Source organism: Chenopodium album, chromosome 16, assembly GCF_948465745.1.
Source record: "Chenopodium album chromosome 16, dcCheAlbu1.1, whole genome shotgun sequence".
NCBI classification, from domain to species: Eukaryota; Viridiplantae; Streptophyta; class Magnoliopsida; order Caryophyllales; family Amaranthaceae; genus Chenopodium; species Chenopodium album.
In genome coordinates this window covers 385,212-455,917 of record NC_137849.1, presented here as the reverse complement: position 1 = coordinate 455,917, position 70,706 = coordinate 385,212, and the positions used below count along the sequence as shown (strand labels likewise).

The following is a 70,706-nucleotide window of genomic DNA, read 5'->3' as shown; positions in this document are numbered from 1 at the left end:
GGTTTTACAGTCTTCAAGCGCTTATTATGCATGGGACAAAAGAATGAAGGCAGTGTGGTGTTTAGATGGTTTCCAACGGATTAAGCTATAAACTCCTTTTGAGCTTCATATTACCTGCATCCAGCCATTCAGGAGGAGCTGCATAAAAATACTTCACATGGGGAAAGAATTCGAGGGTCACAGCTGAGTGGAGCCTTAGGTTGTTGAGCAGGACATGTTTCTGTATCTTCTTCGCCACCTTAATTTGGTAAAAGCTTTAGACATCGAATTGTGCTTTTGAAAGGACAATATGGATGTCGATTGAGGGTAAAAGAAAAGGTTGCAGTTTTCTAGTACAATCAACTGTCAGTAGCTAAGTGGATGCTTTTCTCATGAGTGCTGAATAGAAGGTGCATTCCCAATTTTTATCATACTGGTAAGAGCTTTGATTTCCGTTGGTCCTAGGCTCCTAGCAGGGAAAACATGAATGAGGTGACTCTTCTCTATTTCACACCAGATAACTGTTAATGTTGCTAGATAATCTGCTTGATTTTCTACCGTACATAATCTTTCTTTGATAAAGTGGTCACCTGTAAGAAACTTGTGCTTTTCTTGTTGAATTATGTCTTAATATCAATATCTGTCATTTTGTTAGTTTTTGTCATAATAGTGGCCAAACCAATGCATGAATATCAATCCTTGTGTTCAAGATTTCAAATTTGAATGCAATCTCTAGTACAAACAGAGTAGGAGTGTACACTTTTGCAAAGACCTATCTAGTTAAGCTTACATACTTCAGTTTACTTTGTTTGACAGAGAACCATTAGTCTCCTAAAAGCATTATTCGTAGGTACTACCGCCCTTGCCTTATTCATTTTTCCTAATATCGCAGTTCTTTGATCTTCCAGACCAGTGATTCTCTGAGAATTAATGTACATCAATGTTGACTCCGGAGGCTGGAGCCAGCAATATGGACCTAAACATTATTCTTCATGATTGTGCTATTATTCTGCTTCTGAATTCCTGCTCAAAAATCATCAATTGAATTACTTTATATAATGTAATTGCATATTCAATTTTCTGCATTTGTCACCCTTTATAATCAAGCACTAGTTCTCAATCATTTGGGTGGTAAACAAAAGGATTGAATTTCCTTATGTTTATCTCCATATTATGAGTTATTTACTTTGAATGCATGCCAGCTAGTTTAATTGTCAAATTCTGATGGTGGTTCCCAGGATCAAATAAGATGTTGAATTCAAACTTGAGCTGATCATCCTATGATTTTATTCCAATAAAATACATAGCTTCTGGTACTCAAGTCTTAGTTCTTTCATGCTTATAAGAAGTACGAAATGATTAAGATGTATTAGCAGATGTTTCAAGGGGAAGACGAAGATCACTTACCATAGCATTTCAAGATAGGCCTTTTCCCAATTTTAAGGAGCTGAAAGCTAAGTATATCTCCAGGATTAAGATTGTTTGCAGCCTGAAAATAACTCCATCCTCTTCTAATGTAGCATTGACGTCTATTTCTATTGAAACTCAGCCTCACTTTCCAAGACATACCATCTACATCTACCAGTGTCATGTTATAATTTCTGTTTTCAAAACCATTTGTTCTTGAAAAGCGCATTGGAAGATACTGCATAAGAATTCATCACAAAATTGTCAGGTAATAAAACAGTTTCTGATATAATTTTTGTAATGCTTTCTTCATTACAAGTATCCGTGAATTTAATTGAGAACAGAGCCTAGGAATTTAAAATACGAGGTTCACTTACAATAAATCTCATTTTAAAGCAGTAGGAAGTGAGAGTCACATGACAACGTGAAGTTTCTCCAGCAGCAGCAAGGCCAACAACAAAATCTAATGGTTTTCCTTTTGAAGTAGACTTGTTCTTCAATACCTTCCTCTTTTCCAAACCTAAATACATTAATAATAAAAAAAAAATAAAAAAATAAAATAAAAAACAATTTAAAGTAACAACGACACTAAAGCCTTGGTCCCAAAATATTTTGAGGTCGGCTAATAAACTTTAGTAACCCTATGTTTTATAATTGGTAAAAACTACTCCTTTGTCCCACAATCCGGTTACGGATATCATCAATGTATTCATCACATCAAACTCTTTTTTTTTTTTTTTTTAAGTCAAACAAGAAAATATATATGAGACGGAAGAAGTAGTAACCTTTGCAATTACGGTGGCGGTGGAAGGTAGGGGAGTATAGGCGCTGACAAGCAGTAGTGGGATCAAAGACCTCGACTTGGAAGAGGAGTTGGCTTTGATGTATAAAAACCAAAAAATCACCCATTCCTAGTTGATTGTAGAGACAAAATTCTTGCCATCCATCTTTGAAATAGCGACCGCCTTCGATTTTAACATCCCAATGACGTTGTGAATCAGTCATTAGCACCACACTCTTGAGTGGCTCACCCTGCAATTCCTCCTGCAAGTGCCTCAGAAATGATACTGGAATTGACTGCTTGATAAACAAGTACAACTATCAGTGCTGGAAAATGGATATATCAAAAATTTTATCTACTTCTTTCATAATGTTTTTGTAAATATGGAATTTAATGGTCAAACATATGCATCGACAACACGTAATATTCAAATAGATCGAAGGGAGTATAAAATGTAGAGGAAGAAACACTGACAAAGGAATTAAGGAAACCAGCAGTGAGGGGCTGCATGAATCGAGCATGTGTTGAATTTTCCATGTCTTGGAATTTCTTGAATCTAGAATTTTGGAAACAATAAGCTTTACTTCTTCATTACAGTTTTTAATATTTGGATTCCTTAAAAAATAAAAAAAAAAATAAAAAATAGAAATAAAAACAGTGTTTTTGAAAATGTAACTGTATGTCTGTATCTGACAACTGAAGTAACTATTCCTGTAGCAGTATTGATGCCGAAAACAAGGCTAGCCAAAAACACAACACATGGCTTACTCAACTGTTGATTGCCTCAAACTATGATGACAACAACACCTTCCAGTCTCCATGACTAGATCACATCCTGTAAGACTCAGACTTGGATTGATATGTCTAAAATCATCCATGAAAATTATCAGTTACACTTGGGTTGTAAGGTGCACTCAATTATAAATTTTTGCTCATTTGATGTATGATTGAGCAATAATTATCAAAATGAGCAAGAAATACCCTTGATTGCACCTTGCTGTTATAATTTTTTGCTCATTTGATGTATAAGAATTTCTGATCCATTCACAATTGAAACAACTTAAGAGGATAGACCTTTTGCATACAAGCATATTGAATAGGGAAATAAACTGTCTGGATTAAGTATCATAGGTATGTTAGGATGATCTTAATTACTAACATGATTTTAATTATTAAGTAACATATCCATTTTAATGAATAATGCCCTGGAATATTTTGAGTTAAACGAAGAAATATATTATATGCTATAATTCACGCTTTAGGATTATTTTCGTAAAATTTGTTTCAAACTAAAATGAGTGTGTGGTGCATCCCAGGGTCATAAAACTTGGGTTGAGACCATAATATGCCTTTTAGTTGGTCTATAAAGCTTAGAGTACGAGTTTGGTTCAATCTTGCAACTACAAGATTATATTGTCGCATTAGCAGTCGGGAGATGCAAATAAATGTTCTTGATAGCAGAATGTCCCCCCCCCCCCCCCCCCGACGTCTCATGGGGTTCATTGGAAGCTTCTCAACCTCTTTTCTTTCTATGCTTGGAAAAGTAAATAAAATGCCCACAACTAAAGATTATAATCCATGTCATAAAAATTGTGTTGGAACCATAATAGACCTTCCAATGGATTTATAAACCCCATGAACTAACCCTACGAGCTTGGTTAAGATTCGCAACTATGACATAATCTTATCGGGAGCTACAACATATTGTTCCAGACAATGCAATCCTGAGGTCTATCGGAGTCCATGGGAAGCTCCCCAACCTCTTTCCTTTCCATGCTTGAAAAAGCTGAAATTCGGTTAAAAAAAATATGATCCACACTTTCAGGTCAATTTCAAGAAATTTCTATGAAAAATGAACTAAATGGCTAAATGCTCTAGGCTCATTAAAGTAGGCTTGGGATCATAACGAAATTCCCAAAGAGGCCTTTTTGGATCCAAAACCATCTAATAATCCTTTTGATATGAATTTAAGATGTATAAAATGAGTCTTACCTTTCCCTCAAAATTGTGTTGTATATCATGTTCATGTATTATCTTACATATTTTTTGTGTACCCATCCCATTTACATTTGAAAGTAAAAGAAAGAGACTTTAAGTACCTGTCAAAATAAAACAGAAAGAGACATTAAGAGGACAATATATCTATAGGAATTTGCTGTAATTAAGCATATATATAGTTTGTTGAGCTCAAATATGATTATTAAATACTTAGTATTCTTACACTTGGTTTTGTTTTTGAAACAGAGTCAAAACTCATTACTTGTACTTTATAAACATCTTTATAGGTGTCTTATGGTTTCAAACCACTTTATATGACCCTAAGAGTCATCCCACGCATTCAATTCTTTTTTTTTTTTTTTTTTTTTTTTAATGTCAAAAATTGACCAAAATTCGTGTATAGCCTTCAATTTTGGACAATTTTTTGACTTTTTTTTTACCTGGAAACAAAAATTGCCGAGATGCTTACCATGGACCCTAATACACCCTGAGAATCTATTTGGATGGGTATCCCCATCCATTATGCTTTTGAACGGTCAATTTATCGGTTTACAACTTACACCGATTTCATTAACTAAACCCAACCATAGACATCTATGACATCATATAATGATCATATACGGTTCCAAACGACATTATATGACTTCGGGATATATCCATTAGTACTCGAGACTTTTCAACACCGGTTCCCAAAACCTCCAAAATTGCTCAAAAAGCGTGGATAATAGACATCAAATTTGAGATTTTTTGACTTTTTTTGGCCCGAAAATAAAAATTATCGAGACATTTACCATGGACCCAAATGCCCTCCGAGAGTCAAATTGAGTAGGTGAAACCATCCATTTTGCCTTTAAGCATCCAATTTACCAGTTTGTCTTAATTGATAATGGAATATGAGATGTGACACTTCGATTAAAAACATGTATAGTACTATGATGATTCCATAAAAGTATAAATACTATCCATAGTACGTCTATCAATCGACACATCAATCGACACACATGTTAATAATGGTTATCCATAGTTACATCATATAATACATGTGTTCTTTTCCAATTCCAAGCCATAGTGTGAAGCCACATCACACCAATATTATGGCTACATGACACCAATATTTTCCTTGTATGAGATTATTATACTCTTATGACATCACTATTGTCAAGTCCTATCCTATTATGACATCACATCATTATAAATATTATTAGATAATATGACATCATTATACTTATATGCATGCCATCATTAGATTCATATGACACCATTACTGTTAAGTCACATTACTTCAATATACTTTTATGACATCATTATTGTCAAGTAATAACACTTCCATCATTATATATTCATATGACATTATTATTGTCAAGTATTATCACTTCGATCATTAGATTCATATGACTTCATTATTGACAAGTCACATCACTTCAATATACTTTAATGACATCATTATATTAATGACATCATTATTATAAAGTAATATCACTTCAAAATACTTTTGTGACATCATTCTATTCCAAAATTTAAAAATAAAACATAACTCATCCTTGGTACTTTATAGACATCTTTATAGCTGTGTTATGGTTTCAAGCCACCTTATATGACCCCAGGAGTAACCCCACGTATTTAGTTCAGTTTTTGAAAAACTGTCAAAAATGACCCGAAATCGTGTATTATAGCCTTCAATTTTGGACAATTTTTTCACTTTTATTGACCCGAAAACAAAAATTGCCGAGATGCTTCCCATGGACCTTATTACATCCCGGGAGTCCATTTGGGTGGGTAAAACCATCATTTATACCTTCAAGCTGTCAATTTACCCGTTTACAATTTGCACCGATTTCATAAACTAGCGGCTATCACGGACATTTATGGAAACATATAATGATCGTATATGGTTCCAAACGACATTATATGATCTAGGGATGTATCCCCTTTTATCTCGAGACTTTTCGACACCAGGTCCTAAAACCTTCGAAATTGGCCAAAAAGCGTGTATTATAGCCTTCAGTTTTCCCAATTTTTGACTTTTTTTTGACCCGGAAACAAAAATTGCCGTGAAGCTTCCTATAAACCCTAATACCCTCCGAGAGTCCAATTAGGTGGGTGGTACCATCCAATTTGCCTTTAAGCATCCAATTTACTAGTTTGTGTTAATTGATAATGGAATATGAGATGTGATATGACACTTAGATTACAAACATGAATAATACTATGATGATTCCATAAAATTATAATTACTCTCCATATTACTGTTGTCACCAAAATTTTGTTAATTATTAGGTGTCAGATCTATGTTAATAAGGAGATAATATCAAAACATATAAGATATTTATCTTCAGAATCTCATAGATTATTATCTTTTACTCTACGAAACTCTATATAAAAAGAGTCGTTTATAGGGTTCAAGGGGGCTCAGATGGAACAAGTCGCAAATACCCTATCTCTTTCCGGTCGTCGTTTCTAGTTTTAAGGAGGCTCAGATGGAACAAGTCATAAAAGCCCCATCTCCTCCCTACTACCAAACATTGTAGGTACATAGCATGGATTAAGCCGACAAGACCCCGTACTACAAACAAATATCAAAATCTAACCCTTTGGAGAGAGGAATCAAGAGATCTACGAGAATTGTTTGAATTTTTATGGTTTACAAGTACGTCTATCAATTGATACAACAATCAACACACATGTGAATAGTAATATGGTTACTCACAGTTACATCTATATAACATGTGTCCATTTCCACTTCCAAGCCATAGTGTGAAGCCACATCACATCAATATTATGGCTACATGACACCAATATTTTCCTTGTATGAGATTATAATACTCTTATGACATTACTATATATTGTCGAGTCCTATCCTATTATGATATCGCATCCTTATAAATATAATTATATAATATGACATCATTATACTTATATGCATACCATCATTAGATTCATATGACACCATTACTGTTAAGTCACATTACTTTAATATACTTTTATAACATCATTATATTCATATGACATCAATATTGTCAAGTAATATCACTTCCATCATTATATATTCGTATGACATTATTATTGTCAAGTATTATCACTTCGATCATTAGATTCATATGACTTCATTATTGACAAGTCACATCACTTCAATATACTTTTATGAAATCATTATATTAAGGACATCATTATTGTCAAGTAATATCACTTCAATATACTTTTGTGACATCATTATATTCCAAAATTTCAAAATAAAACATAACTCATTCTTGGTAATTTCAAGACATCTTTATAGCTGTGTTATGGTTTCAAACCACCTTATATGACCCTGGGAGTAACCCCACGTATTCAGTTCAGTTTTTGAAAAAATGTCAAAAATGACCCGAAATTGTGTATTATAGCCTTCAATTTGGACAATTTTTCACTTTTATTGACCCGAAAACAAAAATTGTCGAGATGCTTCCCATGGACCCTAATACATCCCGAGAGTCCATTTGGGTGGGTAAAATCATCCAATATACCTTCAAACAATCAATTTACCCGTTTACAATTAGCACCGATTTCATAAACTAGAGGCTATCACGGACATTTATGGAAACATATAATGATCATATATGGTTCCAAACGACATTATATGACCTAGGGATGTATCCCCTTTTACCTCTAGACTTTTCGACACCGGATCCCAAAACCTCCGAAATTGGCCAAAAAGCGTGTATTATATAGCCTTTAGTTTTCCCAATTTTTGACTTTTTTTTTACCCAGAAAAAAAATTGCCGTGAAGCTTCCTATAAACCCTAATACCCTCCGGGAGTCCAATTGGGTGGGTGGTACCATCCAATTTGCCTTTAAGCATCCAATTTACCAGTTTGTGTTAATTGATAATGGAATATGAGATGTGATGTGACATTTAGATTGTAAACATGAATAGTACTATGATGATTCCATAAAAGTTTAATTAGGTGTCAGATATATGTAAATAATGAGATAATATAAAAATATATAAGATATTTATCTTCAGAATCTCATAGATTATTATCTTTTACACTACGACACTCTATATAATAAGAGTTGTTTATAGGGTTCAAGGGGGCTCAGATGGAACAAGTCGCAAATACCCTATCTCTTTCCGGTCGTCGTTTCTAGGTTTAAGGAGGCTCAGATGGAACAAGCCATAAAGACCCCATCTCCTCCCTATTACCAAACATTGTAGGTACATAGCATGGATTAAACCAACAAGACCCCGTACTATAAACAAATATCAAAACTCTAACCCTTTGGAGAGGGGAATCAAGAGATCTACGAGAATTGTTTAAATTTTTATGGTTTACAAGTACGTCTATCAATTGACACATCAATCAACACACATATGAATAGTAATATGGTTATTCATAGTTACATCATATATAACGTGTGTTCATTTTCAATTCCAAGCCATAGTGTGAAGCCACATCACACAAATATTATGGCTACATAACACCAATATTTTCCCTGAATGAGATTATTATACTCTTATGACATTAATATATATTGTCAAGTCCAATCCTATTATGACATCACATCATTATAAATATTATTATATAATATGACATCATTATACTTATATGCATTCCATCATTAGATTCATATGACACCATTACTGTTAAGTCACATTACTTCAATATACTTTTATGACATCATTATTGTCAAGTAATATCACTTCCATCATTATATATTCATATGACATTATTATTGTCAAGTATTATCACTTCGATCATTAGATTCATATGACTTCATTATTGACAAGTCACATCACTTCAATATACTTTTATGACATCATTATATTAATGACATCATTATTGTCAAGTAATATCACTTCAATATACTTTTATGACATCATTATATTAATGACATCATTATTGTCAAGTAATATCACTTCAATATGTTTTTGTGACATCATTATATTCCAAAATTTCAAAATAAAACTTAACTCATTCTTGGTACTTTTTAGACATCTTTATAGTTGTGTTATGGTTTCAAACCACCTTATATGACCCCAGGAGTAACCCCACGCATTCACTTCAGTTTTTGAAAAAATGTCAAAAATGACCCGAAATCGTGTATTATAGCCTTCAATTTTCGACAATTTTTCACTTTTATTGACCCGAAAACAAAATTTGCCGAGATGCTTCCAATGGACCCTAATACATCCCGAGAGTCCATTTGGGTGGGTAAAACCATCCAATATACCTTCAAACTGTCAATTTACCCGTTTACAATTTGCACCGATTTCATAAACTAGAGGCTATCACGGACATTTATGGGAACATATAATGATCATATATGGTTCTAAACGATATTATATGACCCAGAGATGTATCCCCTTTTATCTCGAGACTTTTCGACACCGGGTCCTGAAACCTCCGAAATTGGCCAAAAAAGTGTATTATAGCCTTCAATTTTCCCAATTTTTGACTTTTTTTTTGCCCAGATACAAAAATTGCCGAGAAGGTTCCTATAAACCTTAATACTCCCCGGGAGTCCAATTCGGTGGGTGGTACCATCCAATTTGTCTTTAAGCATCTAATTTACTAGTTTTCGTACACGCTTGTTGTATTTGCTATAGGCTTCCACAGGGACTTTATGTAGTCAACTTATGGTTGTGTATGGGTCCAAACAACATCATATGACCTCCGGATGCATTCTGTAAAATTTCGTGAATTTCTTACACCGGGTCCATATAGCTACTAAATTGCTCATTTTTCGTGTATTATAGCCTTCAAATTTGGCTTCCGTATATCATTTTTTCACTCGACAAAATTATGCATCCAAGTACTTCCATGGGTTCCTAAAGGGCGTTGGGATTCATATATAGTGTCCGGAACCATCTTATTCATCCTTAATCATCATGTTTTAGGCAAAGTCCACGTACCCTGGCCTCTAATGACAAAAATATTTGTTTGTATGCCTTGTCCTTAAAGTGCACATGTCTTGTGCACATGCCACACGCCCCCAGCACCATCTAACATCCCAACACTTAGGTTTTGTGACTTATCTTAATCTCGTACTTAGCAATTTTTAGCATAGAAGAAGCAATGTTAACCTCGTTTTTCAAAATATAAATGTGTTTAGGGAATAGGGTGGGGAGGGGGGGAATCGAAGCGACATAGGGATGAATCTTAATGGACCGTGGCAATAAGGCCACTATGCCACTTACAATACCCTGTCGCATATTTAAGTCATCTGCAAAGGATTCAACCCGCCGCTCGATAGGAATTGTACTTCTAGGCGGCTCTCACGACGCATCCGCCACTTAAGCTTTGCCTACGACACGTCGACACGTGCCCTTGGGGACCGAAGCCCCTATTATAGGATGACAATCAGTCGACAAGCGCATGCGTCGCTTCTTGTCCGAATTCGACTTAGAGGTGTTCGGTCATAATCCAGCACACGGAAGCTTCGCGCCACTAGCTTTTTAACCAAGCGCGATAACTTATTTTGTGAATCAACGGTTCCTCTCGTACTAGGTTTAATTACCATTGTGGGATTGTCATCAGTAGGGGTGAACATGGTTTGGTTTGGTGCGGTTTGAGTCCAAACCAAACCAAATCGCAAAATACGGTTTGGTAAATTTTTCAAACCAAACCAAACCATATTAGTATTGAAACCAAACCAAACCAAACCGTAATAATACGGTTTGGTGCAGTTTGGTTTGCGGTTTATGATGAGATGATATTTTTTTTTTCCAAAAATTGTCAAATAATACTTCACTAATTTATAATAATGTTTAAATAAGTAGCCCAAACGGATTAAATTGTACTACAAAGTTACAATAAAAGTATCAAGTGCTAACACATAATAAAAATAATACATAACAATAAAAGATATTCATATGAGTACTACATTATAGTCATTAATTATAGAGTATTGACGGTATAGTTTTTATCTATTTTTCATGGTTTTTTTATTTAATTTTTAATTTTTTTTTTATATAATATAAAATAAAAAATTTATTGAAAAATTATATAAATATTAAAATACGGTTTATTGGTTTACGGTTTGGTTTGGTTTATAATTTTTGCAAAACCAAACCAAACCATAAACCATATTTACAAAAAAATCGAGACCAAACCGTAATTTTATAAACCGTAAACCAAACCAAACCGCTAAAATACGGTTTGGTCTGGTTTGGTTACGGTCCAGACCAAACTGTGTACAGTCCTAGTCATCAGTAGGGTAAAACTAATCTGTCTCACGACAGTCTAAACCCAGCTCACGTCCCCTATTACTTTACCCAATATCTTTTAAAACTCCGCGCATGGAGAAATGGAGCATGTATTTAAAAACGAAGGAAGTATTTTTTTTATTTTTTTTTTTTTATTTTTTTTTTTTTTTTGTGACGGGTTAAGGTTCTTCACTAGAATATACCATGAAAATATTTCAGCACTAAAACTGAAATATATATTAAAAAATTAAAATTAAAAAAAAAAAAAAAAAAAAAAAAAAAAAAAAAAAAAAAAAAAAACTAGGTATTCTAAACCATGCTTTACGCTTCAAGTTTCCAACTACATAACCTTGTGTGTGGAGAATGTATTTCATTATGTCATCTTTCTAGCATTTCAAGATGTCACATCATCACTCAAACAATATTAGTCAATACGCCACATCACCCAAGAAATTAATATTACTCCATATGGTTAAGGAGAATTGAACCCTCAACCTCTTATAACTAAATTGGCTATTTAACTATCTAAGACAAATAGCAACTATGTTAGTAAAATGTAAAGAAAATTATATATGTGCAATTGTGCAAACCACAAGGTTCAAAAAAAAAAAAAAAAAAAAAAAAAAAAAAAAAAAACTCTTGAGAATAACTCAATTTTTGTGGTTTAATAATGACAATTTCAATTTTGAAAAACCTTTCTAAAAAATTACCTATTGCACGTCTACATTAGTAACAGCTATTCACTAGTATTTAGATAAATTAATGGTCAAATTAGTATTTCGTCATGCGTGTTTGGTCAAATTATAACACTTATTAAAACACAGAGGGGGAACTTAGTGCTAGATTACTTTTTCATGTTATTTGATTGTTTTTTTATATTCTTACACTTGGTTTTTTTTTTTTTTTTTTTTTTTTTTTTTTGGGCCTTTGGCTCTATGTAGGATGTAGGATGTAGTTTACATGTTATTAAAGGTGTTGCTATTAGTGCTAGCTACATAAAACTTAGGATATTAATCCAACCTTGGTAGTATTGTCAATTAAATTAGTATGGTCTTGTGCCAATTCAGATATTGAATGCTAAGCAGCAAGCACTGAACTGCTTCAAGCCTTCAATGTTGTAACTCACCAATTCAAGACTTGATGGCTGCTGAAAATAACAGAAAACACAGCCAAGTTCATGTAATTTTAGGATTTTAAAAATCCCAACTAAACCAACAGTGATGAAGACATGAAATACCACAATCTGAAATTCTGCTCTAGACCAACATGTTGGAAAGTGATGTACAGTGTTATACTGACTACTGAGCATATGCTTTAGTTGATGCCTACACCTTTGTCTGATGGCAAATTGCAGATATATTGTTAGCAATTTGATGCCTATGTTATACCAAGATGCAAACTTATACATTAGCTTAGATAGATAGATAGATAGATAGATAGATAGATGCACAACCATCGCGCACATTACACAGTCATACACAGTTCATTTGTATTTTACCCCTTAAACTTCCTAATTTTTTATATACCAAAGAACAAGTTGGATCGCTGGAAGCAAAAACAAGCAAGATCCATATTTACTGCCAAAATAAGTCATGTTGCCCAAGACATCATCCTTTGCGAAATCAGGATTTGCTTCCGCTGCTTAGCCCTGCTCAAAAATCCATTATTATTATACTTGTGTTTAACTCAAAGATATTTATGTAATCTAGAGTACAGTAGGAAGAACTAAAATAAGATCTGTTGAAGGGAAGATTACTACTTACTGTAGCATTTCATGATTGGCCACTTTCCACACTCAAGGAGCCGAAAACAGATGCTATCTTGAGGTCTGAAACAATTAGCAGCCTGGAATTGTTTCCAACCTCCCCTAATATAGGCCTGGCCATCATATTTTCTGTAATTCAGCTGTACTTTCCAAGCATTACCTTCTCTATTAATGAGCTTCATGTCACAGCATCTATATTCTAGACCACTCGATCTAACAAATTTTTTAGGAAGATACTGCATAAGTTACAATGCTTATCAGTAAACCAATAATTTAGCATACATCTTAATACTTGATCTTAGTTATTGATATCATCAGTAGTTGCTAATCAATGGATGAATGACACACTCTGCACGAGTCCAAACATAATTTTGCAGATACATAGGGTTGGGATTGGAGTGGACTCTTTATCCTACTTCGTGTGCATGGCTTATGCTTTTCCGTGGCTAATTTTAGGGCTTGTGGACGGAAGTGACAGGCCAGCAACCATGGGAGAGTGAATAAGCTCTAAATATATTGGGATGTCAAGTCTATAAGCTGTTACATATCGTATTGGTATCCTTACAAGAGTGACCTGCAGGCTATTTTCATACTATATTGGAACTGTCTTTTTACAATTAATTGCAGTTACGTATCTGTTCTACATAGTTCAACCGAGACACAACAGTACAACACTACAAGAATCTGATGGAGTAGGTAGTAGCCAAGGTTGAGTCCCTTAAGAGAGACATATGCAGGCAATACAGCTTACAAGTGGCTGTTCTATTCCAACCTTAACATTATGGCATCAGTCCAATTATGTCTAACCTCTGACAAAAATCCTATGCAGGAGTGCTGGACAGACTTGAGGAATCGAGGATGTTTTATTAGGTACACGTTACTTGTACAATTACAAAGACACTCATATAGACTAAATCGATTCAACATATATGCTGCAAGCTTGTCAGGAACTCCTAGCTGATCCTAATCTTTGATGTTTAATCTAATCTCAAACTACCCTCCTTATTGAACAAATTCATAGGAGTTCAAGATACTCACATCCTCATCGAGTAAACTTCTAAAAAGCCCTTTACTTCAACAAAATTCACTGCTGAAAAGAGGCTAAGTAGTACAAGTGTACAACTAGCACTATGTAAAAATACCTCCATTAAGTTGAGTCAAGGGAAGAGCCACAAGTTTTCTACCATTGAGGTTCAAAGTACACAATATAATCAACAATACCAACAGCAATTACTGACTAACAAATGGCTAAGAGCAATAGGAATTTTAAAAGAAAGACTTACAACAATGGTAGATTTAAAGGCAAATGATGTGAGAGTAATCCGGCAGCTCAATTGTCGTCCTTGGACAGACGAGTTGTCATGTACTCGAGCTTCTGATGATCTTTTGCCAGTCATTTCGTCATTATAGTTAAGTTTGGACACACAAGTACTCTTTGTCTTTAATCCTATTGAAATTGAATAAATAATCATGCAAACAAAGGTCAACTTTGAGTAGTCTTAGGATAGACTCGTACTTAGTTCACCTTACTTAAATTACTAGAACTAGATTTTAATACGAAAAATGATGACAGAAAAGAACAGACCGGTAAAATAGCGCTGACAGTAAGTGACAGGATCAAAGACAGAGACTTGGAAGATCAAGTTAAGTTGATGAGAAAACACCACAAAGTCACCCACTTTTAAACCATGGTGGTGGCAGAATTCCTTCCAACCATCCTTAAAAAGACGACCGCCTTTGAGTTTGACAAACCAATGACAGCCAGGCTCATCATCCGTCGTTAGCACCACACTTGGCATACTCTCCATTGATTTCACCTTCAACTCCTTCTCCAAGAGCTTCACAAATGCCATTGGAATTGACTGTGCATGAAAAATAAAAAATAACATGATTGACATTAATTATACTAAAACCAAAAGAAATTAGCAATGTTTTTTTTTTTAAGAAGAAGGGAAAAAAAAAAAGAAAGAGGGTTAAAAAGAGACTAACAAAAGAGGAGAGGAAACCAGACAGGAGAGGCTGCATAAAACGAGCATTGTGGATGAGTTTGGAAGAGCTTTCCATCATTACAATTTTAAGCTCAAACTAATTACTTACTTTTAGAGATGATGTAGTAACTAGTAAGTGGGTTTCAATTTTCTAGTTTCTAGTTTGTTCTTCTTGGGACTTTGGGAGTTGGGATGCGCGGGAAAAACCCTTTGTTATGACGTCATCATGTCTGATTTTACTTTTATTACTTGACTTCACTTGAATTACTTCCAGTTCCAGCTTCCTTTGTGTCCGATTTGTTTATATCTTTGGACACTTTGACATGGACCATATTCTATATGACACACCCCATTTTGCCTTTTCATATGCTCTCTCAGTTTTTTTTATACTGCAAGAGAGGGTGTGTCAGTGTTGACGGCCCTTTAATTTTTTACCAGACCCTTTTTGACCCAAAACCATTTTACCCTTGAATATGTGGGTCAAACCAGACCCGACCAGGTCTACCCGCGCTTGCGAGTTACAATAGGGAATGTAGTTCGTCAAGTTAACATTTGGCTTACGCTTACCCTATCGACTATACGCTAACCCTATCGACTAAAAAAAGAGGGGGGGGGGGGGGGGGGGTAAAACAAATGCATATCAAGTCTCATTGGGGCAGGCACCAGCAGAAGAAAAAAATAGTACAGAACCAAAAATCATATGCCAATAAGTAGCTGGCTGCAGCTCAATATACAAAACAAAAACCGCATTATGTAAGAAGAGCTACCTCATTACATTATTGATCTCATATCTAGAAAGCTACAAATTGAAATTACAAGTATACATCATTTGCTAACTAATAAACTACGCTGGCTTCGCACTATAAGCTCAAAAAAGGAATACTACATCCAATAGATACAACAGCTGAGAAAAAATTAACAAGAAATCAAAGAAACAATATCCTATGGGATTTATAAACTAAAGATTTCTGCCACAAGATGGGGAGAATGTGGAAGGAGGATAGGTTACCCAAAGATAAAAAAAAAAAAATGCCAAGGGAAAAATTTCACCAAGAGAAAGGGCTAGCACCCAGCAAGAAGATCTCATTCTCTACATCTTTTACCCACTGACAAACACGATTGCAGGTCTTGATTGCCAAAGCCTGCAGATTCACATCATAGTATTTATTATTTTATTTTTAAAAAGGCTTAATGAAATTAGCACCAAAAAGAATGAATATAATTCATTTTCCTCGAATATACATACATATATAAATATATATATATATATATATATATATATATATATATATATATATATATATATATATATATATATATATATATATATATATATATATATATATATATATATATATATATATATATATATAATTCATGAAATTTATCTATAAACAGCAAAGCTGCAAAGGTATGAAGAAATATTAATATAAGTAAGGCTCAAGTAATCAAATTTGGTTCATGTAGCCGACCCCACTTACGGGATTAGAAAAAGGCACAAGTAATGAATGAATGTGTGGACTGCTGGTTTGCAAGGCAGTGAAACAGGAGTTCATCATTGTGTAACCCTTACTGCCATCAACTAGAAACAATATATGGTGATGAAAATACAGATCTTTAGCTCCCGACATGATACTAAATGCAGAAATTGCAGTACATAATATGCAAACTTTGTGAAACATGTTGGCAGAACAAAAACTGTTTCTATTGCTGGTTACACCAATCACCAACAATATTAAATGATAGCTACTTGTTGAGTTGGTTGGCAGAAGAAGATTTTGGTCATTGCCAGCTAAATTAATAGCTAAATTACTCAACATATTTTACAACACAGTTATAGCCATAGAACATACCTTGTCAGCAAGGGGGTCAAATGCAGCATATAGCTCAAAATCTTGAGTCACCCAGCAAAGTAGGACTGCATTAAATTAACATTCGTAAATAAATTAATCAAAAAAGAAACACCGTTGAGTAATTCTTGACCTTCATGTATACTATGACAATACTGCAAAGAATGCAAACAATATTTACCATAATTTTCATCTCGCCGAAACTGGGTCTTGTGGGGACCAAATCCTTTATCATGCATGGAAGCATAGATCTTCTGGTAAGCTCTAAATAATCTGTCACAATATTAAATTGGAGTTAACAATTACTGCTTTTCAGGTTCAGTGGAGAAAACAACTCTGCATCTGGTTACAGTTTTTACCTTTTCTGCTGCTGTGGTGTATTGATTGGGGATGAGAACTCTGAAGATACATATTGATCCAAGTATATGCTGCGGTATATAAAATGCCAGAGTCCACAAGGACCACCAATACCAGTGTATGTATCCCTGAATCTCTCTGGAGAATGTTGGCCTAAATGGGAAGATGCAGAACCAGATCGAGAAGTTGGATCCACAGGTAAATCCTCAATATGCATCCCGCCATCTAGCATAGATCTTTGGACCTCACTTAGCACATTTGATTTCAGAAAAACAGCCTCTATACTTGCCCTGTAGTAATCAAATTCTCCCATGAAAAAAGGAAACAAAAATTACAAAGGAAAACAATGTGCATGCTTTTAGAAATACTGAAGGATGGTTTGGAACTAAACATAAAAGTACTTCAAAGTTCAAACAAAAATTTTACTTGAGCAGTAGTTCTTTTTCCTTGTCAAATTATTTACTAAAGTTAAATCAAAGTAAACAAAAGTAAAGAAAAGAAGTCAATTGAGCAGTAGTCCTTTTTCCATGTCAAATTATTTATCAAAGTGAAATCAAAGTAAAGAAAAGAAGTCAATTTAGCAAGACAGCAATCCAGAAGAAGAAAGCCATCTGTTCAAGCTGGTTTCCATAATTGTGAGTTCTTTATATACGCAGCTGGCTGAAACCCAAAGTGTATAGCTTTAATTCAAAGACAAGCATTAGTAGTACCTGCACTCCTTGAGATGGTAAAAAGCATCAGAGCGAGTAGTGAGCAACATCAAGTATGTATCAGCCTGCAACGACCCAATTCATCAGAATTGTCTAAACATAATGCACAATCAACATGTCATGATGCTAAAAGTTTTGATAAACTCATATTTGATAGCTGTAAGTTGTATTGCATCTATCAGAATTCATAAAATCAACAAAAAGGGAGTAAACAGTTTTTTATGTCATAGATAAAGTTATTCTAAAAGTAGAAACTAGACCTATACATAATAATCAAATGCATACAGAAAACAAAGCAGTGAAAATCTGGAATAATCAAAAGCACAAAGAAAACCAAACAGTGAATCTTGACTTTTAAAGCAGGAGCAATGTCACTTACATCCAAATATTGAACATATGCATATAAAAACGCCATGGAATTATATTTTGGCAAGCATATTGGTGAGAAAGACTCAGATGTCCTGCATGTAGACAACATGAAAATAACAAGTTATTTTAGTGCAGCGGAAGCAGCGTTATACGTAAGCAGAATAAAATCATGGAGACAATGTTACATATGCAATTCACTGACAAAAAAAAAAAAAAAAAAAAAAAAACCTAACGGAATAAAATGGAAGATAATAATAATATCAGGGGTGTGTGTGTGTGTGTGTGTTGGGGGGGGGGGGGGGGTGCTGCTATTGGCAAGGGAGAGCACACATAAGTCCTTGCAAATAATTGAGCAGAAAAAATCATAGTATATGTGTATATCTATGGCGGAATCCCTGCCGTCCAGGGTCATTTGTAGGCAGTTAATAACATTTAGATCAGATATGACTAAATAGAACGTTTTTTATACTGTGATTACTTCTAATTCACAAAATGTAGCCAATCAATGCCTATCCCCAAGGGGTTGTTTTGTGAAACACATATAGAGATATCTTAGCAAGACGCGGTGACGTAAAGTGCAATAGTAGGTTGACAAAGGATGCATACACAAAACAGATCATTATACTTCCTCTGTTTACCTAATATTGCTACAGGAGGGAAAACAAAGATGAGAGAAAAAGATGTGCAAATATGGTAATGTTGCAATATTTGTGAAGCTTCCTAAACAGTAATTGTTGCAATACTACGGGAGCTGAGGAATTACAGTTTACTAATCCAATCCGAATTTCACCGTTTGGTACCCTAGAATTTGAAAAAATTTCACCATTCAAGCGATTAGTTTGTTGGGCAGGGAGGAGAAGAAAGGCCATTGAAGGTGATGATATCAGTGTAACAAAAAAAATAGAGAATCATCTCATGGCCTGGACTGAAACTCTACACTATGGAAGCCATCCAGTCTGCCAGCACTGTAATACTATCAAGCCAGAATATCAGCAACATACTAACCATCGAATTTTATATCTCATCCTCCAACAAAAGGACCAAATTAGCTCTTTGACATCAGGAGAAAGCAGCGACTTTCAATCTAGCAAGTAGTGAATGCCAAAATATTTCCTAGACAAGAACATCTTCAATCAAGTATCCACTTTGGTGACTCCGATTTTTTCTACTGTGTAAACTTCCAATACACATTGGACCTATATACCAGACCAGATCACCTAATTAACTAGTCCCTGAGACTTGATCTCTAAATGAGTCATAACTCACAAGAGTTCCTCTTACACAATGTCAGTCTATGCTTCCCATATAACACGCAAGTAAAGATACAAATGTAAATGAGGTGAGATTAGTTAGTAAGAGCTGCCCACCCTCCCAAGTCCCATCCACAATTTTCAAATATTAGATGTCATCCTCATCACTGTGTGTTCGGTGAGAGAGCTCTGGCCAATCTCCCTCGTTTCCAGCTGGGACAAAATCTCAAGTTAAGACACAATATTGGGTAGACCATGGACTAACAGGGAAACCTTCATAACCAAAAGGCACAAAGGAATAACGGAAACGGATCAAAAGACAAGGATAGATCAGCCAAGACCAGTCATTTATAAAGTCAAGAGGAAGGTAGGAGCTTAACAAGGCAAATAGAGCTGGATCATGCTCAAATAAGTCGTATTAAAAATTTGTCTTTAAATCTCTATTTATCAAGTAGTGAATTTGTCAGTCCATGATTCAACAAAATAAAGAAGACATATAACTCTTGTCCTTCCAAAGCAGTGATGGTCTCAAATCTCAACTGCTTGGAAGTGAGATTGCATATATCCGACGCTACCTTCAACAAGATCAATACAGTGAAATGGGGGTTATTAATACTATTTTTCTGATGGGTTAAGATTCTTCACTAGAATATACCATGAAAATATTACAGCATTGAAACTGAAATATAAATATATAAAACCAAGTATCCTTAACCGTGATTTACGCTTAAAGTTTCCAACTACATGTGTCACAGCTTTAAAATGGATTGTGGGTGTGGGTGTGGGTGTGGGTGTGGGTGTGGGTGGGTGTGGGTGGGGTGGGGGGGAGGAATACTGACGAGCTACTTGGTACTATATTTTTTACAAACAAACATGGTTTCAAACTCCCTGGAAAACAATCTGCCAAACCTCAAGTAACATATATATACCCCTATTAGCCCTATACCACAGCATGACAAGGGAATTCAAACATGTTAAAGCCTCAGTCTAGCACTAACTGGTAAAAAAATCCACACTAATGTCAACAGATTACAAATGTGGAAAAATTCAAGCAAGCTTGCCTGAACGACTCCGATGACATAACAAAGTTTGACAACAGTAGCATATCATCTGGATGAAGAGAAGCTTTTTGCGCCCCTACAAGACTAACAACCTGCAGCTTCACAGAGTAAGATATATGGAGTAAATTCAATAACAAAAAGGGAAGTAATCAAAGATGTGACAAAACCTTGTGTTTACACATCAATATTGCAAATAAGACCCCTGAATCAGCAACATCTTGCAATATGGCACCTGCAGCTTGCCTCGTTGGATAAGCAAGAGGTAGACATGTATAGGCATGTAGAAAAGTAGCTGGGTTCCTGATAATAGTAAAGAAAGGTTTATATATTTATTCCAAGCCACAATGAAGATCATACTATCCACCAATTGAATTATATAACAATGTACAAAACGCAAATTGAGCAATGATAATTAGTAAGCTGAATAAACATACTTGGCAGAATAATGAAAAACAATCTACTTTCAGAATAACAGGTAAACTATTAGATAGGTCTATCAAATTTACATTAAAAAAATAAGAAGATATAAAGGATATGTCAACCAAATATAAAATAAAATAAAACTAACGTGACCTCATACCACCATGAACTTTCTCCGTTTTTTTCTTTATTTCTTTTTTAGATAAGTCACTTTCATTTTCACAATTGCTAATGCAAACTTCAACCTTTGCTATCAATGAGTATAACTTTTTTTAATTAAAAAAAAAAAAAATTAATAAATAAATAAACCATTGAGATGAATCTAACAAAATCCCATATGGCTAAGTTTTTCAGACGAATCTAACAACATTTTGAAACGAATCTAACAAAATCCCATTGAGACGAATCTAACAAAATCCCATATGGCTAAGTTTTTCATCACGTCAGTGTTTCATATTAATATTCAAAGGTTTTCATCTATTACATAAAAAGGGGGAAGTATATCTTATCTACAAAATCATGTGAAAGATAATTGCTGCTTGTCGTGCAACACTGTCTCCGTTTATAACAAAGCCTCAAAAAAGAGAGATTAAAAGATTTAAGCAAAAAAATATTGTTGTCATGCACTATGCATACTGATGCTTCAAGTACATAAACATTAGCCAAACTGTCATCATTCTCTCCTAAAAGTTGCCAAAGGCTAGCCAGCCACCAATGAGAATCAGCACAAAATGCACATAAAGAGAGGAAGTGAATTATTAAGATCTGTAAAAGTAATAGAATAACAGGGACGAGTAAGACAGACCAACTGAAGGAATGGATGAGAGATGAAAAAACAGCATCTGTTCCACCAAGCAATGGTGTCATATCAAACTTTGAATTCTTCTCAAAGCATCTATTCACAGACTTTGTCAAAATAAGGATCATCTGCATACAGAATATCACAGTGCACAAGTCAAAATTAAAGTTCCATTCATCAACCAATAATACACAGAGAACCCAAGAAAAAGGAAGCTACCTGACCATAAAGCAGCTCCAACTGTCCTCTTAAAGACTCATACGGTTCCTCAGTACAGCTAATACAGACCAAGTATATAGGTCCCTTCACAAGAAATACCACCTGAAATCAAAGTAGAGGTTAACAGGGTATGAACTTATGCGAAAGTAAATGCATGACTGAACGATGGTGTAAAAAGAAAAACATGCTATAAACCAGCAGATTCTTTCAAATTCTCCACGTACGAGAGCATGTGTTTTTAAACCCATTAAACAACCACATCAAGCAGCAATACATCTACATCATGGATGAGTATCAAGCACCTGGTCAACTTCTTGAAATCTAGAAATTATATAAATCGAAATCATATCAATCTATGCCTTCATTAGTACAATCACAATATCTGGAAAAACATCGTCCTCAAATGACCAAAAAGAATGGTAACGGGAATAGTAATATGACCTTATGGACTTAATATCTATCTGATATGAAATCTAATTCATATATGTCAGCTCATAAATTAACAACAAAGCCTTAGTCCAAACATGGTCCGGAGTTGGCTAGCATGAACCGTCATAAGGAATGTTTGTGGGAAGAAAAAAAAAAGGATAAGCTAGCGAAAGTATCATAAATATACGCTCATATTGAGTACGAATAATTTGCCTTCAACAACCCTTATTCCTTAATAAAAGACAACTTTGCCCAAAGTTTATGAACTGTAACCATTATTATATCAAGAAAAGTATATAGATCCACAATAAGAAAATATAAAGAATACAGTTGTACTTAATTTTTAATATAATAAATTAGAAATATATATATATATATATATATATATATATATATATATATATATATATATATATATATATATATATATATATATATAAATATTCTCCATTTCAAAAATACCTTCAATCTTTCCGTTCCAGTCTGTTCAAAAAAGTCTGCCCTATTGTTTCTTTGTTCCTTTTTTAATTCATTATTTGGTAAATGTTTTTTCCTTATTAAGCTCCCATGCCTCACTTGTCAGGCCCAAATCCCCCTTCTCTCACAATCACATTCTATCTCCTATTTGAAAAGCAAAAGAGTACCCACTTCACACTCTTCCCCCCTCCTTTCCTTGGCTTCTGTTGTTACAAAACTAGTTAAGGTGTTGATGAAATGGAGTATATATACAGGGAAAACAGGAAAGGAAAGTTCTAATAAAAAATATATAAATAAAAAATTTCGCATCAAAAAACAACAAAAGCAAAACAAGAAAGGATGTAGTAAGTAGGATTCCAATGCCAAAAACACCTCCATAATTTATATTAGTACGTATGATCCCACTCCCTACAACCTTGCCACCGAATTACATGGTTTATGTTAACCCAAGTGGATCTCACTACCTAAGGATAATTCGCATAGCAATTTTAACTACTTTACATAACAAATTGGTGCCAATTCTAGCAACACATATTTTCCATGTTTGTAGTTTATTATTTAATCACCATTTCATGGACACATTGTGACTTCTAGTACCATGGTCAAGACGCAACTCTAAATGTATGGTAACTCAGAAGTCAGAAACAAGCTAAGCCCTGACCATAGCATGGACTCTGAAGGGTTCACTGTACACAGTCCAAGGCTGAGGGAGGCCCAAACTGCACACACACACCAAAAAAAAAAAAAAAAAGCTCCATGCAGGCATGCACTACTGACCATAATACCAGAGTTCTAAAAGAAATAATATTGAAATACACGTGATCTTTAATCTAACGATCCCAGATATCAGGAGTCTCTTCCCCTTATCCCTCCTACCTCCTCCCATTCCTCTTCATGCTGCTTCCAACTTCCACAACTCAATTCCCCCAACAGTAAGCTCCATCTTTGATTTAAAATCCTTGATCCATCCAATAAATTTTGTGAAAATATAATATTTTCACCCTCTACTTCTACTCCCTCCAATTTTCATTAGTTTTGCCACTGGATCTTTTACCCGTTTATATTCATGGTCAGAAGCAGTGTTCAATTCTTCGTATACTTTCTTTTATGTGTCAAAATACTACAGAGTTGTCAATATAAACTATTTAAAGAAAAATAGTTTGGAGTTTACACTGCAACAGATTTGTTTAAGTAGAAACACAGAAGCAAAAGGCTACAAGTTCTACAATTTGTGAACAGAAAGATTCGTAATATAACTCTTTTTTTTTTAAAATGAAAATACTATAGCAATGGAAGTAAAGAGTACAAACAGGGAGAGCCAGAGGTCCAAAGAGGATGAAAGATGCAAGTACAATAAGAAAGAGAAGTCCTCCTACTTTCTGGTCTGGCCGTGGTACGACACCTGAACTCAGATACTCAATTTAACGTTCTGCATTAGCTAAGACCCACAAAATACTAAAACCTACAACACTCATGAACAAACATCATTCCTACTCAATGCCAAAATTCCTTTCCCCAAAGCACCCACAAAAAAGTAAAGATAGTAAGCAACAAGAATAGAAGCCTTAATCCCAAAGATGGGGCTGCTACATGAGCCAAGATTTTATCTCCAATACAAGCCTACCATGATCTTAAAAACGCTAGCCACTGCCACAAAATCCTATGTCCCTTATGCCTATCTGCAGATGATCAAATAAGTTTCTTTTAACCCACCTTATGCTGACACCATTTAACAGCTTCTGTCATAAAAGGAGACTGTTTACAAGAGAAATTTAAATGCCTACTAACTGCCTCTCCACTAGAAGATGCACAAGTGAGAGAAACACTTTATTTAAACTCCAAACCAGTAGTCTAACTAGTATTGACTACTTAGTCTCTCCAATGTTGCTGCTCACACAAATGGCTTCACACACTTTGAAACCTTAGCCTTCCAAAAATACTAGAAACTTGAAATTGTTGTGAAAATGGTGCTATTTGTATCTCGTCATAGAAAGAATATGAACAGCAAAATGCCAAACTCAGCAAACTAGTCCTTATTGTCCTAGGAATCTGTCAAAGATATAAACTGAACCAGCTAAGTGCAGCCTCAAATCTTGCTAGTTCACTAAAGTACTGAACTTCCACTCAAGAGGCTAGCCCCCAATATTGCCCATGAAAGTATATCAGTTCACACAGTCTTCCTAAATGCAATGAGATCCTTCTTACCTACCTCAGCTGTACCTAACTAATGGCATATAGTTCTGTGAGATAGCTTTCATGAGCCTATGCCGGATTACGATTTATGCGTACCCATTGACACATCCCATCCATTCCCCAAACAAAATACCGGCTTTAAGTGGCTCCAATCCAATGAGATCCTGGAAGAGATCGCTTTGTAAGTTGGAAGTGTCTGCAACCTAAAAACTGCAGTTTCAACTTACAAAGCGATCTCTTCCCTTTCCCCACACCAACTGGAAAAAAAAAAAATATCCCTTAACCTTCTCCACACTCTTAGGTTGCATCCACTACAATTGAGAAGAAAGTAAAAGAAATACCAAAAGATAAATTGTACCATGTAATATACACCCTATCCCCAAAGTTAAGAGAAATAAGCCTTTTATGCCAATTTAGCATACAAGAGGTGATCATTAGCCTGAGCATAGAGGAAAGAGGGTTTTATTATCAATACAGATGAACAACAAAATTCATATTCTAACAGTAATCTATGATACTAGGACTCTATATTGCAGCTGAAATATCCACGTCTTACACTCGATATTCCAAATAAATATAGATAATTGGACGCTTTGATTTTGGCATAAAACGAAAAACTTAATGCTTTTCACTTATGCATACATGAATAACAATTAAAAGCATCCTTATTCACATGTCCCAATTCCCAAACATAGCTTTGGTACTTGAAAACATGTCCGGGCATCTTCACGTTTAAAAGTTTCCATGTCATATTTACCCATGCACAAGCGCAACACTAATATCTGAGTCCTTGCATAATAAACACTAGACATAGCTATAATAAGAACATGAAGACATTGACATGCCAAATTAACAGAAAGGTTTGCTCTATATATAATTATATTTTAAAACAAGTGCAATGTCATTAATAACTCACTTTGTTTCACCATGACAGTTTTTAGTTTTCAAAATATGCATAATAATAAGATCTAAAAAATAGTAAACCACAATATTCAATGAACTCTTGGTTAAACTAACCAAGTAACCATTTGGGAGTGAAAGGCAATTTAACAGTGAAATCACAATAATCAAAAATGAAAGAAAAGTGAGTGAGCAACAATATAACAAAATGAAACAATAACCTGATGCTTTCCTGCCCGAACTAACTTGACACGATCACCCCTGTGAAAATAGTTCGGGTAGCATATTGTTTAGTTAACAAGCTTGCATACTAAAAAAAACACTATAAAATTTGCAATTTACTCAAGTGACCTACCCATTTTCAACAAAGGAAATTATAGCTTGCAACGTTGCTGAAAATCCAGCAAGCTTATGTTCATCGCCATACCTATTACAAGACAGCAAAGTCATTTAATATAAAAATACTGATACTCGCGTTGATTCCTACATATGATTGTCAACTCCATCAAAGTAGTAATTAGTAAATCACATTATAACAACTTGAAGGCAGATGATAGACCTGGAATATATAGGTTTCCCAGAATTACTAAGGATGAAGAAGTGCTTTTTCCTCTTCCTCCATGAAACAGAGGCATCATCCTGTATATTCATACCGCAATTGGTCATCAACGGTTTCACACTAGAAAACCCTATAACTCAATAGATTAATTAACAAAGCCAAAACTTTAACGATTGCAATCAATGAATTTCTTCCCATACTTGATACTATTCCCTATGTTAACCAATACCCACAATAATTGAACAGGGTTCAGAATAACTACTTATTAATCCAAATGCAAGGTCATCGAAAAATTCTTATTTGAAATGATAAGATTGTACATTCATACAGTAAGTAAGTAAATAGATGATGATGAAGTGATTGAGAGGGCAATTAAAGAGGGAAACCTCGTTAACATGTCGCTTGCCTGGAACCCAAGCCGGTTGAGAATCAGGTATGCCATTGACTAAACCTCCATCTCTCTCTCCAATCTCTTCAATCCCAGATGCACTACTGGCATTACTGCTACCTCTTTCCCCAGCATAACCCCTACTTCCAGGGCTTGTAGGAGCTTCCCCTTCCACTTCTCTCCACGCCACACCGGTACCGCCACTCGCACTCACTGAATTACTTTCTCTCTCCTCTTCCTCCACCACCACTTCACTGCTAACCTCCTCTTCATCCTCCTCTAACTGTGCAACATCAATTTCCGGTATTGGACTTCGATGACTCTCTTCAATTTCATTTGAATCGATTTGGGGTTGCGATTGCGATGACGGTTGATCGTTGATTGGAGGAGCTAGGTCATCATCAACAAGAGGAGTCAATGTGAGTGAGCTGAGATGATCATCAATGGCGGAATTGTTGGTGGGAGTATCGGGAAAGGGGTTAGGGTTTTGGATATCGGCGGCGGAATCGTAGGCGGAGTCGGAAGAAGTGGAATCGGAGGCCATAGGAGAGAGAAACCACCTATGGCCCCAAACCAAAGGTTAACTGATCAATCGAATGTCGAAATCAAAATTAGGGAAGAAAGATTGAAGAAATTAACAAAATTCTGGATTATTAGTACCGAGTATGAGTATGATTAATCTGAATTTTCAAAGGAGGGATTATTGTGAGTAGTTAGGCGGTGAAAGTGAGGCACGTTTTCGAGTTTTGGGGAAGAAAGGAATCGTGAAATGGTTCTATTAAAATCTGCAGGTCAATCCTACGTGTGACTAGTTGGTGGTCGCAACTTGCAAGTGTGTGCGCCTCGTGGGAACAGAATGGATCGGACTTTGTGTTACCAGCTTCATGTAGAGAGGGCTTGGGGGGTGTAAGACCTGTAACCGTGTAATTGTGTAAGCGAATTGATACTCTCTGTTTTACTTGGTCTAGTGGTAATCGGTAACGACTTAAGCTTTGTATTTTCCATCCTCGAATTAACCTGAGTTAGGAGGATCTGTGAGAGGTTTCGACTTGATAGAATCTTTTTCTATACGTACTACTCCCTTCATTTTTTTTATACTTACTCCACTTTCCTTTTACGGCTGTTTTTGGATGCCTGCTCCATTTCCTTTTTTGAAAAACTTTTATAATATTTAATTCATTTCTCTCAACTGGTGGAATCCAAAATTATTACAGAATACTTTTAAATTCTCTCTCCTCCAATTTCCACTAACTCCACTATTTCTATATTTTATTATTTTCTCTAATTTCTCCTAAAACCCCACGCATGGAAAATTAAAGCAAGTATATAAAAATAGAGGGAGTAACAAATAAAGTCATGTTCTTTCACTTCACTTGAGTTGCAACACCTCCGATTTAGTAACTAATAAGAAATAAGAAATAAAGGTAAATAAACAACCTTTAAATAAAATTGCGGAAGCATACACCTAAATCGGAGGTATCACCGCCACAATCGACAACCTGTCAAGTGTTAAGGCTTACAAAAATCCAAATAATTACAATCCAATAAATCTAGGTGAGCTATTTATACAACTTTACAAACTCGTTAATTCGTTGTAGCATACTAATCGAAACGCTTGAGCTCCCTTAGCTACGATCACTTGATCAACCTGCTTAAACAACAGCACGCAATCAGCAAAGCTGAGTACATACAAGCTGCGAAAGAAATTAATAAATACCTAACATGCTACTAATAATCAAGCATAAACATCATTAAATTATAGGCTCAACACCTGACTCAACCATCAAATTTATTAAGACTTCACTAGTTAATATTAACTAACTCATTTATTTACTTCATTGGATTTAGCAATAGACAAGGTTGTCCAACCCATGTCCCATTTGGAACATCAATAAAAGAAAAACCACATGCATCCTTTTGGAACACATCAATAAACATCCAACGACCACGGGCGCGACTCCGTGACCGTAGTTAGTATGAGATCTCACCTAACTCCTAGTTTTAAAAAAAAAATATTTAAAATAGGAGACTCGTAGATCATACGGCCTCGATAAAAGTACACGGCTAATACCCCATGTACCCCAACCCCTGATTGTCATTACTCCAAATGTGCACCAATCCAGAGTTTTATTGCTCATCCATCTTGCACTATACGTGATTTACAGGTTTAGACTTGGTAATGACTCATATGCATTACAATACAAACATTCCAAATACACACGTATCTCATCCTCTCGTGGAAAAATCAAGTCAACCCATTTCTTATAGGTTCTCAAAAGCACAATATGAGACTTTTCACCAGGTAACTTGATCTGATACAGATTGTTGGTCAACGACCCTTTCAGCCTCACAAGCTCTAAACCTTCCTCAATCACCTGCTTGGCCATCTTTTCTCCATATTTCATGCCTTCAGCCACAGGTGTTGCAGCTTTCCCAAATTCATTAGGTTCGTCTACACCAGTCATAGGCCGATAAAGGTAGTACGCCAAGGATGCTGGATCATATACCAACATCACATAACTCGAAGGTTTAAGACCTTCAGTAACAGTAAATAATGAATTTGCTTCAGTCATAGACTCTGCTTTCATATACAGCTGTTTCCCAGATTTTACATATAAAACATAGACAGTGTTCTCCTGCACATAAGATTCCTTGTCCTCCTTGAAAATGAACTGAGGAACTTATCTGGGGGGGTTCGAAGAAAATGGGGAAATCCGTTAACCCTTGAGTTGAAAGTCAATATCTCGAATGAGGGGGCTTTTATCGGCTGAAAAGCTTTAGTAGTCTCGGAAAACGAATAGAACAGATTGTCGGGAGCTAACTTAGATAAGTAAGATAACCCAAATTTTGGAATTAAGGTCCTGTTCTCTTCACCTTAAAAAAATAATATTAAGTAAAAATAATTTCAGTTCAGTAAAAATAAGTTCAGTTCAGTAAAAATAATTTCAGTTCAGTAAAAATAAGTTCAGTTCAGTTCAGTGAAATTCAGTTTTCTTAAAGAAGAATTATAATAGAAAATCAGTAAAAATAATTTCAGTTCAGTAAAATTAAGTTCAGTTGAGTAAAAATAAGTTCAATTCAGTAAAAATAATTTCAGTTCAGCAAAATTAAGGTGAATCAAACAGGGCATAAGACTATGATTTCCTGTACAGTAAACAAAAGAAATTCAGTTGACTTTTACAGTAATGATAATGTGAATGTACAATCAACAGGAAAAAAAAAATAAGGTGAGGGAAAATCTCAAATCATTCAAATGAAAACACCATTATAAAGAATTCTCATCGAATTACCAATAAATTAAATTATCAATATTATATCATAAGTAATATCAAATCAACAATTCAAACAAAACACAGCAAATAACAAACAAAATTCAAGTTAAATTGAAAATCAGCTACAAAAATCAAAATTCAAAGATACAAAATGAAACCAAAAGCAGCAAATAAACAACTGTAACAAAATCATAAACAAGCAAAATTAATTGTATTAGGCGATGATTTAAAACAAGTTCGATTTCCTAGAAAACCCGACAACATGGTCATGTACAATAGGTGTAGCCGGAATTTTACGAGAGAATATAAGTAAAGTGTGAATGCCAATCATACAAATGTGAATAAGCTAAGTAATTGTTAGATGTGACCCAAAATTTCATATGGACCAAGTTTTAAAGAAGCCCAATACAATTCTTCTTGCTTCTAAAGTATGTCAAATATTCTACAATTATGTTGATTATTCTAGAAAAATGGTCAACTTTCTAGAAGCAATATTATCATACAAGCAAATCTAGAGAATTCTTCATACATCTTGAGGCATCCATTTCCACCGACCTTACCAACTATAAACAGTTGGAGTTTGGCTCATATTGAGGCATCCAACCAATATACATTCAACCTCCATACAAATTTACTCACCCACAAAATTACTCATCCATTTACACTAGTCTCCCTAGTTAATCTCCTCCTTGTAATTTATTCCACTATTTCTTTTCTTTTATTTTGAGAGTTTAATGGTAAGAGTTGTATCTCAATACCCTATTACTAGGGTAACTTTGTACTCTCATTTTATTATAGTGGAATTTTTGTTGCTCGTCGTCGTGGGTTTTTTTTACCTCTATTTAGAGGGTTTTTCCCACGTTAAATATCGTGTCTCCTTTTATTGCTTATCTTACATTTTACCTTTAATTTCTCGTTCTATTTTACATTTCCGTTGCGTGCTCATACCCAAACAGTAGTCATAGCAAATTTAATAACCCTAACCCTAAAAAGATAACCCACAAATAAAAAAATAGAAATAGTAAAAAAATCAAAAGATAAACAGTATACCTCTATATTCGCTCGATTATTGCCATTTTTATTGACCCCAGAATCATTCAAAACAGCTATGAAACAGAAATTAATCGATCCAATTATAAAAAGTTCAAGAATCGACGTCCCACATTTTGATTCTGATTGACTTATACATTTAAACAATAAATTATAAAGAATGTTGAATTTGAAGGTAGAAAGTTTTACTTGATACCCTAAAAAGATAACCCACAAACAAAAAAATAGAAATAGTAAAAAATCAAAAGATAAACGGTATACCTCTAAATTCGCTCGATTATTGCCATTTTTATTAACCCCAGAATCATTCAAAACAGTTCTGAAATAGAAATTAATCGATTCGATTAAAAAAAGTTCAAGAATCGACATCCCACGACATTTTGATTCTGATTGACTTATACATTTAAGCAATAAATTTCGAACTAAAATAATCAAGAACAATATCAAAAATCATAAAAAATGTTGAATTTGAAGGTAGAAAGTCTTACTTGATACCCATCGATGAACTTGATCTTCGTTGCGTGAGTAGAACTGTAGAAAAGAGAGAATGATTTAAAAAAAAAAAAAAGAGTAGAATAGAGAGAATTTTTTGTTTTTCTGAAACTAAGAAATGAAATGGGAGGAAAATAGGAAATTGAAAGAAGAAAATACACCGACACGCAAGAGTAATTAAGGGCACCACTGTAATTTTACCATTGACATATTTTATTTTTATTTTTTTTATGGATTATGTATTTATGTGTATACAATTTGGCTGACAATTTGTCTCTCTCAAAAAAAAAAAAAAAAAAAAAAGAAAAAGCTAACTACGCTTGGAGAATTCTGGGTTACTTAGATTAGAGTAATTAATCTGTATTGGGGGATATCATGATTCGAAATCTCCAAAATACGTCGAATTAGTTTACCTTTTTTTTTGCCACACAAGTACATGTTGTACGTACGTGGTTAACCATAGGGATTTATGTTTTATTGATCCGAAAACGCTCGGGGCAATAAGGGTCGATTTTAGATGTTAAATCTATCAAGCCACGAAATCAAGTTCGAACCCTTGGATCAATCCGAAAGCGAAGACCCTCAAAAGATAGGTTGTCTTGCTTTCGCACCAAAATCCTTAACTGTGGTACCTATGGACACTCAATATTTGACCGAACATAGATCCTCGGTTAGCTTGGAACTCCATTGCATCATGCGTAATAATAATCACTTTTGGTTCTTGTAGCCGACCCCCTCTTATGGGATTAAGGCTTTTGATTAATTGATAAAGGGGAAATCTGATCCCAACACCATGTTGGTGTAAGATAGTCCAGCATAAGATAAAAAAAAAAAAATGTCAAGACTTAGGCAAAGATGTCAAATGTTTAAGCTTTGTTTGTAATATAAGACATAAATAAATGTATAATCAAACAATTATCAGTATTACATGTAATTTAAGTCAAGGAATTGTAAGCTATATATGTGAACCTAGATATTATGTGAGCTTAGAAAATTCATATGCTTCAAAGTTTTTAGCTATTAACTGATGGAGTAAAAATGCATAAAGGAACTTGACCCTTACAATTAAGATGGAAGGTAGTCTATAAGTTGGTTAACACTGTAGATTCATCTTTCAAGAAACAAAGAAGAAAATTACTCATATAAAGGTAAATCCTAATACAATTGGAATTGAAATTTTTTTAAAGCATTATGTATGAATCCTGCTCTTAATAATATAAGTCAAGTAAGTTGTTAATTGATGAATCAGAATTCCTTCATCATGGGATAATTATGAACCCTAACTAGGATGCAAAGAAGTCTGACTCTTACCCTATGTTTGGATTAAAGAAAATGGGGGGAAAGAGAGGGAAGAGAAATGGAAGGATGGAGTATCCTTCATTTGGATAACAAATGAGAAATGAAGGGAATTGAAGGGGAGAGAAATGGAGGGATTAATTTGTGAGAAATTGATCTCTCCAACAATGGAGAGATTTAGAAGGAAAACTCATCATTTTCCCCTCCCCTTCCTCTCTCTTCCCTCCCTTCATCACCCTCCCCTTCTTTTCCCTCCCACTTAGTTATCCAAACAAAGCCTTAGATCACCAAGTCTAAGTAGACAAAACTCAAGTATGATGAAGATGAAAAAACACGTCAATGAAAAACTAAGCTAAAAGAAGATGAAGAAGAGCTACTTGCCTTAATAAAGAAGCTAAAAGAAAAATATGAAACTACAAACCCTTAAAAAAACTAGCTAGACATAGCATATATATTGGTTCGTGTTCTAATTTATAAATAAACGAAGATCCAAATAATCCTATTATTGAAAAAAGAAAGGTAATTGGATATAAGACCAAAAATGTGAGTGAACCAGCATATGATAAAGATGATATGATAAAGTTGAAGTAAACATGCAAATGGAAACTTATAATAAAATATCATAAATAGAAGTTGTTTGCATACATTAATAGTAGTTGTTCTACATGTTTTAGAAAAAGATCTTGATTTCCAGAATTCTTATGAAAATATTCTAATAATCCTATGCAGGTTAAAATTGCTAATAATAATGTTATGGTGCATATGCAAGTATTCGAAGAATTACCAATAGAAATTGAAGTCCAATGTGTCATTCCTATTTTATGGGCAACTAATCAACCTTAGCTAGTCATAATATAATAAATAGGAAATAATTTCCAGATATTATACTCCCCATGCACTCAAACAATTGATCAAATTATCTTTACCATTAATGTATGGTCATTTTGTTCCAATATAACAAAAGCTTACAACGTCTTCTGTGTACATGTTCTCAAAGAGCAGAATAATTGCTTCAATGAAAATTCTGTCAAAATTACGAATTTGGTTTACTAGGACAATTCAATTAAATGTACAACTATAGTTAAGGTCAATCCTACTTGTGACTAGTTGGTGGTTGCAAGTGTGTGCGCCTCGTGGGAACGGAATCGATCGGACTTTGTTTTTGATATTACGAACCTCAGGTAGAGGGGGTCATGTGTAAGCAAATTGATGTTCTCTATTTTACTTGGACTAGTGGTAACCAGTAAGGACATAAGGTTATTATCTCTCAATTTTAAGGTTGTGAGATTAAACCCTATTAAAGGCACTTTGAAGTGAGGATTCTCTTATCCTATCCCTCCACTCACAGTGTCTAGCCCGCTAACTCAGGTTATGGAGGACCTATGAGAGGTTTAGGCCCGATAGAATTTTTCTCCTTACATACTAATAAAGTCATGTTCCTTTACTACACTTAGAGTGATAAATTGATTCGTGGTTGTGTAGTGTTTTATTCACGTACTCCATGATTAATTGTAGGCAATAATAATATACTGACAAAATGCCCCCGAGTTGCTATATAGAAAAAACCTCAAGTGATCTTATATAGACAATATAAAGCTTATCAAATATTCTAATTCACTTTCAATAATTTTTATTTTCTTAAACAATAATTTCGAACTCCAAATTCATGAAAATTTCATACCCCTATGAGTCGGAAAATGACGAAATGATAATGGTAGTCTCTTAGTGGCATTTGTCATAGTGTAGAGACACTTGGTAGTCGTTGAATTGGTGTCGGCTAGCATTTGTCAGTCATCCAATAATCTATCATGCCGAAATAAGTAAAACAAAAAGAAGGAAGCAGACGATTTTGTAGATTGTTTCATATAAAAGTTACTACCAATTAACAACATTTTGTCAGATTTTTTTAAAAGCTAACAATTACACTTACTACATGTAAAAAATAGTTTTTCAATATTTATTGTGTCGAGTCACGTCAGAAGTTTTTCAATATACAATAAATCACACTAATATGTATGATTAATATACAAAATGTCACAGATACATTATATATTTGCATGTAAACGTGTCCTCCATGGGTTGGGTGGAAAAGAAAGGCTCGAACCATGTCAAGCCAGCGTGCCTCGTGATCTAGCAGTCATGTCTAGAAATGGACATGAAATAGTCATGTTATGTCGAAGTCGTGTCGATCTTTTCAAAATGAAGCCTATACACAACACAATTGTATCACCTGCAACGCGACAAGTTCAAATTTAATTAAATAAGTGGATTGATTGATGTGTATGGTGGATTAGATTGGTGTGTTGATGGACTGTGTCAGGTAGATTGTGCGAATAAGTCAGGTTTTACAAATCGAAATGGGTTAGGTTGAGAAAACTGGACACTTAACACACCCCCTGTCAAAATTGGGTTGTGTTGGTTGATGCTAGGTCGACAGAGTGGGTCATGCACAACTCGCCCCACAAGCCACCTTTAATTACGTGTATGCCGTATGCTCCTTCTGCTGTGTTTGAACCATTCTTTCAAATTTCTACACTATGAGACGATGGTTGATGTACATTAGCATAGCCAGTTCTAAGACATGGCCCACATCCGTCTGTAATTTCTCGTGACAAGCAACCCCATTGGTATTACCCAACTCGTGAGGAGACTGACCACCTTAACGTAGGTCCCGGATCCGTTAACTGTTGAGGTACGCTGACACTTGAGAAGGAATCAACGCGGTTTACTCACTCTGCTATTCTTTTTTACGCATTTTTCTTCATTGAGATTGGGATTTGGAATTTTATATCATCTGTGAACCCATTATTTCAGGACCCCTGTATCTCTTTTATTCTCTTTTTCCTATCTTTATTATCTATGTTCTTCCCTTCTTCACACCATCACTCCCTACGTTTTCTAATCCTATTTCACTCCTTTAATCCTACAAAAAATTTCATTTTTCTTCTGGGTTTTATTCAATCTTCCAAATTCTTCTACATATTTCATGTAAACTAAATTCTGGGTTTTAATTTAATCTTACAATTTTTTCTATTCAAATATGTAAATTAAAGTCTGGGTCTTGTGAAATTTTATTAAGGCATGTAAATCAATTCCTGGGTTTTATCAGATCAATTTGTGAAGTTGCATGTCAGATCAACTATTGAGATCACTCTTACAATTAATTAAGAAGAAAGCTTAATTAATTGATTTGGTTAATCCACCATTAACAATGGAAGTTCTTCCGGACATTGAGGCCACTCAATATTTGAGGTTCGTATAATTTCTTCTTATAATTTCTTTTGGTTATTTCTGGGTTATTTGATATCTGGGTGTCACTTGATCAGCCTTTATTGCATATATTTCTATTTTTTTGTTTGGATATATTCGTAGTTCATAAGTGATGCATGTTATGTCAAAAGATGAATTAGTGTTAATCATAGATTATCAGATCAAAATCTTTCAAATATTTTGTTAAATTGGTGGTGATATAGTTGTGTTGTTGTACCTAACATTGTGAATTATGATAAACTACTGTAGTGAGTATTGTATGTGATTAGATGCATTGTCCTTTAATTCACATTATAATGTTGGGGCGGTGGTAAGTGGTTATGGACTTATGGTGGGCCCCCAGAATCGGAGTCAGAGGGAACCTGTCAGACTGTCTGTCAGTCACTAATCAATACCAAAATAAGTAAAAGAATATAAAGTGAGGTTGATTATAATGTAGATTGTGTCATAGGACAGTAAAAGCTGCAAAATCAGCAATATTTTGTCAGAAAGTTGCAATTTGCAAAAGGCTTGAATTTGTGTACACTTCATTTAATGCAACTGCACCATCAAATGAGAAATGAAATTATGTCATGGTGACAAATGTGAATTTGCTGCGGCATGTCTTTTAGCACCTTTGTATTGGTCGCGATAATAGTGATCTAGTGAGTGAATTGGACTAAGCCACTCACTTGAGTACATTTTGTTGATTATTTAGTAAATTGAGGGAGTCAGCAAACCTTTTGCTTAAAGCAGCGCACATATACTTTTCACTTATAATTTTGATTATTTGTGGAGTGTTGCGTTATCACCTTTGTTCAAGTACATGTTTCCACTATACTGTGCGTCTACTGTGCTAAAATTATACGAAGTACTTTGTATGTAAGGAAGATTATCTTGTTGTAGCTAAGGTTTTGGAGTAAGTTTATTGGGGATCAATTGTTAAGTTATTGTGTGTTATATTTCTTTGTGTTTACAATTGATGGCCAACTGGTGTCTCTTGACTACAGTTTAATTGCTGCCTTATCTTATGGAGCTACTTCAATGGCTATGGTCTTCCTCAACAAGGCAATCCTTATGGAATACTCGTACTCGATGACTCTCCTCACAGTCCAGGTACGTGATTAAATTTACTCTTTAAACATCTAATTTTTAACCTTAGCATAGCGTTAGTACGTAGCTAATAGTTTGTCTTGTTTTATTTCTTTCAATTTGATTTTTTTGCTTGTTTCATGTCTAGCAATTGGCAACTGCTCTGCTTATTCACATCGGTCGTGTGATGGGATACACAAAAGCCAAGGCTTTGAACATGGATACTGCTAAGAAGCTTCTTTGGGTGTCACTTTTCTACAATGCCAATGTAGCCTTTGCTTTAGCAAGCTTGAAAGGAGTTAATATACCCATGTACATTGCGATCAAACGACTTACACCACTTGCTGTGTTGGTGGCTGGATTCTTTTCAGGGAAGAAAAGACCTTCAAGACAGGTTTGCACTTACCATTCTAGTTCCACGGCAAAGATCTATCAAAATTCTTCTGTGCAAAATGTTGTAACTGAAGATGAGTCATAACATGCATTTTTGTTCCTCAGCACTAATAGAAAGTCTTAACTACTGGGAAAATAAAATAAAAATATTTTACAGAGTAGTGAGTTTTGTAAAAAAGTAAAATTAAAAAATTTGCAATGCGTATCTTTGTACAGAGCACTGCAGTTTGGAAAGAGGAGGCTAGTCCTTAATTTGCCTTCAGTCAATCTAAAATCATGCTCTATTGTGAAACTGCAAATTATAGTGATTAGAGAATAAACTTTGGTTCATGGGTTTTAACTTTTAACTAATGATTCTTCACATCACAAATGGGGAAATATCCTAGATCAGGATGCTGCATTTTTTTCACTGATGTACGTTGCTACTGGTTAGTGGGAGTGAGAAAATGACAGTTGCTTGTTGATGTTTAGGCATACTATTAGAGCTAAAATTGTGCAAAGGTGTCAAGCCCCAAATGTTTCTGTGTTAAGATATGAGTTATTACAAGATATAGTTAGGTATGAAGGACCTTTTTTAGGAAGTTGTGCTCGACTAAGAAACTGTGTCTTTCTGCACATAAGGGCAAGGCTGATTGCATTAGACTGCCAAATCCTCGGTTATATGGATTGTATCCTGCCAAGTTGGGTAACATTGAGTTTAGGCTTTGACCTCGTTTTTAATGGGAGAAAGTTCTCTTTTTGTGTGTGTTGGGGGGGGGGGGGGGGGGGTAACTATATGAACCTCTTGACTCTTGCACCCTGTGATGATTGGTTTTATCATTGGTTTATCATTGGGATGAAAACATAAGTTTTACTTTTTTTGATGTATGCTCTACTCCCCTACATAATCATGTATATTAACAGCTATATGGCGTTTGTTTTCGTTCAGGTGAGTCTTTCAGTGATCTTAACAGCTGTTGGGGTACTTATTGCAGCACTTGGAGATTTTTCCTTTGACCTTTTTGGTTACAGCATGGCATTAACTTCTGTCTTGTTTCAGGTAATAATTTCCTTAATGGCCAATGCTATGTTTAGATGCATACTGTTGTGTGAGTTTCATCATTTTTGTTTGGAGTGTAATAGAATGCTATTTCTGGATGCAGACAATGTACCTAGTCTTAGTTGAGAAGTCTGGTGCAGAAGATGGACTCTCATCAGTGGAGATAATGTTCTATAACAGCTTTTTGTCACTTCCAGTTCTTGTGTTTCTTATTTTAGCGACAAAAGAGTTTCCTGATTCACTATCTTTGTTGTTTGGCAAGGTAAATAATCAATCTCATCCTTGTTTTTGAAGTCATTTTTGTAGCTAATTAAAAGTCAGATTAGTACCATGAAACTTCAATTTGTTTGGATCTGAATGTTCTTTTCAACTTCAAGCAGTCGAGTAGAATGTAAGTAGCACGTAGCAATTATCATTGAGTATTGTGAACTTCTACACCATCAATCATTAATCTGCAAATTACCAGACATGCTTATCGTTTTTGGTGATGGCATATATTAAAAATTTCTTTGCTTCTTGGTGATGGTATCTGTAGAATGCTTTTAATTCATGAGAATGATTATATTAATACATTTTTGTACTGTGAATCAGAGTTCCTCCCTGTCATTTTTGGTGATCCTTGCTGCTTCTCTTATCATGGGCATTGCTCTCAACTTCACCATGTTCCTTTGTACGATAGTCAACTCTGCTTTGACGACCACTATTGTTGGGGTTCTGAAAGGTGTTGGATCAACGGTATGAATCAATTCCCTATGTGATTATGAAATGCAATAGCTATACTTGGTTACCTTTTTTCTGTGGGAGGGGGTGCTTGGTTGCTGCATGATCCAAGGGTAATCTATGCTTATTTGGATGGTTAAAATTCTGTATGCTTATATAACTTCTTTCTCTGCTGCTCAGACCCTTGGATTTGTCTTGTTGGGAGGAGTGGAAATACATGCTCTGAATGTGACTGGATTGATCATCAACACGGTAGGAGGCGTTTGGTATTCTTACGCCAAATACCAGGAGAAGAAAAAGAAGTTACCTAAGACAATTCCTGATGCAGAGGCATACCGAAAATAATAGGATTATAGTTTTTTTTATTTTTTTTATTATTTTTTTTTTTTTTTTTTTTTTTTGCCTTCATTTGATACTATTTTGTTTGGTGATGGCATGCATGATTATTTTCATTCAATTTATACGTCCATGTGAACCTCAGCAATAGAGATATATTTGTTACACATTGCTCCAAAAGAAATATAAGATGTTGAAAGATCAAAAGATAAGGCCTAGCGTGTTTTTAGTTTCTCCGCAAACTAGTGATTTGGAAAAACCTCCATGTATGACTACTTGGACGGCAAAAATAAATTGTGCTGAATTTGAAATATGAACCTGATTTATGTTTAAATTGTACTTGTATAAAAGTATTTCGTATAATTTAGGACTTGTGAAAGACAGGACAACATAATGCTTTTATGCTTATGAATTAAGATGGTCTTAACTTTACAAAAAGCCAATATATTTATTCCAACAAAGAATCAAAACATGTAAGAAAAATAAGACGAGAAATTGGACTGCAAATTTTAGAACTTTTGTTAATGTGTAATTCAGTATTCAATTGCACAAAACGTCATCTTCTGTGTACATGTTGTCAATGAGCAGAATGATTGCTTCAATGAAAATTCTGTCAAAATTACGAATTTGGTTTACTAGGACAATACATGTAAATGTACAGCTATAGTCAAGTAACATATCACCCAAAAAAGGAGGGGTAAAAGTAAAGTTCATCTACATATTTCTGGTTTTGGACAGCAAGGACTAAGGAGCAATGATTGCATGACCTATATTACATCTGATTGCTGGTATTCAGGGCTCAGAAAAGAAGTCAGGATCTTGAGGCTTCATCATCTTAGGTAGATCAATATCCCTGTTTCTTTGTGCGCCTTTTCGTGCATTGCCTGCAAATCTCTTTGCCAAAAGAGTGACTCCAAGCTGTTGTATAGCCTGAGATGGCGTTGCTGTTTCACCACTATTGTCATCAGGAGCTTGTTCTTGGCTTTCAAACTCAACATTATCATATTGGGAAAATGAACTCGATGCAGTTAAAGAACCTGAGAATGACTCCCTTGAGCTTAAGCTTTGAGCTAGCTTTCTCTTCTTAAACCGTCTCCAAGCAGCTTGAATAAAGCAGGCTCCCCATGTTCGCCAGTGATGAGAATAGTAACGGAAAGTGTGCTGTAGCTTTTTACTATGCAGACGCCTAAACTGGTTTGCCACGAATTTGAGGTCTTCTGCTTGCAATGAAAAAGCTTCTACTTCCTCTAGTGCTTTAACAGTTCTAGTGGAAGACGGAAAATTAGAAGCATTTGGAAGTAAGGCCCAAGCAAGAAGCTCTTCACCACAGAAGTCCCCTGGTCTTAATAAGATGGAATTGAAAAACCCTGAACGCCCTCCATTTGTAGTTGAGCTGTCTAGTTCCCCTCTTATAATAAAGAGCATTTCTGTAACAGGATCACCCTCGCGAACAATGAAAGTGCCTGCTGTATTTAGAGAAGATCTCAGTCTCTCACATATAGCATCCAGTAGTTGATGATCCATTGAAGCAAAAAAAGGGACCTGAAAAGCAGGGAAATGCTTTTTTAGTACATGACTAGTTTTGGATTTTGAAACAGTAGCTTCCAGTATGAATGTTAAAGGGTCAATTCTAAGCTATAATGTCCCTGCATTGGCTTGCAGGTTCAAACAGAATTTTTCACTAATCTATAAATGATCCGAAATACATAAGTTTTGGAAAATTATGTTGCACAGATAATTGAGAAGTAACAGAAACTTACTCGTCGAACAAGATCCAAGCACAGATGGCTTTGGATATCACGTCGTAGATCTATTGGCAAGGAAGTCAGAATTGCTTCTTCATTGACCCCTCGGGTTGCCATCCACTTGTACTGAACAAACCGCCTCACTCTAACTCGCAGGTGCTGAGGGAGCTGTCGATGTTTCATCCACTCCTCAGTGTCACGCCTCTTAAGCCTCCATTCCTCAAGCCTCAAGGTGATGGATTGCAGATAAGTCTACATATTAAAATTGCAGTTTCCCAAGCATATATCAGAGTAATTCCATGTTATTCACTAAAAGGAGTTGATGGATAAATTAAGGGTAAGAAAAGAAATGCTTAAAAACCAGTAACTGTATGAAATTGATCTTGATTTATTTCTACAACATTTTTAAGCATCAAATTCTCTACTGTAAACGAGAAGCACTTAATAGTCATTTCCCATGCCCAAGGCTGTGAATTCCCCTACAGTGTTCCATGCAACAATTGCAAGGGGACATGCCTACAATGCAAGGAAGATAGCTTCTTATATGACTGGTAAACCAAGGTTCCTTACCTGCATGTTACCGATTAAGAGAGAAAACAGAACCAGACCAACAATGGAAATAAATATGCAAAATGTGGTTTCCCAGGCAAATGTGCTTGATTCCAAATTCTGGCCATATGAACTGCAAAACATAGATATTACATATCCATGTTAAAAAAAGCTGCACTCTTACATTCAAGGAAACTAAAACCTTAACATGAATGAAGCAATTTAGTTACCTCAACTGTTGTAAGCCCCACCATAAACAATAGAAATACTTGTCCATGAAATTATCAGAGACAACATCTTTTAGCATTGCATTAATGAATATCCCATATTCAAAAGTGCTATTCGTGTTGTTAGGATCACACAGAGAAAACACTTGTGTGCTATTTGCCCAAACAATACGATCTCTATCATCTTTAGTACTGCAATCCAAGTATTTGAGACGGCATTCAGCAGGAGATTTTTCATGTCTACAGGCTGATTTCCAACATGCTGAATACCTTTCTACAGACACAAGATACCAAGCTGCCCCAAGGATCTACAGGAAAGAAACCAACCATTTCAAAACTATCACCATAAGCATTTCTTTAAGATTTGAGACTATAACTTGTCTTTCGCTTAAAGGGATCAGTTTCTTACATGACTAGCCAACATGTAGAACATCAGATTATAAGCAGCTCCAGCCCAAGCTGTTTTGGTGACATCACCAGCAGACTTGATAATCTCAGCACTCAGTGGAAAAATCAGATAAAATCGCGGGATATATTGGATGAAAACAATCAATTGTAGCGCATTATAGGTGCTTCTTGATTTAGAGAGCTTAATTGCTGGTATAACAAACCATATCACAATCTGCAGGAAAAAAAAAAAAAATATATATATATATATATATATATATATATATACAGTTTTCCTCAAACAAGCTCTTACATTAAGATATCTAAAAACTCGCATAATTTCACACAAAGCCTCTTACCATTCCACCATCCTTTCAGCATTAACTAGACAGGCAAAAAATCGAACTAATAAAAGAAACAATACCTGTGGAAGAGGCAATGCTGCAATGAGATCGATGAAGAAACCTGATCTGATATACCTCCTTGAAATTTCCTTTCTATCTCTTACAAGTTCCCCTCTTCCAAAGACCCGAGAGCTAGGTGCTACAAAAGCTGTGCGGAACCTCACAACCACATGTAACATGTATAGAATGTCGGCGACAGTACGAACAAAGGTGACAACAGCACCCAAGGGCACATTCCTTGACATACAGAAAGAACCATTGGGTTTATCTACTTCGGGAAGGTAAAAGAACAAGGGATCAACAAAGAGTGCCACAAGACACGCAACCAGGAAAATACGGTTCCATATTAAGACCACCTCACTTGAGGGATCCAAAGTCCTGTTCCACCATGATTCATCTTGTTTCCAAGGTCCATCACCGCCATTTCTCGAAAAAGCTCTGAATGTAGGCAGCTTGAAAGCTCCCCCTATTCTGTTAATGCCACTCCCTATTCTGTTAATGCTTCCAAACCCGACACGACTGCTAAGTAAAGGAGTAGTCTGTATGTATGTTGATGAAGCTGCTGTATTTGATGATTTTTCTGATCTGAATGAGTCATTTCTTCCCCATGAAGAATAACTATTGTTGAAACTCTGCTTTCCATTTTCATAAAAACTGCCAAAAACATGAAATCAATCTATAAGGTAACTGGCACAGATTAAACTACATTGATTTGACATAAATTAGATAGAAGCATTAATTGATTACCTTACTTGCTTATGCCTTTTGGAATCCATGCTTATAACTTGAGATGATTATATGAGTCAAATTCATGGAAACTCAAACAGGATTAAATCAAAATTAACTTCTTCTTGTAAGAAATTCTTGTAGAAAAGGCCAAACAAAAAAAAAAAAAAAAAAAAAAAAAGGGATGAAATGAAACAAGATTAGGAGTATTTGTTTTTGATTTGAGATTTTGCATCAGTTGACTTTCCTCAACAAAACAAAAAAACACCAAAGTTTTTCCAAGGAACAATGGTATGAGTTTATGACTACAATCAGCTTAAGGGAAAGCTGGCAGCTAAGTCAGAAGAATAATTAAAATTTTAATTAAAAAAAAAACACATTCACACACACGAAACAAAGAAGAGACTGAGTACAGCTCAGATGGCTGTTACCTGTTCTTTGTCAGTTGTTGAAAGAAAGGTGGGGAACTACTGGTTGAAGACGTGAACACCAATAATAGTATTATTATTCATCCGTGATTAATTACTCGTAGTTGCATCATTTGTTAGGCCTGGTTTGATTCACCTTAATTTTGCTGAACTGAACTTATTTTTACTGAACTGAACTTAATTTTACTGAACTGAAATTATTTTTACTGATTTTCTATTATAATTCTTTTTTAAGAAAACTGAATTTTACTGAAATGGACTTATTTTTACTGAACTGAAATTATTTACCGAACTAAAATTATTTTTACTTAATAACATTTTTTTAAGGTGAAGAGAACAAGGCCTTACTCTACGGTCTTCAATGTGCTACTCTACTAAAAAATTGTACTCCGTAATAACCTTTGATGTATACTGGTAAAATAAATTTAAAATACTCCGTATTTTAATACTGCCGATATTTTTAAAATTTGATGAGTTAGTAATTGACTATTTCAATACAAAAATTAAAAATATTAATTACTAGTCTATAATATTATGATAATGAACGTGAGGACTAGGTAAGGCGTGGTCCAGATGGATGGATTCTACTTTAGACACTAAAGAGAAATCTGAGAGCATAATAGTATTGTGTTATTTGGTTTTGAGTACCCAGCTAGCACATGTGCCATAAGGGTTGATTACGCAAATCAAGCTTGTAAAATTTATATTATGCTTATATAGGTGAATCAGATCCCGAACTTAATTGTGACTTTATAAATAAAATATAGTCAATAAATTATACTTAGTCAGACTAACAAGATGTACACGGCTTCTTTTATTCAATATTTGTGATAAGGATTAATGATGATTGGTACTTGAACTAGGGTCACAACAAACAAAAGCTTCAAAAGAATTAATGAAGTGATTGAATGTGTCCAACGAGATAAGGCAGTAAATATACAATACATTATACACATGAATTCCCTAAATATCTAATTTCAGAGTACGATGATTTGATAAATAAATATATCACTTGACATTATTGGAATTCAATGTAATCACGTGCTCATAATACCAACACAGCTCATTGTATTGGGTTTCTCATGTATAATAAACCATTTTAAGTTCTACATTCGATATTAAAATTATTGTTTTAATTCGTCAAAAAAATAAATAAATAAATAAAAAGATGTGTTTTAATATAGAACTCATACTTCATCTTAAGTTTAATAATCACAAATACTATTATAAGATGTGTTTAAAATATGAAAGATGTAATATCTCTACAGTAACGGTTTATACTTGTAACTATTATTTCTATCATGTCATTAAAATTTAGTCTAGTGAGAAAAAGAGGACAGCACTTGTAGAGGCTTTAGTAGTATTTGAAGATATGTCCCAAAAAGGTTATTTTAAAAAAAATAATAATAAATAAAAATAAAAATTTGTAGTAACCACATCCAGCACTTGTTCATTAGAATACCCTTACAACTCACCAAGTTAATATAACGATGACCCACCGCTGAACACACACACCTACATGGCAATCATGAGTTCATGACATATCAAATTTTTTTTTTTTTCTTTTTCTTTTAAAGGATGGGTATATTCACATTCTTTAAATGAAAAGATCGAGTAATGTAAGACTTAGAAAAATAGAATATATAATGGAATAATTATACTATGTAATAATCCAAAGATGTAACGGAAACCAGATTACAAATCGTAATTGGCAACAAGTACACGTATTGAACAAACTAAGCCGCCAGTTGCCTCAATCCAGAAGAAGACATTTGATGTCATGCTCAAACCAGCTTGTCAAAGTATCATAACATAGAGCACGAATTGTGAAACACCTAATATGGTAATCGAGCATTCAGCCAAGATAGGACTAGGACCACCAAAAGCAGAGCTTTCAGCAAGACATTACAACCAACAGGACATTTGCTGCTTATAAAAGTTCCCCAAAAATCAGATTTCAACTTATGGAGAGCACAAGATATAACCTAAACAGTCTCAGCCTCGCATGATACAGGGCATTTCCCTACCCTTCACAATACCAAAATGTCTATCTGTACTACTCACACGAACAATAGAGATCCCTTTTCACATATTTTGGATCACAATAATAAAAGCAGCTTCTGGGTCAAAAGCACCATTGCCAAAAATTAAAAAAAAAAAAATTTAAAAATTAAAAAACTAATAACAAAAGAGTACAGCAGCAATTGTCTTTGATTGCCATGTATAACACATACAACAATTAAGCTGCTGGGAATTATGTATAATGATTATTTAACACCACCCAAGACGCGAACCACATCCAAAATACACTAAAACATAAAACCTAATGGACACTGCACATACCCCCTTAGCATCTCATGAGGAACTAATGGTAAACCATCAACATTGCTAACCATTTCAAACACTATGATCATCAAATCGTGAATAATTGTTCCCAGAATATCAATTAAAAGCATGTCCAAATAAAATCTGAGATATACAACTGAAATTTAGTTAATAGCTACATTTTGGAGTTTTTTCCAACAATTAGATAGGAAAACAAAACCAAAATGCAACAAGAGTTCTTTCAAAACAAAACCACTAACCAGCTCCAGGTGAAGTCCATCAACAACATAATTTCTGACCCAAGCATACCCTTAAACTAGCCACCAACGCCATGGCACCAAACTAAAACAATAGAAAAGGTCCAGGAAAATCACTAAACTCTGTAGGAAATTCATGCCTCAAATCTTTGAAAAAATAGTTATTGTTCACTAATTCTTGCAGTCACCTCTTTTCATAGCACAATATCGATATTGTGCACACTATGGGAGGCAGTACACTTTTGTGAAGTGGAAAAAGAGACTCACATTCAACAACTACAGCAACCCCCCCACCCCCCCCAACAACCTCTCTATACCCAACCCAAGCATAGGGAAAAAAACTGAAGCAATGAGCCTACGAAGCAACAGAACCCCCAAAGTTGCCACTTGCTCCACAACTTGGTCGTCGTACTTTAAATAACCTACTCATGGAAACCCAATTAATAAGGACAACTGAAACAATTAGGTCCTGAAAAACCTCAACTTCTTATATGCTTGTACCTGCCAGAAGAGTAACAAGCAGCTTGTCTATCCAGGCAAAAACAAAAAAAAGTTGTAATAATGTATGAGGGAGATGCATCATGCTGGTGAGATTCAATCAAGTAAGCTTTGACGAAGGCAGCTGGGATCCACAACTAATCAAAATTGAAGATCCTAGGGAAGACAGCAAGGCACAAAACCAGGGGGAGGGAGATGCATCATGCTGCCGAGATTCAATTAAGCAGGCTTTTCCAAGTGATGAAGCCAGCCGGGATCCACAATAATTCAAAATTGAAGATCCTGGGGAAGGCAGCGAGCAACAAAACCACAGGGAAGTGTAGAAGCAGAAAACCAATGATGCAGAAGCAGAAAACCAATGACGCAGAAGCAGAAGAGGCACACTACCAATGTAGCAGAACCATGAAGACAACCTCGACACAAGAAAACAGTACAAAACTTAGCCAATTTTGCAATGTACTAGCAAATTGTTAACACTAACAAGCACCAATTCATTGAGTTTGAAACAGATTGCCTCTATACGCAACATAAAAAATACTAATCAACACAGTAAGATAAGAACTTAACCAAATCCAAGATTTGTGGTTGCAGGCAGCACCCAGCTTTAAACAGAGTTGAATGATGTCCAAGCATACTAAAGACTTAATATCAGTATTTTCATAGTAAACTACCCCAATCAGCTCCTGCTCCGACGTCGCTCCCTGACACCATTTCTGCATGAAAGATACAAGGTTTAAGTAGACATAAATTTCGCCTTAATCTTTTATATTGAGTGAAATGTGCACAACTTCGCTCTTAAACATGATCCACCAAAACCAATATGACATTCCACAACACATCACAGGCTAAGACAACAAGGGTTAACCTAAAACGTATACACAATCTGTTCCTTAATAACAGGGTATAAAGGTTAAAAAAAAAAAAAAAAGGTATGTCCAATAATATTTAAAACATTGCACGACAGAATGAGATAGGTGAAAGGTCTGAATTCTAAAGACAAAAAAGTAGCAGTTAGCCAGCATATAAAGCAGAAAGAAGACAACTCTTCGAAACAAGTAAATTTTATACCCATTTGCGTAAGGCAGTTCTTCACGAGCACGATATGGAGGTGACCTGCTGTAGCTTCTTCCACGGGGTGAGGGGCTACGACGGCGTGGAGGTGGAGACCTACCACGTGGACTGTAGCTCCTGCGGGGAAAAAAAAAAAGTACAATTTGTAACCGGCAATTATATGTCAATCTAATAAAGTGCTGATCCCCATCCCAAAAATAAAGACATAATTAAATAAATATCATTGCAGAAGATGGAGGGCAGCTTAGACATTGATACTGGTAAATTTGATGACCATACCTTCTGCCATAACTTGGGCTCCTCCTGTATCTTGGACTGCGGCTGCGTCGCCTCCCCCCTCCTCCACCACCAACACGTAAACGACATTCACGAGCAAAGTGACCAGGCTCACCACACTCATAGCACTTCAAATCAGATCCACCTCTTCCTCCGCCTCTCCCACCACCACGACCTCCACCCCCACCTCTAGAATTATGAGAAAGCTCAACTCTCCAGCCATTTTTACCTGGGGAAAGAGGGAGGAAAAAGAGCACGATAAGAAAAGAAGAGAATATGCTATAGTAATAGCGACTAAATCACTAAGCTAAATTAATTTAACTACAACATTTAAAACAAAACGTAGAATGAAAACTGTCCGCAGAGTATAAACCAATGCCCCAGTGCTCAATACAAAGACACCAGACAATTTCATTCAGAAAAGGTTAACATTTACTTCATCAACAAGCTAAAAGGCCTCCACAAGGATTTACATAAAGATTCATACACACACCACTAGCTTTGCTTTGCTATGGTACTGTACAGATGACAATACTGATTCTAATGACAAAATAAATCATAATTAAATATATGAAATTCAACCTTGAGAAAATAACTTCCAAGAGATGGGCAATGGAAAAAGGCTATCTTCCAATAAATATCACTTATATGTTTATACTTTATTGGACCCTTAACACTTAACAGTCAAATGATCAATACTGTATAACACTTAAATCTGTTGATTCTTTCTAGAGAGGGTAAAAAGTCACTGTCTTTTAAATTTCTCTGGCATATTCCATCTCATAATTGCTGCAAAGAAATTGGGTATACAATTACAACAAATCATGACACACATCTATTGAAGCAATGAAGGACATAGGACGGCAACACGAAAGAAGGCTAACAAGAAAGATCAACAACACCATACTCGAGTGCACGGAAAAACCATACATTAAACAAAAAAATCATAGACTCTTTATAAAAATGAAAAGAAAATACCATCCAGAGAATGAATGGCATCTTTGGCGTCCCTGGTATCATCGAAATCAATGAAAGCATAGCCTGGAGGTCTCCGAGCAACCCAAACACTGCAAATCAACCCAATTTTCAAGAAATTAGGAAACAACTAGCTGATATTACTCAAAGAAATCCGAATAAAAAGCTGAATCGTTACTAAAGATCCAATTTAAGAAGGCTGACCTTCGAATAACTCCGAAAACGCGAAACTCGTCTTCGAGTTCTCGCTCAGTGACCCGTGGATCCAAGTTTCCAACATATACACGCGACATTGTGCAGAATTAAACACCTAACAGCAACATGTTAGACAAAGTCAGATCAATTGAATAGCAAAGATTAAGAATTCAGCAAAATTAAGAGAAAACGATGAATTAGGGTTTGAGAAAACGATGAAGAAAACCTTGGAATTGGATCTGGCGGAAAGATGAAATTCAACAAACAAATTCAACGAAAATGAAGCAAAGGAGAGAGAGAGAGAGAGGGGTACCTGAATGAAGAGAGATTCTGAGGCGAAAGCAAAGGGTCCTTGTGTTCTTTTCTCCGAAGGAAATTTGAAACCCAGAAGAGAAAGAAACCTACAGTTTTTAGGGTTTTAGTATTCGAGGATTCTATCTACTAGTATTTTCAGTCCAAGTCCTTTTGCCTTCTTTATTTACGTTTATACCCTCCTTTCTACCCCTAGACCCTAGCTAATCGTTACTCCCTATTCTTTAACCCCGACATATCATGCTAAGATAAGTTAAATCTAACTTAAGCATGGTGGCGAGAGGGATTGGCCACTGGGAGCTTAAAGCCTTAAACCGCCCATTCTAATGTTTTAACACAACATGTATCGAGTAGGCTTAATCATATAATGAGCCTAACTAGTTTTAAGGAATAAGGGCCTATCCCAATATGACTGACGATATATTTACTACTCAATTCTACCGAACTTAGATTCACAAAGTAATATGTTATGATGTTTTGTGTTGCTATTAAGCCATTGAAATTATATACTACGTATATTTATTTAAATTATATACGGAAGGATAAATATAAAATCTCACGTGATAATGTATGATGAGGTTAGGTGCGTGAAAAGAAGATTGTAGTAGTCTCCAAATCTAAATATCTAATCCAAATGACAGGAAAGAAAGCAAAATCGAAATCCAAAACATGTAATATGATGGTGGTGGATAAAACCTATGAATAATATCATAGCTGGATGTGACGTGGGATGTATGTAATAGTGAGTATAAGTTTAGCTCGTGAAAAAGGAGGGACTATTATTGTACAGTAATTTATATGAATCCAAACAAGGGAATCTTATGAATATTGAATATAGGATATCAAATGATTGACTGACTCATACAATTGTCAATATCAAACTTAGTTGTCTCCTCTATTTCATTCTTCATTCTTCATTCTCCAGATTTGAGCTTCATATAATCCAACTGGACGGTGCTCCTTTTTTCGTCTTACAATCCACCCTTGTTACTCTGGTAAGATTAAACCAACTACTCTCCTATCCTTTTCTCACCTTAAAAATTGAGTTTTCTTGTTTCTGGTATTGTTTTATGTTTTCGGTTTTCAGAATATTATACTACATACTACTCCCTCTTTGTCAATTTGTTTCTGTTATTTTCGCCCATCAATGATTTATTTGATTCATGTTCATTGATTTTGGAAGAATTATAAATGAAAAGAGCAAATCCTCATTTTTATCATCATCTAGATTAACCAGCCATAAATCAGGTGATTAAAGTGTAAATAAATGGTTGGAATAAGTGAATAACAAAACCTGAATGTTGATGGGGGTATGTTCATAGTTCATTGGTTTTTATTATGTATTCCTTGTGTTTTTCTATTGTATAGACTAATTCCTGGTTTTATTGTTTAGTTGTTGATTTTACTACTAATATTTCGAGTTGAATACATTTTACATGTATTTTTGTTACTTTAATAACAAAACTACCCTTACTTAATCAAGGTGATATTTTTATTTAAAATTGGGAAGCAAATTAATTTTTGTTCTGTTTGAATTAACCTTATGATATAAATTTGTCTTGTTAATTACATTTCAATCAAGTGGTGATCAATTAGCCTATTTGTATAGAGTGAAATGGATAGCAGAACAACAGGAATTGAGCATGTTCTGGACGTGATTGTTGTGGGAGGAGGGATTATGGGGAGCTGCACTGCATACCAAACTTCAATGAGGGGCTACTCCACACTACTGCTAGACCAGTTCGACTTCCTGCACAACAGGGGTTCCTCCCATGGTGAGTCCCGAACCATTCGGGTCACCTACCCTGAGCCTTATTACTCTTCCATGGTCCTCGAGTCTTCCAAGCTCTGGGAGGAGGCTCAATCGCAGGTTGGATATAGGGTCCTTTACCCTACTAATCAGCTTGACATCGGTAAAGCCAATGATCGCTCTCTTCAGGCTGTCATTCGTAGCTGTCAGTCCAACTCAGTTGATTTTCGGGTGCTTGACCACAACCAAGTCACTCAAGAGTTCTCTGGAGGGGTGACTGTGCCTGAGGATTGGATTGGGGTTGTTAGTAGAGGTGCGGGTGTGATCAAGCCAACCAAAGCTGTGTGTATGTTTCAAACCCTTGCCCTCCTAAACGGTGCCATTCTCAAAGACAACATGAAGGTCGTTGACATAAGCAGAGACATGGGAAGTGGTTGCATAGTGGTTTCCACAGCCACAGGGGAGAAATTTTATGGCAGAAAATGTGTCGTCGCTGCAGGTGCATGGATGAACAAGTTAGTGAAGGCAGTTACGGGGCGTGAGGTTCCCATTCAGCCTTTGGAAACTACCATATGCTACTGGAGGATTAAGGAAGAGTATGAAAGGGACTTTTCAATAGATGGGAGGTTTCCTTCCTTTGCTGGATATGGGAGCCCTTATATCTATGGTACCCCTTCTTTGGAGTATCCTAGTTTAATCAAGGTCGGTGTACATGGAGGGCGATTCTGCGACCCAGATAAACGAACATGGATCCCAGATCCAGAGTTAATGGACCTTCTGAAGTTGTGGGTCAAAGAGAGATTTGGAGGTCGGGTTGAGCATGACCGTCCAGTCTCATCACAATCCTGCATGTATTCAATGACCCCAGACGAAGATTATGTGATAGACTTCTTAGGAGGCGAGTTTGGGAAAAATGTGGTCATTGCGGGGGGGTTTTCCGGACATGGATTCAAGATGGGTCCGGTAATAGGGAGGGTGGTGGCAGACTTGGTGCTCCTAGGAGAAGCCAAAGGGGTAGAGATGGAGCACTTCAAGCTAGCCAGGTTCGACGAGAATCCTAAAGGTAACATCAAGGAGTTTGCAGTACAAGTGGGCACTTCCAAGCTATGACTTGATGATGTATTTGATTTCATTTACTTTAGACCCTTGTACTAGGCTTAAGGTGTGCGTGTGTTTGTGACTAGTATAGTAGTAAGCAGCAAACAGTTGCTTGAATAGTTTAATGTATTGTCTTAGCCTTCGAGTACTTGTCTATTTGTTGTGGCTTTGTGGGCAAATGAAGTATCTTTTCTATGTAAAATATCAAAGAATCCTACAGATACATAAAACTGAAAAACCATCAGTTTAAACTGATAGCATACGTAGTAAATTTCAAGCTTTTTTTAGTTCTAATTTTCAAAACGATAACATAAAATTATGGACAGAAAGCCACAAGGGGATACTCCAAAACATTCCCATTTTCTATACAAAACAAACTCAGTATTGAGGACTCGGAAGGACTTCCCGACATACATTGTCGCTACAAACTAGTATTCAGGACTAGAAAGAACTCCCTGACAAATATAAACGTCAGTGTTTTTCTATTCCAAATGTAATTGGTGTATCAAACAATTAAAATTCTACCAAAAAAAAACATGAACCGCATGTGCTAACTAGATACATTTGTACATTGTACACGGCTCCAAGCCTACAGAAACCCTTTTAAGTTGTAAGTGTGCAAAACCCACAAATTTTTAGCTGTACTCCATGTAACAAAAATGCTATATCTTTAACCATCATATCCATTCTACGGTAAACCCCCGGCTTCTTACTGAATGTAAAGCTGACTGAGATTCACCAGAACTAAAAACAGCAGCAAATCTCAGTTTCCCCAGTCTAGCATTGAGTTAAACATATTAAAGCAGTATAACCTCAGTATGCTGGGAGAAATCTTAACGAGCATTATGAAGTTAGGCTGCAGTCTAATAAGAATCATCATTACAGCTAGAGCATCCCTTAACTTGTTCACTTCACATTAATTCTGATACTGCATTTCATCAACAAGACAAGCATAAGCACAGCTCAGTGGCTTACTAAAGTTAGAAAGAAAAAGGAAAAAAAAAGTACATACATCAAGGTGAAGCAGGCAAATGCATATCAGCAATGCCAATATTCATGTAAAAGGAAAAAAGGATAACTAGTTCGCCTTACATTTAAGATCTAACAAGAATGGACAAAGCTCAAAGAATCAAATGAAAGCAGGCCACTTAGGAGCCATATTAAGTGAATGGCATCACGAATTGATTTGAGTTCATCAACAGTACTCAATTTACTCCAAACAAATTATTGACCAGTAACTAACACTATATCTCCCTTGCCAATCAAAACTCGCATTGTGGCATATGCTTGGATACAGAATATTATACTCCCCAATAAGGAACACAAGTTAACTTGAGGCATATTCACAGTGAAGCAATCTAGATGATGGCGATAGTGTCATACTAGCTCTGGCAATTTTTTATAAAATCTAAAAAGTATTCGTAACAAAAGAGTAATTACCATACATAAAGAAGCTACCTTTTCAAACTATGAGTGAGGCTAATAATGCATGCAATACAGCCCAATAAATCATGATGCCAAGGCGAAAAGCAGGTTGACGCATTAGTGTTCGGTCACAAGATACCCTGGCAAGAAGCAAAGAGGAAAACAATCAAACATTAAGAGAATACAAATTGGTGAAATAACATTTTTGCAGGAGAAAATACCAAGCAACCTACCATAGACCATCAATCATATCGCTGACAGGCCTTGTGAACCTTGGGACGAATCTTGACGTTGTAAGTGATTTGAAGCCATGGACTGAAGAAAAGAATCAATGAAGAAGAAAAACGCATGTGCTCAGCAAGGGGAAGAGGCAATCCAATACTTCAGAAATGAGAAGCACAAAAAAGGAAAATTAGTACCTTTATCATCATCTTCATCCTCAATTCTACCAGAATTTTCAGCATCTGCATCAATAGCTATAGAAACTTGGTCATTGTTCACTTTGCGTAAACTCCGAACTTGAGAAGGAGCTGGTGATGTCCATTTGTTTACCTGCAAGACATGTATCACAAAAGAAACTTAAACAGATAGACACAGCATACTACTTGCTCTCTTGCAAAACTACAAGATATTGACATAAATAAAAATAGAAGACACATACCGCTGGTTCAACCTCAACGATTTCAGAGGTTCCTAAACCAGAGACCCCAACACCCTGGAGTGATTTTAGATGTAGCTCTTTCTCATGCAGTGAAGCTTCAAGAGCTGCTTTTGTGTGTAACAATTCTTCCATCTTATTTCGTTCTGCTTGTAGAAGTGTATCCTTACTTTGTGCTGCAAGCCTCAAGTCTTCCAATTCAGATATAATTGATGTTATGTCCCTTTGAACATGTTCCTTGTACTCATCCTGAGGACTAACATTGCCATCAACAGCATGGACATTGTGCTTCAGAACACCAGAAAAGCTAGAATTCAACCATGTTAGAAAATCATGAAGCTCGCTAGAAGATCGTTCTTTTGTCATCTTTGTCACTTCTAAGACGTCATTAGTGCATCTAGTGACCTCTTGCCTTAAGAAAGAAACTTCTGCATCTCGATCCTGCAACTGCGTTTGAAGATTTTCAATTTCAGAGAGAAGACCTTCAGACATATGGTGCAGCTCATCAAACTTGTTCACAGTCACAGAGAGCTTTTTAAGGGCCTTAGCACGAGAAGCTTCTACATTCTCCAAATCTATATTCTTCTGTTCTAATGCTTTTTCCAGCTTTTCAATCTCACTTCTCAGGGCTTCCATCTGATTCTCTTCCTCCTCTAGTGCTTGCATCAGAGCCTCAATTTCTGCCAAAAAAAACAACACATTTACAGGGAAACTCATGGTCAAATTCGGCAGAGTTATTAATTACAGAAAATATATCAAGATTGAATGATAAAATGCTAAACCTTGTTCTTTGGCAGCCACCACACCAGTCAGTGACTTAACCTTTTCCCCTAACTCAGTTGAACTGAGACAGTCCTCCTGTAGTTCAGCCACCCTTTGTTCCAACAAACTCCTGTCTTTACCTAAAGCATCCAGCTTGTTCTCCAAATCATGAGCATAATTCGTCATTGATTGCAGATCCCGGGAACAATGTGCAGCAGTAGCTTCGGCTTCCTTAATTTGGCTTACAAGCTCCATGCATATCCGTTCCCTTTGGACATCCTTCTCTTGAAGCTCCTTTTGCAAATCAAATATTGTAGATTTCATCTCTTTGCTTTGACCTTCAATACCCTTGATTCCAAAATCAACAAAATCTTTTACAGACCCCAAAAGCTTATCAGCCAGAAGTTTTACAGATTCCTCAGAAGACGAAACCGCAACCCCGCTAAAGTTAACACCATCAGCTGTAGGCAAAGCCGGCAAGTTGATTCTAAGCTCCTCAGCAGAAAAATTTTCTCCAATCAATTGGGCTTTTCTATTTTCAATCTCCATGATGGAGCTAATGCATGCTTCATATAGAAGAGATAAGATTCTACGGAATACAACTCCCTCCATGTCTTTTTCTTTCCCGACTGATTCTAAACGGATGTTGTCACCCTTGATGGATTCCAAGGAGTTTCTTTGAGAAGCAATTTCTCTTAGCATGGTGCCAACGACAGCAGATAACCACTCAGCCTCTGTTCTCAACGACATTGAATGACTTTGTAATCTCTCCTTAAAATCACCAATAGTTTCTGTTAGCTGCTGAAGATGCTGTTCAATAACCTCACAGACTTCAAAGCCAGCACTCTCATCCAAAGAATCAGGGATCTTATTGCCCCACGAAGTTCTTGACCAGAAATCCTGTAACAGGAAAGCCTCAACTTAGAAACTAAAAGAGACGAACACACCAATACCAACACCACAAGTATCAATCTTTGCTCAATTGATTAATAGTTCCAGCAAATAACAAATGAAAACTTAAGTGAATTAAATAATTTGTCTACTGCCAGAAAGAGTCACAGCAATAAGTAAAGATACAGAGTCTAAAACATAAGGTATCTTCCTATACTCTATTCTAAAAAGTTTTTCGCTTCCTTGGTTGAAGCATGCAATGCAGCTATATATATACTGCAATTCTAAATTATTGAAAATATGAGATCATATGTCATGAAATAGCCGGAATTTAGATTCCAGCAAAGCTGCATTAACCTATGTCAAGTTGTCAACATTCCAATAACCAATCAAGCAGGAAATGCAGAGAGAGAAAAAGGGGCAGACCTTACTACTTCTCTAAAAATAAAAGCTACTATAACACAAGTTATTATCCAAGGAAAGAAATAATAAACAAGAACAAATGCCTATAATTTACATCAGTAGACAACAATAAATGCTTGAAATGTAGTACCTTGAATCTGGAATTAACAGAGACCAGGCCAACTTGATCTTTAGCAGACACTGAATTTGTGCCAACATCCACGTTAGACTCCATTTGAGCCCTCACATTGTGCAAGAGCTCTAAATCCTTTGCGAACACATCATCACTGAGCGTAGATATATCAAAGAAGACTTTCTTCACTCCATTGACGCTGGACTTTAACCTCTCCAGTTCAGCAAGTTGCTTCTCTCTCTCATCAGACAATTTATCTACATGAGAAAGAGCTTCAACTTTGGCCGAATTTGCAAGATCCCTTTCCTTTGAGAGATTAATAATCTCAACCTGAGCTCTTTCCAATTCTTCTTGCAGACCATCATTCCTTTCCTGAACTTCATTCAACTCAGCCAACAGAAGCTCAGCTGATCTTTTGGATTTCTTTGCCTCCAGCTCAAAAGAAGCAGTGGAGTTTTGTAGATCAGAGAACGATTTTACAATTTCTTCCAACTTTTGTAGTGGATCATCAAAAATATTTCCTCCAAAAGCACTGATCTCACCTAGTTTGCTAAGCACCAAGCTTAAAGTATTGCGATTTTGCTGTAAATGTTGCTCAGCTTCTAAGAGACGGTCTTTCAAAGATAAATTTTCAGCTTCAAATGCTTTGAAAGTTTCTATTTGGAGACACAAGTCACTTATCTTCTGACTAGACTCTGCGAGAGAAGATTCATGGCTGTTGATTGTAGATTTCAATCGATTTATTTCGGCAGTCATATCCTCAATGTTCTGTTTCAGACCATCTCTTTGCTGGACTAGTGACTTGCCTTTTCTAACAGCAAGATTTAGCTTCTCACGAAGAGAGGCTGACTTCTGCTCTTCCTGATTAACAAGCTCCAGAAGTTCCTTCTGTCTCTTATTTACTTCTTCCAGTTCACTCACCACAGATTGATTCTTCTGCATGTATAAATTACTCTCCTCCCTGAGCCTTACAATTTCATCTAAAGCCTCAGCAAGCTCTCGATTCAGATCTGCAACATTCTGCCCCTCATGGACTCTGCTCCTGGACATGGAATCATCCAAATCAATGACATCCTTTTCATAGAGATGCTCATTCTCCGTATCTGTCACCATTAATGCTTTTGCAGTATGCGCCAAAGTGTGTTCTTGTACCCCTACTTTATGATCGTGACCTTCTACATCAACTTCTCTATAATGATTCAAAAGTTTTACAATCAATCTTTCCAAGACCTGAATATTACTGACATCAGAAGACTCGTCTTCAGTTCCAGAATCCTGAAGCGCATCAAGAATCAAGTCCTGTAATCTCTTTAAGGCACTCTCAATCTGATTCATCTGATCCACATTTTCAAGGTTCTTTGCCAAGTTCCCCTGCAAAACGCTAACTTCTTTCCTTAAACTATCCAGCTCAAGCTCATATCGCTCAATGGTATGCAAAGCTATTTCACGATCAGAAGTCGAAGTCACCAAGCTACTTGAAAGAGTCTCCTTGTCTTGAATGACTGATTGCAGAGAGGATTCAAGCTCGGATATTATTCTTTGAGATTCTTCTAGGTCAGTTAACAGTGAAACACGATAACTTTCGAACTCATCAATCTTCTGCTGAAGAGATTTTGTGTGGACATCAGCTTCAGACAATGCACTTTCCTTCTCATGAAGAATCGTTTCGAGTTCATATGCTCTTCTCTGTGATTCTTCAAGATCAGATGACAGTGATTCACAATAATTCTCAAGGTTTTCAATTTTCTGCTGAAGAGACCTCATGTGGTGGTCGGCCTCTGACACAGCAGTCCCTAACCAGTGAATCCTTTCTTCGGGTTCCATAGATCTTATCTGAGTAGGTGTATTTATCCTATCCAAAACCTCCTCCCATCTTTGCACCAAAATATTTCTTTCCATCAATGATTGCTCCAGCATGTCATTTTGTTCAGCCAATTCATAATACTTTGCCTGCAACTCCTCATATTTCCTTCTTGAATCATCATCCAGATTTGAGGTAGGTTGCACATCATCCTTGCTTCCATCTGTAACAACAAAGCCAGTATCTGAGTATGACCCTCCTCCAACAGAGCTCCTTTGGTCCCACTCAGCCGGTGGCAATGAATTGCCAGAAACTGTCTTACCCAGCCATTCAACCTTCTCTAAGATGTCTTTTGAGTGAAAATGGTCTGGCAGCTCAAGATCTTCCAAAATCTCCTCGATCCTCTGAAGGGTAGAATCTTTTAGAAGAAAAGACTCTCTTAGTGCCGTTGCCGAGTTACGAATGTATGTCAGCTCAGATTCCAGAGCTTCCATACGTTCACCAGCCTCTGAATAGTCCTTTAGTTTCTCTTCGACCTCAAGAATCCTAGAATCTTTCAACTGCAACTCCTGCGAGTACTTATCAAGTTCACTTGACATCTCTGCCAGAGACTGTTTAAGACTATCACGCTGCACAACCAAGCCTTTTCCCTTTGCAACAGCAATGCTAAGCTTTTCTCTAACAGAAGCAACCCGCTGCTCCGATTGCTCAAGCTCCTTCACTTTCTGCAGTAACTCAGCTTGCATAACATCAAAGCCGTCTTTTGCCTGAACCAAGCTCGCCCTGAGGACAAGGACGTCATTCTGCTGCTGAATAATCAAAGAATTTAACGACTCTACATAGCTCTGCAGCTCATCAAGCTCTACTGCCCTAAAGTTGGCTTCATTAGTTGATAAGCTGGCCTGCTTTTCTAGCTCCTTAAATTTCTGAATTAGCAACAAAACTAAAGACTGCAGGCTTAAAGCAGGTGATTCATCTAAGTTCACCTCTGTATCGTGAATCTTTAGCAATTCCTTGACATCCAAAATAAGCTTCGGTAATGCTTCTGTGTTCAAACATCTTTCATTCAGTTCCTCAATGTCATGCACTTTCTTCAACAGGTCTGAGGACAATTTGTTGTTTGACTCCTTAAGCTGCAGCACGTCACCAAGCAAATTTCCCAATTTAGCTACAATGGCCTCATAATAACTAACATCCAACAGACCCTGTTGGTTGTTCTCATTGTGAACTACTTTACTATCTTCACATTGTTCAACACTGACATGTAGCAAATTCGCCACATCAGCAGAAAATTTATGTAATAGACCAATAGCCAAACTGTGTTCTTCATTAACAGCATGCAACTTTTCCTCTACTTCTACATATGAGCTAGAAAGTTTTTCATGAGCATCAAGCCTCGACTTGCAGTTCTGAATCACTTCACAGGCAGCGTTTAGAGATATAGAGAATCGGTCAAAAACGTTCATGTCATGGCTCACCTCACACAGAAGAGGGTAAGCAGCTGCAGATCTAACAACTGTGTCTAGCTTCTGAACCATCGGAACAAGCTCGGCAAAGGCAGAATTCCATTCCCTTTCAACTGATAATATATTCTCTCTCATTTCCCTCTTCATGGTTTCAACTTCATTGAGAACCATAGAAGTCACCTCAACTGAGCTTTTTCGCAGCTCCTTTAGTTGAACCTGCAATACATTGATTGTAGATTGAGTGTCGGTCAACTTCTTATCAAGTTCGACATTCTGCATCTGGGAATCTGCATATTGTCTTTCCAGAACTTCACATAAATCTTCAAGCTGAGTTTTCTTTGCTTCAGTATCATGTGCATGTTGATTCATAACTTCGCAAAATACTTCCAGCTCAATGTTTCTTGCTTCAAGATAATTACTGACACCCTTCAGAGCTTCAACTTCGTCCTCAAGCTCACCACAGGCTACAACAGCAGCTTTACATCGAATACTTTCTTCCATGAACAGAGCATCCACATGTTCAACATTCTGAGCAAGGGCCTGAAGTATACCTGCCAAAGAACTTATTTGCTTCTTTGCAGCAAAATAGGGATCAAGAAGCCCTATACTTTCAGTTAAGGAGCTTTCCTCAGGCCCTTGGTCATCAACACTAGCTTTGGTCTCAAAAGCTTGAATCAATTTTGAAACTCCAGGAGCTGTATTTTTACCAGATGTTCGACTAAGAGATACTGAGTGAGAATGCATGCTGTCAACTTCCTTTTCAAGTTTTTGCATCATTTTCTCAGCCTCCTCTAGATATCCCTTAATAGTTAAAGCACCCTCACAGGAACCAGATTGTATATTACAAAGAGATGCATCAGACACGTCTCCAGCTGCAGAGGCAACTGACAGTGATGCAGCTTCAGGGTCTTCTTTTGCAAAATTTTCAGCAGAACTATCAGTGTCAGCTGTTCGGAAATGAGTCCTGGATCCAATCCCCACAGAAGAATGAATTTCCCTGGTATCAGTCTCATCTATTCTTGCTTTATGAATGTTCAAGCTGCTATGGAGAGCAATGTTTTCTTCAGCCATTAGTTCGAGACGTGAAACTGCTTCTCTCAGTTCAGCCTCAAGCTGCACATGTTCCTGATGTTGCATTGACACCTTTTCTTGGTAAACAACAAGTTCAATAGAGAGTTTTCCAAACTCCTGGACAAGGAAATCGTCGTGATCTTTTAGCTCCTTGTTTTCTTCAATCAAGACTGCAAGGCTTGAATTCAAACCAGAATTTTCATGCTGCAAAGTCGCAATCATTCCCCTACAATCTGCCAAATCTCCTGAAAGCATCTCCTTCTCATGAAAAAGAACTTCTTTTTCTTCCTCAAACTTCTTCCTCTCATCAATCACAGAAGCAAGGGTGATTTTCAAGTTGGTAATTTCCTGCTCCAGTACATCCAATTGAGTGCTACTACTAGAAATATCCAGTGAGAGCTTTTGATTTTCATGGGAATATTGTTCCATCGCCTCCTCAAATTTATTACGTTGCTCAGACACTAATTCTAAACTTTTCAATAGCTTTTCATTCTCTACCTGCGAAGCTTCCAATAAAACCTTAGAATTGGCCAAGTCTGCAGAAAGACTGGAGATTTGCATGATAGACTCATCCAATTTAATCTCCAGTTCATCAACTTTGGCAGAAAATTTCACACTCTCTTCTTTGGCATGATGATACATGTTCTGAAAGCTCAGTTTCTCACTGATAGCAACCTCCAGTTCAGATCTGCACTGAGCAAGCTCCAGACTGAGGCTTTTATTGCATTCTTGAACATCTGTAAGCAATGCAGTAAGAGCAGGTGCTTCATGATCACGATCAGTTTGTTGTTCATTCTGCTCAAGAAATTGCAAATACAATAAGTCTTTTGAAATGTTTTCTAGATAAAGCTGTTCCTGGATTGTCTCAGAAAGAGCAACCATCTCATTTTTGGGCACAGCTAGATTGTCAAGATGTGTTATTTCTCTTGACTTGATCAAGTACCTAAAATCACCTTCAGAGAGCCCCTTCAGCACCTCAGCAAGTTGAACCAGGTCCAAGAAGTTGCCTTGTACACCTGAGCACAAAGATTGGTCCCCAGAAGAGTCTACAAGGCTGTTCTCAACATCTTTGTGACTTTTACCATCAATCACACTAGATCCTTCCAGTGAGTTGGTCTCATCACACCCTTCGACAGATATCTGATCAAAATGAGTTTGATTTTCTTTGCTTTCAAAATGTCTTGAATCACTTGCAGATTGTGAATTGAGTTCCTTCGGACTTGCTAGTTCAGCATGCGTAGGGATTGTCTCAGCAGGAACAGAAACTTCAACAGTTTCAAGATCTCCTCTGAACCCACTGACTGCAGCAGTAGAAATACCAAGCTCCGCTTCAGGATTAGGAGTAATCAACTTTTCTGTGATGGCATTTGATGCTGGTGGAAACTCATCTGGCTTCAGCTCAACATTTTTATCACAATGCTTCAGATCAAAATTCTCAGCATCCTGCATTGCCCCTACCCAGGAACAAACGAGCATAAAATTATACATCAAATTTGGAAGATATCAATGTGTCAACAAATTATCAGAAAAGTGAAGGGGCATAATGATAACGATGATGACAGATTGACAGCGATAATCATAATAAAACTATGATAGAATAATGAAGATGGGAATAATGAAATCCAACAGGAAAAATAAGAGAGAAGGCACAACCTAAAACTGATACCTGATCTCCCTCATGCATGCCCTTCCCTTCAACAGAACCAACAGCAACCATTTTAGCATCAGATGCTGCTTCAGGGGCAGAATCAGAACTGGGAGCCAAACCATCAACATGCACAGTGTTGGATTCAGAAGAAACTGATGTCCCAGACCCTTCAGCCCCACAAGTTATCTCTACCTCTCCTTCATTTGAAGTATTAAATCCAAGTTCATGATTTAATGCAGTCTCTGCTGACACCAAGCCTGGTGAGTCTGCATAATTCTGGGAATCAGGAGATGTATCCTGTGAATTTTTCAAAGGCTTCTGAGTATCATTGGTAGAGTCTAAAGAATGCGCTGAAGATTCCACTTCTGCTCCAGCAACTTGTGATGATTCTGCTTCTGTTGTATCAGCAACAGTATTCAAGTTGGCATCAACATTACTTTGTTCAGACTTATCAGCTTTACTGGTGGACCTACTACTGGTTTTTCCATCTTTTCCTTTTCCATCTTTCCCTTTATTATCCTTTTTCTGACGGTATTGTTGTAGCTGGAAAATTCCATACAAAACAAAATCCAATTAATATCCCCAAGACAAAAGTTAAGTAGCATGTGCTTAAGTATACTTGTTAAGATGACAGAGGAGTATTAGTTTCCACAAAAAAAAAAAAAGAGAGAGAGAAAACTGTTAGGTTTCCAGGAAAGTGCAGAGGAAGTAAACCTAATATACCACTACTGAGTTATAAGAATAAACACTTAGGTCAGTTTAAGAGATGTCACGAATCAAATTTAAGAAACCACGCAGAGAGAAATAAACGTTCAAGTCTTCAATTTATGTGTTCTCACACCGGTAAACTCAGCTACGTGGCAAACTTTGTCATCAAACAACTAGCTGATGTATATTAAAAATAATTAAGGGATAAAATATCCTAAATAACCATATTATTCTATTTGTGTTGATATTATTGAAACTCCTTAAAAATATAACATTAAATAAAAAAATATATATATAAGTCGGAAATTCCTATATGGTTTCTGATATAACAATCAATATGATGGTAAACTCATGATCCTTGGAATTGGACATTAATTCAACCATTGGCTAAGAATAAATATCTCAAATAGTTGGATGACTTTCAAAGATAACAACTATTTTCTAAAAAAAAAAAAAAAGTAGTGTCTTATAAATAGCACAAGATCTCCCTCTCATGACTAGAATCAATTAGCATATAATCACATTCTTAGACAAGCTTATTATGGTCATTAAGCTTCAAATGCTAATTCCGGCAACGCTCATTTTCGATATAGATAAATGTTGTTTTGTTAAATCATACATTTCCATGAGCTGAGCTAGTTGGTTCTCTCTGCACAGATTTCGCATCCTGTCTTCCAAGTTCTTTGATTTGGTTTAAGCAGTATAATTGATTTAATTGTAGGGTTATACTATCAAATATTAGGAACAACAAATATCGAGATTTGACAATTACATAGAATTCCCAGCCAAATTGCTTAAATAAGCTGAAATAAACAGAAATTACGCAAGTAAAAAGAGAGAAAGAAAAGGAAATGGAACCTTTTTGCGGCCAGCAGTAAGAAGATCGGTCCGGTTCGGCTTTTTGTCCATTCCGAACCGGGCTTAGGTCTAAGAAGAGGGCTCAATCAGCAACATCCAATCACTAGCAATCAAAAATTCAAAATCAATTTCAATTGAATAGTCAAACTCAAACTCAAACGCAATCAATCGTCGAATAATTTCTTGCAATCTAATTCAACAAATTAATAAACAAAATGTACATAGTAAGTAGTTGAATTGGGGAAAGTGAAAAATTGAAGATGAAAAACCTAAAATTGCAACAAAAAAATTTGAAGAGAGAGAAAGTAGAAAAAAAAAAACCTGGATTGAATTGAAGAAATAAGAGAGATCTAGTGTAGAAATAAAGATGAATGAGTTGTAAGGTTGGTGTTGGATGTCGGTTGCTTATGGTGTGAGTCTTAGATCTGACGCAAATGAACAAATTCTGGTATACAATCACAACAAGGAAGAAGAAGACGAGGACGAAAGATCGAAAAATTATGTGTAAAATGTTGTTAGTTGCTCAACATGAAAAACGAGGATTTGATTTGCTTGCATTACTTGCTTGTTTTGGCCCAGATTTATTGGGCTAATACTAATGTTAAATGACAATATAATTTATGCAACGCTAGCCCAACTCCATGTCAACCGTTTAAAGAAATTCCTAATCCACTTTCTTTCATTTTCAACTACATCGGATCGGTGTTCACACTTTCCATTAACTAGTATTTTGACCCATTTGATGTACGGCTAGTTATTTAGGTTAATTATTTTTATATATAAGTATGTTTTTCAAAAGCTAAAACTTTTGATATATTATACCAAATAATTGTTTTATTATTAAAACTTAAAAGAAAAAAAAAACAGTCATAATAGAACTGTGAAAGAAGACGAAGGAATTTGGTTAGGTATACTGTATATACATGAAGATTGTGGGATATGAAATGTTATATTAGTTTATGTTATATTTTAAGTCTAAGAGATGAAAAGACAATTTTTATTATAATTCATATGTTTATGTAATGTGTACTAATTATGGTGGAAATGAAACACTTCATTTTCTTCCTTGAATAGTTGAATTTGCAAGTTAAAGAATACATAAAGACTTAAACAAAAATATTAAGGGAGGTGACATGTAGCATATGGAGTAATGAGTGACTTGTAATGACATGTGTCATGTAAAAAATTTGGATAGATAAGATAGGTCTAGAATGCAGAAAACTTTTTTTTATTATTATTATTTTTATTAGGAAATTTTGCAAAAAACCACCTTTTATAAGCAATTTTTTGCAACAAACCACCTTATAATTTTTTTTTGCAATGACACACCTTAATCAAAATTTTTTTTTGCAAATCAATATCTTTATGTCGGAAAATGAGGTTTGACCCCATTTTCTGGTGTTGACTACCCCAATCTACCCACGAAACCACCTCTCTCCCCAGCCCCACCCACAAAACCACCTCCCTCTTAAGCCCCACCCACAAACCACCCTTTCATGGTACTGACCTCCATAAACACACCCCCTTTTACGGCGTTGACCATCCTAAACACACCCCTTGAACGACGTTGACCACCCTAAACCCTCCTCTATAGCCCTAGCCACCCTTCTCCCCTCCACTGTCAATTTCGTGGGTGTAAATGGCATAGTCAACGCTGGAAAATACAGTTTGACTCTATTTTCCGGCATAAAGGTATGGTTTTGCAAAAAAAAAAAAAAAAAAAAAAAAAATTGAACAATGTGTGCATTTGCAAAAAAAAATTTATAAGGTGTGTCTTAAAATATTGGTTACAAATCTTTATAAGGTGTGTCTTAAAATACTGGTTACAAATCTTTATGGCTAATCATTAATACTAATATGTTTTACTCTATCATATTCTATTTTTCCAGAACAACTTATTTTTTAATGGATGCTAGGTAACTAAAATTTAAATATTTGGGTTTTGAAAACTTTTGAGGCGGTAATTTTAGGATGTGCTTGGAGAACATAAACAGACAACTTTATCAAAAATAATTTTAACATTGAAAAAAGGAAGAGTTAGGGTCTGTTCTCATACGTTTATTTTCAGTTCAGCTCAGCTCCTAATTTCCTTATCTTATAAAATTTTTATTTCAGTTCAATTCAATTTAGTTCAGCTCAATTTAGCTGAGTTCAGTCAATGAGAACAAGCCCTTAGGTACTATGTGACTATGTGTGCAGATTATTTTAATGAATTTTTTCATTTAGATTTCTAAATCTATATCTTAAAATGCACCTGTTTAAGACTATGTTCTCACCTAAAAACTGTGGGGATAACACATGTAAATTTACTAGTAATTATAATTTTACACGTTGCTAAATGCTTTACGCGTCAATCGTAACAAATCAATGAAAGCAACTAGGTTTATGTATTGTGGACCTACTATAGTTTTTTACATGAATTTGAAATAAGAGTTTAACACTCTTAAGGCCCTGTTCTTTTGAGCTTCTGGGCAGAGCAAAGCAGCTTTCAGTAGAGCAGAGCAGATTGAAGCAGAGCAGGGCAGAGCAGAGCAGATTGAAGCAGTTATTTTTAAGTACGTATTTTTAAGCAGAGTAGAGCAGAGCAGATTGAAGCATAGCAGAGCAGAGCAGATTTCAGCAAAACAAAGAAGAGCAGAGCAGAGCAGAGCAAAGCAGTCCCTTATATACAACAATTAGAGTAACAAATGAAGGTTGAAGGCCCAATAACATTATTCGATATGACCCAAGTGGGCACGAAGAAGGGTTAAGCATTTGATCTAGTCGGGCGACATATTGTCCCAATGCTAAATTTTTTGGAAGAGTACCATTTCTTCCCTCAATATTGAAATATATTATAATTTTGGGCTAGATTTTCTTCGGTTTATTTCAATAAAAATAATTTTAATTTGGTTAAAATAATTTTTAATCAATGATTTCAAAGATAAAATAATCCCACTATTTTTTAACTTTCATGAAATTGTGGGAGAAAGAGTTATATGCATTAAGTAAATAAACAAGATAAAACTTTAGTGGGCTATGGTGGGGAGGAAATAGGGTAAAAATATAAAAATGAAATTGGTAGGGAGTAAAATAGAGAATCTGCAAAAATGAGTTTAATCAGTAAAATTAGTTTAAGTTCCATGAAAATAATCTCAATTCAACAATAGTAATTAAGTTGAAGAGAGCAAAGCCTTACACTATTTAAGCCTTGTAATTATTTTTTTTCTTACATGAAAAATATTCAATAAAAATAATTGGGAAATTCTCAATGGTAACATTATAATTTTTAGTTTTCTCAGTGGTGAATTGCAAAAAAATTTATTATCTTTGGTAAACCTAAACTATTTATAATTATTACTAATGACATTAATCAGTGGCGGAGGGAGGGGGGTACAAGGGGGGACAGCTGTCCCCCCACTTCAATAAAAAAAATAGTTAAAACTAATTATGTGCAACATAAAAAGTAAGAAAAAGGGTTTGGTTCAATGGTTTCAGGGCTTACTATTAGTCTCCATGGTCATGGGTTCAATCCCTTTGACCAACATTTTTTCTTCTTATTTTTATTTTAAAGTTTTCTCTTTTCTTGCATGTTTCTTTATTTCACACATTCAATTAGAAGTAATACATAGTACTACTTAATGACATCATGTTCTAACTTTTAAATTACCATAGTAATTTACATAATTTTCTTTTTATAAATGCATACATTACAACCCCAAATTATTGGTTATAGTAGGAATTTCGGGTAAAGGTGTTTGGTTTTCTTATATATCTCAATATAAATTAAATTGTCACGGGTTTAAAAACTGTGAACCTATGGATCCGCTATTGACCAAATTTGAATAAGAAATTGTTTATTTCTTAGAACTATCGTGAATTAGAAATCACATTTATGAATTATTTGATAGTTTTGATTGTATATCACTTTTTTTAAAAAAAAAAAATTGAATATTTGAAGGTGAAGTTGTAATTATAAAAAAAAAAAAAAAATTCAATTTTTGGACTGTATAAGTAAGAAATTTGGATTTTTAGGTTGTAAAACTTATAAGTATTAAGCATAGTCCCTACAATTTCTTGTATGTTTAAAAGGTTTGTCCATTTATAGAATGTACGCCACCTTTAGTCTGTCCCCCTAGGTGAAAAATTCTGGCTCCGCCACTGACATTAGTGATGACTTTTTTAATAAATAATTAACTATGGTTAGGATTTATATTTTTTTAATGTTTAATTAATTATATTATATAAATAAAATAATAAAATTAAAAAAATCCTCCTCCCCCAACAGCCACCCTCCCCACTCCTCCACCATCAGGCCGGCCGGCGCCAGCCTCCCTCCCTCCCCCCCGTTGGTGCTGGCGCCGGCATCAAGCCCATCCCCCTCCCCCAAACCCACCCCACGAAACCCTTCTCTCCCTATTCCTCGAAACCCACCCCACGAAACCCCTCTCTCCCTATTCCTCGAAACCCACCTCCCCCACCCTCGAAAACCCCAGCCACCCAGCCGCCACCCTCGAAAAATCCTAATCTGCCCTCCCCCACCCTTAAGAATCCTCGACGAGGGTTTTTTGTGGGCGGGAAAGGGTCGATTATGGTTTTTCGAGGAAGGTGGCCTGGGCTGGGTGGCTAGGGTTTTCGGGGGTGGGGGGAGAGGTCGCTGAGGGTTTGTTAGGGTGTAGGAGGGCCGATTAGGGTTTTTTGAGAGTGGTGGGCTGGGGATTTTTGGGGTGGGAAAGGTTTTCAAGTGGTTTCGGGGATGGGGGAGGTGAGGTTCCGGGTGATTTCAAGGGAAGAGAGGTAGAAATCGAAGGGGGAGGTGAACGGTTGGTCGTCGACGCCAGAAAAGGGGAGGGGTTTGGGTGGCGGCGGCGCCGACAAAGGGAGGGGCTGGATGGGTTGCTGGTTCGGTGGGGAGGGTAGGGTTTTTTTTTTATTTTTTATTTTTAATTTTAAGTAAATTATTTAAAAAATAATAAAACTAACTGTGGTTAATGATTTTAACTAAAAAGATGTTAACCATGGTTTAATATTAACTAAATTGCTTCATTAAGTTCACTATTGAAAATTATAATAAATTAAAGTTTACCAAGGATAATAAATTTTTTTGCAATTTACCATTGAGAAAATAAAAAAGTTTAGTGTTACCATTAAGAATTTTCCAAAATAATTTAATTTAATTTAATTTTACTTTTGTAGAAATAAGTTTTAATCAATACAAATTGGCAACTTCAAATATAAATTAAAAATAATAAAGAATCAATAAAAATAATTTAACTTCAGTAAAAAATAATTAATTTCAGCATAACTAATTTTAGTTCATCGAAATTCTAATCCAGCAAATATAAGGTGAAAAAAATAGAGAGTATTATTGATTTATTTATACACTCTTGTTTAGGAATGCCTATAATAATTTGAGTCATCATTAATAACTCTAATAATCTTCGTTGATATAAAACCTGTGCTTAGATAATAGCTCATCTTTACAATAAACTATATGGATACCAACACCAACCCATTTTGCATTTTGCATCTGATATCATGGACTCATGGTAATACACAATGCATACCATATAAGAATATTTTTAACCATAAATCTTACCTTGTTTTTTTTTTCTTAACAAATAGTGGATATGCAAGTTTTTAAATTATTATTATAGGCA

At 35.7% G+C, this 70,706-nt stretch overlaps 6 protein-coding genes and 2 pseudogenes across 12 annotated transcripts; 3 read left to right on the top strand and 5 right to left on the bottom strand.

The window, feature by feature from the left end:
• Window positions 1–550, top strand: part of LOC145584565 (pentatricopeptide repeat-containing protein At5g08305 pseudogene) — a 2,258-nt pseudogene extending 1,708 nt beyond the window's left edge.
• A 323-nt stretch (window positions 551–873) lies between these two features.
• LOC145584564 (B3 domain-containing protein REM3-like) lies at window positions 874–2,061 on the bottom strand. The gene is made up of 3 exons (XM_081641384.1): window positions 1,764–2,061; window positions 1,387–1,624; window positions 874–1,002 (listed from the first exon to the last, which is right to left on the bottom strand). Exons 1-3 carry the CDS (start codon window positions 1,914–1,916, stop codon window positions 956–958), a joined length of 438 nt encoding a protein of 145 aa, XP_081497510.1. The 5' UTR covers window positions 1,917–2,061; the 3' UTR covers window positions 874–955.
• Window positions 2,062–15,771: 13,710 nt separating this feature from the next.
• Window positions 15,772–27,922, bottom strand: LOC145584563 (vacuolar fusion protein MON1 homolog). The gene is made up of 14 exons (XM_081641383.1): window positions 27,081–27,922; window positions 26,695–26,774; window positions 26,491–26,562; window positions 26,357–26,396; window positions 22,137–22,238; window positions 21,924–22,045; window positions 20,866–20,998; window positions 20,699–20,790; window positions 18,398–18,479; window positions 18,019–18,083; window positions 17,311–17,598; window positions 17,133–17,224; window positions 16,955–17,019; window positions 15,772–16,243 (listed from the first exon to the last, which is right to left on the bottom strand). Exons 1-14 carry the CDS (start codon window positions 27,624–27,626, stop codon window positions 16,148–16,150), a joined length of 1,875 nt encoding a protein of 624 aa, XP_081497509.1. The 5' UTR covers window positions 27,627–27,922; the 3' UTR covers window positions 15,772–16,147.
• Window positions 27,923–35,962: 8,040 nt separating this feature from the next.
• Window positions 35,963–40,261, top strand: LOC145585980 (UDP-galactose/UDP-glucose transporter 7-like). 3 transcript variants are annotated; one of them, XM_081642671.1, is made up of 7 exons: window positions 35,963–36,444; window positions 37,452–37,557; window positions 37,682–37,927; window positions 38,855–38,965; window positions 39,069–39,227; window positions 39,557–39,700; window positions 39,866–40,261. In XM_081642671.1, exons 1-7 carry the CDS (start codon window positions 36,404–36,406, stop codon window positions 40,028–40,030), a joined length of 972 nt encoding a protein of 323 aa, XP_081498797.1. In that variant the 5' UTR covers window positions 35,963–36,403; the 3' UTR covers window positions 40,031–40,261. The 3 variants fall into 3 exon arrangements, with proteins under 3 accessions (XP_081498797.1, XP_081498796.1, XP_081498798.1); XM_081642670.1 differs by lacking the exon at window positions 35,963–36,444 and adding an exon at window positions 37,016–37,106; XM_081642672.1 differs by lacking the exon at window positions 35,963–36,444 and adding an exon at window positions 37,030–37,360.
• A 353-nt stretch (window positions 40,262–40,614) lies between these two features.
• LOC145585979 (putative cyclic nucleotide-gated ion channel 14) lies at window positions 40,615–44,535 on the bottom strand. Its single transcript, XM_081642669.1, has 7 exons — window positions 44,081–44,535; window positions 43,354–43,987; window positions 42,952–43,164; window positions 42,546–42,850; window positions 42,337–42,448; window positions 41,782–42,018; window positions 40,615–41,563 (listed from the first exon to the last, which is right to left on the bottom strand). The coding sequence occupies exons 1-7, from the start codon at window positions 44,107–44,109 to the stop codon at window positions 40,814–40,816; spliced, it is 2,280 nt and encodes a 759-aa protein (XP_081498795.1). The 5' UTR covers window positions 44,110–44,535; the 3' UTR covers window positions 40,615–40,813.
• A 2,370-nt stretch (window positions 44,536–46,905) lies between these two features.
• Window positions 46,906–50,553, bottom strand: LOC145585978 (serine/arginine-rich splicing factor RSZ22A-like). 2 transcript variants are annotated; one of them, XR_014100769.1, is made up of 7 exons: window positions 50,398–50,553; window positions 50,094–50,199; window positions 49,893–49,981; window positions 48,918–49,143; window positions 48,636–48,755; window positions 47,571–48,280; window positions 46,906–47,491 (listed from the first exon to the last, which is right to left on the bottom strand). XR_014100769.1 is itself a non-coding variant. In XM_081642668.1 (6 exons), exons 2-6 carry the CDS (start codon window positions 50,180–50,182, stop codon window positions 48,244–48,246), a joined length of 561 nt encoding a protein of 186 aa, XP_081498794.1. In that variant the 5' UTR covers window positions 50,183–50,199; window positions 50,398–50,553; the 3' UTR covers window positions 46,906–48,243. The 2 variants fall into 2 exon arrangements, 1 of the variants encoding a protein (XP_081498794.1); XM_081642668.1 differs by having other exon boundaries at window positions 46,906–48,280.
• Window positions 50,554–51,145: 592 nt separating this feature from the next.
• LOC145585977 (putative sarcosine oxidase pseudogene) lies at window positions 51,146–53,457 on the top strand (annotated as a pseudogene). The gene is made up of 2 exons (XR_014100768.1): window positions 51,146–51,391; window positions 52,006–53,457. The product of XR_014100768.1 is annotated as a putative sarcosine oxidase pseudogene (transcript).
• A 128-nt stretch (window positions 53,458–53,585) lies between these two features.
• Window positions 53,586–65,545, bottom strand: LOC145585976 (uncharacterized). 3 transcript variants are annotated; one of them, XM_081642665.1, is made up of 10 exons: window positions 65,389–65,545; window positions 65,068–65,170; window positions 63,507–64,044; window positions 57,534–63,307; window positions 56,110–56,989; window positions 55,331–56,007; window positions 55,089–55,221; window positions 54,903–54,984; window positions 54,703–54,809; window positions 53,586–54,172 (listed from the first exon to the last, which is right to left on the bottom strand). In XM_081642665.1, exons 2-9 carry the CDS (start codon window positions 65,116–65,118, stop codon window positions 54,707–54,709), a joined length of 8,238 nt encoding a protein of 2,745 aa, XP_081498791.1. In that variant the 5' UTR covers window positions 65,119–65,170; window positions 65,389–65,545; the 3' UTR covers window positions 53,586–54,172; window positions 54,703–54,706. The 3 variants fall into 3 exon arrangements, with proteins under 3 accessions (XP_081498791.1, XP_081498792.1, XP_081498793.1); XM_081642666.1 differs by having other exon boundaries at window positions 57,534–63,296; window positions 63,520–64,044; XM_081642667.1 differs by lacking the exons at window positions 65,068–65,170; window positions 65,389–65,545 and having other exon boundaries at window positions 63,520–63,658.
• Between the last annotated feature and the right edge of the window lie 5,161 nt (window positions 65,546–70,706).

Excerpts from the sequence above, each read along its gene's own strand:
- LOC145585979 (XM_081642669.1), bottom strand. The coding sequence starts at position 44,109 with ATGGATTCCAAAAGGCATAAGCAAGTAAG. Across the intron at positions 43,165-43,353 it reads CAGCATTGCCTCTTCCACAG|ATTGTGATATGGTTTGTTAT; the intron begins GTATTGTTTCTT and ends TTTTTCCTGCAG. Across the intron at positions 42,851-42,951 it reads TCTACATGTTGGCTAGTCAT|ATCCTTGGGGCAGCTTGGTA; the intron begins GTAAGAAACTGA and ends TCTTTCCTGTAG.
- LOC145585976 (XM_081642665.1), bottom strand. The coding sequence starts at position 65,118 with ATGGACAAAAAGCCGAACCGGACCGATCTTCTTACTGCTGGCCGCAAA. Across the intron at positions 56,008-56,109 it reads GGTGGCTGCCAAAGAACAAG|AAATTGAGGCTCTGATGCAA; the intron begins GTTTAGCATTTT and ends TTTTTTTGGCAG. Across the intron at positions 55,222-55,330 it reads TCGTTGAGGTTGAACCAGCG|GTAAACAAATGGACATCACC; the intron begins GTATGTGTCTTC and ends CATGTCTTGCAG.
- LOC145584564 (XM_081641384.1), bottom strand. The coding sequence starts at position 1,916 with ATGTATTTAGGTTTGGAAAAGAGGAAGGTATTGAAGAACAAGTCTACT. Across the intron at positions 1,625-1,763 it reads GCTTTAAAATGAGATTTATT|TATCTTCCAATGCGCTTTTC; the intron begins GTAAGTGAACCT and ends ATTCTTATGCAG. Across the intron at positions 1,003-1,386 it reads GCCTATCTTGAAATGCTATG|GAATTCAGAAGCAGAATAAT; the intron begins GTAAGTGATCTT and ends ATTTTTGAGCAG.
- LOC145584563 (XM_081641383.1), bottom strand. The coding sequence starts at position 27,626 with ATGGCCTCCGATTCCACTTCTTCCGACTCCGCCTACGATTCCGCCGCC. Across the intron at positions 22,046-22,136 it reads TGGAGCTGCTTTATGGTCAG|ATGATCCTTATTTTGACAAA; the intron begins GTAGCTTCCTTT and ends TTCTGTATGCAG. Across the intron at positions 18,084-18,397 it reads CATATGTTCAATATTTGGAT|GCTGATACATACTTGATGTT; the intron begins GTAAGTGACATT and ends GGGTCGTTGCAG.
- LOC145585980 (XM_081642670.1), top strand. The coding sequence starts at position 37,063 with ATGTCTTTTAGCACCTTTGTATTGGTCGCGATAATAGTGATCTA. Across the intron at positions 37,928-38,854 it reads AGAAAAGACCTTCAAGACAG|GTGAGTCTTTCAGTGATCTT; the intron begins GTTTGCACTTAC and ends GTTTTCGTTCAG. Across the intron at positions 38,966-39,068 it reads TAACTTCTGTCTTGTTTCAG|ACAATGTACCTAGTCTTAGT; the intron begins GTAATAATTTCC and ends TTCTGGATGCAG.
- LOC145585978 (XM_081642668.1), bottom strand. The coding sequence starts at position 50,182 with ATGTCGCGTGTATATGTTGGAAACTTGGATCCACGGGTCACTGAGCGA. Across the intron at positions 48,756-48,917 it reads AGCCCAAGTTATGGCAGAAG|GAGCTACAGTCCACGTGGTA; the intron begins GTATGGTCATCA and ends TTTTCCCCGCAG. Across the intron at positions 48,281-48,635 it reads GAACTGCCTTACGCAAATGG|AAATGGTGTCAGGGAGCGAC; the intron begins GTATAAAATTTA and ends TCTTTCATGCAG.